Source organism: Pyrgilauda ruficollis, unplaced genomic scaffold, assembly GCF_017590135.1.
Source record: "Pyrgilauda ruficollis isolate IOZ18807 unplaced genomic scaffold, ASM1759013v1 scaffold308, whole genome shotgun sequence".
NCBI lineage: Eukaryota > Metazoa > Chordata > Aves > Passeriformes > Passeridae > Pyrgilauda > Pyrgilauda ruficollis.
This window is the reverse complement of record NW_024524467.1, coordinates 1-72,089: the sequence shown is the minus strand read 5'-3', so window position 1 is coordinate 72,089 and position 72,089 is coordinate 1. Positions and strand designations below refer to the sequence as shown.

The 72,089-nt window shown below is 43.4% G+C and overlaps 1 protein-coding gene across 1 annotated transcript; it reads right to left on the bottom strand.

Moving 5' to 3' along the window:
• Positions 1-35,987: 35,987 nt before the first annotated feature.
• KIF5C (kinesin family member 5C) lies at positions 35,988-71,733 on the bottom strand (the record flags this gene model as incomplete). The annotated part of the gene is made up of 22 exons (XM_041473911.1): positions 35,988-36,146; positions 39,227-39,340; positions 40,279-40,495; positions 43,591-43,695; positions 44,203-44,274; positions 44,611-44,671; positions 45,248-45,349; positions 46,151-46,260; positions 47,253-47,329; positions 47,892-48,009; positions 50,569-50,757; positions 52,941-53,225; positions 56,642-56,755; positions 58,795-58,862; positions 60,303-60,451; positions 63,144-63,292; positions 63,635-63,739; positions 65,341-65,465; positions 67,011-67,098; positions 67,989-68,044; positions 69,154-69,202; positions 71,629-71,733. Coding segments are annotated over 21 exons (2,451 nt in total), but the record flags the coding sequence as incomplete, so codon positions are not given.
• Positions 71,734-72,089: the final 356 nt, after the last annotated feature.

Below are 72,089 nucleotides of genomic sequence, written 5' to 3'. Positions count from 1 at the left end.
TGAAAACACAGCTCTTTTGTGCTGAATTAAAAATTGAATTTACAAAACTCAACCATGAAACCACAGCTCTTTTGTGCTGAATTAAAAATTGAATTTACAAAACTCAGCCATGAAACCACAGCTCTTTTGTGCTGAATTAAAATTGAATTTACAAAACTCAACCACGAGAACACAGCAATTATTACCCCACACCCACCCTTGAGTTCTCCCTGTAAAAACCTACAGCAGGATGAACAATAAAATCTACAGGATGAAACCCATCATGTAATGGATTCAGAACAGCCCTGAAAGCAAAAATCCCATTAAAATATTCATCAGCTTATCCCAAAGAACTCAAATCACAAAAATAGTCTATATATAATTATGGCAGGAAGGATTTTTAGATCAAAAAAGAAACTCGTTGGCCAAGAAGAGTAAAAAATTCTACTTTTCCTCACAGGACAAAGAATGAATCTAGAAATTTTAAAAATTCACGTATATCTTGCTTTTTGCAGCCATCTAAGCATAAAAATGCCATTTTTTCCTGTACCAGGGTGAGGAGATTTTGCTTTTTGCAGCCATCTAAGCATAAAAATACCATTTTTTCTTGGACCAGGGTGAGGAGATTTTGTTTCTTGCAGGCATCTAAGCATAAAAATGCCATTTTTTCCTGGACCAGGGTGAAGAGATGCTGGGGTAGAATTCTCCAGCTCTTATCAGACTCTGCAGAGACAGCACAAAGTGCTGGGCACTGATAAAGCCCTCCAGCTGCTGTTATCAAAAATGGGGTCAAAAAGTTCACTCAGGCAGGGTTTTATGGCCTGAGCCCTTTAAATAAAGCCAAATTTGGAGAGAAAAAAGGGGCACGGGAGAAGTGAGGCAAAGACAAGAGATGAGATATGGAAAGGGCTGGACCAAGGGCAGATTAATGGAAATAATCTGAGTAATCAATAACCAGGCGCAGGAAAATTAATTAACTGCTGGAGGAGCCTCCACAGAAATGATTCCAAATGAGTAATTAGCGTTATTCATAATAAGGTTTAAGTGCTCTCCAAAAAGTCAGTATCAAGCAAGGGGAAACGTCCATTTATTACGTTAAGACACATAATAAATAAAACCTAATAAAACCTAATAAATTGACATTAAAATGTTAATTTATCTGGTTAAGACTTGGAAGGGTCAAATTTCCAACTTGCAAACCTCTCCCATCCAAGACAACTCCCCAGAACTCCCATTTTTCCAATATTAAGGAATAATTGCACAACTTAAATATTATTTAATCCTTGACAGACTGGGAGGTATTTGAAGGCAGCCAGAAATGTGTTTTCATAGACACACATGGAAATTTATAATTCATAACCTCAAAAGAAGCAGATTTGTTGGGAAAAAAAGTCAAACCCTAAGTACCAGGCCTCAAAAATATCTATATGCCCAACAGATATAATATCTATAATTATAAATAAATATAATGTATTATTAATTATTATATACTATTAATTATAGTAAACATAATGTATTATTAATGTATTAATAATGTATTATTTTATAAAATGCCAATATATATTTTATAGAAAGATATAGATATATAAACAGAAGGATGTAATATATAAATGTATAAATGTATATTTCTGTATAAATAGATATTATAGAGTATGTAAATGATATGATATTATATAGAAATAATATATAAATAAATATATTTTTAAATATATAAATAATATATTGGATTTCAAAATCCAATCTATAATTTAGTGGGATTATGTCCACTCCTAAAGAAGAGAAACAGCCAGGATTTATCCAACCAGTGCTGAAATTGAAGGAAAAAGGAACCTTTTTTCCATGAAAAATGGAGAGCCACAGGAATTCCTGCTGAGCAGAAGGAAAAGCCTCCAGGTGATGACCACAAGGACCTTTATTGATAAGCCAGGATGAATTTAATCCACTTAGGGCTGGATTTACACCCAGGTGTAAACCTGGTGCAGAGCTGGGAGCCCAAACCAGGCTCTTCCTCCATCTTTACGACCAATCTGAATCCAAATCTTTAGAAAACAAATGTCATCTCCACAAGCTCCCCTCACTGTGCCACCCCAAGGAGCAGCAATTTTGGCGTCGGGATCATCTCCTGGCCCCATCTGACAAATTCCTGCGAGCTGGCAGAATTCCCTGAGCCTGGGATGGCTCCAGAACCAGCCCTGGGACAGCCTGTGCAGCCTCTGGCCTCTCTTCAAAGGCTGGGGAAAACAGGGTGGGGTGAAAAGAAAATAATCCCCATTTAATTATGAGCAGAGCTGCAGAATCCCATCCAGGTGAAATCCTCCAGCTTTGTGCCACAAGTGCCTCCCGGGCCTGCAAAGCTGGGACAGGAATCCTCGGCACCAGGAGGGCCTGGGATGCTGCTCCTCACCCAGCTGGGAGAATCTTTTGGTATTTTCCTCCATTTTTTGGGGTTTTTTTTGGTTATTTTGCTCCATTTTTTGCTATTTTTTGTTATTCTGCTCCATCTTTTTGTTATTATTTGTTATTCTGCTCCATCTTTTTGTTATTATGCTCCAGGCTGGAGGTTCTGGGGCTGGGACAAGGCAGGGAGATGGAGGCGTGGCTGTGTCCTCCCAACGCCCAAAAAATTTCCTCCTTTTCTTACTTGTTTTGGGTTTTGGGCTCATCCATTATTTCTCTTTATTCTCCTTGCTCTCCTCATTATTCCTGAGAAATCGGAATGTTTTACCCCCTCCTTCAGCAAACGGTGAGAGGGAGGAGCAGAAATGAGGGGCGGAAGAGAAGGAAAACCCAAGATGAGCCTCGAGAGAGCACAAATCCCAGCAGAAATGTCCTTACACTGAATCCCTCACATCTCACTCCCAGAGCCAAACAAAAAGCTCTCCTAAACTTCTGAAAATCCAGGAATCTTTTTGTGTTCTCTATTCCTTTTTTTTTTTTTTTTCTAAGCTGCAAAAATTTTCGAATTTCATATTATTATTATTATTATTTTCCCTATTATTATCTGATTTTGTAACTCCCTATTCCAGCCACATTTAAATGCATCCCTCAGGTTTAGCATGACCCCTGACATCTCAGCAGGAAAATAAAAAATAAATAAATGGAACACGGAATAAAGAGCAAACATCACTCTACAAAACAGATGAGCAGCTAAAGGTGCTGGACAAAGCTGCATTTACTTAAAAAAATATATTAAAAAGATGTAATATATATTAATTATATATATGAATATATACACACACATATAAATATAAATATATATATAAAAGTTACTCCTTGAAATGTCAGCTATACCAACATTGAGAATAGTCACAATTAACACTAATAAAGTGCTGAACTTACATTGACTGCGATACAACTGTAAATAAACCCCCAAAAAACCCCTTTACTGGATATTTTGGATTGAACTGAAACTGCTGCTTGAGCGAAGACACCGCAACATTCTAGGAAGTGTTTGAAAGCACAAAGTGTGAAATTTGGAGTTCTCCACGATTCACACCCGGGGTGAGAACAAACATTCCCACTTTTTGGAGGCAATCCGGATCCGAACACACCGGTTCCACCAGATTGCTGCTGTTGGACCCCAAAGGTTGTGAGGCCTTCTGAGAAAAATTCCCTGTCACAAACACATCCCACACACCTCCCGCTGTAAAAGCCAGGCTTAATCCTGGGCACAAAGAATAAAACCTGCTCTACCTCGTCAGCCTTTGCTTACCCAGGCTTGACACTGACTGGGAAGTCAGAATCCAAATGCTGGTGCTCCATAATCCCTTTCCTCACAGAGCTCTGCAAATGGTGTGCTTTGCTTGTAAAAATGCTGAACAGAAATTTCAAGGCTTCAGTTGTCACAACAAATGTCCCAGCTGCCGGAAAATATCCCCCTGTGCTGGGTGCCTGGCACAACTGGGGTTGAAAAGGGGTTGGGTTTTTCCATCCACTGTACAAAAATCCCACAGAAATGCTCTACATTCCCACAAACATCACCACACTTTTCCCTTTGGGATTTTACTTTTTAGAAATCCTCTACGTGCTGTCACACTTTTCTCTTTGGGATTTTACTTCTTGTAAATCCTCTACATTCCCACAAACGTGGTCACACTTTTCTCTTTGGGATTTTAGTTTTCAGAAATCCTCTACATGTTGTCACACTTTTCTCTTTGGGATTTTGCTTCTCAGAAATCCTCTACAATTCCACAAATGTTGTTATACTTTTCTGTTTGGAATTTTAATTTTTAGAAATACTCTACATTCCCACAAATATCATCACACTTTCTGTTTGGGATTTTACTTTTTAGAGATCTTCTATAATCCCATAAACGTTGTCACACTTTTCTGTTTGGGATTTTACTTAGAAATCCTCTACAATCCCACAAATGTCACACTTTTCCCTTTGAGATTTTATTTAGAAATCCTCATATTAAACTTATATAGGAAATATATATATTAATTATATATATGAATATATACACACACATATAAATATAAATATATATATAAAAGTTACTCCTTGAAATGTCAGCTATACCAACATTGAGAATAGTCACAATTAACACTAATAAAGTGCTGAACTTACATTGACTGCGATACAACTGTAAATAAACCCCCAAAAAACCCCTTTACTGGATATTTTGGATTGAACTGAAACTGCTGCTTGAGCGAAGACACCGCAACATTCTAGGAAGTGTTTGAAAGCACAAAGTGTGAAATTTGGAGTTCTCCACGATTCACACCCGGGGTGAGAACAAACATTCCCACTTTTTGGAGGCAATCCGGATCCGAACACACCGGTTCCACCAGATTGCTGCTGTTGGACCCCAAAGGTTGTGAGGCCTTCTGAGAAAAATTCCCTGTCACAAACACATCCCACACACCTCCCGCTGTAAAAGCCAGGCTTAATCCTGGGCACAAAGAATAAAACCTGCTCTACCTCGTCAGCCTTTGCTTACCCAGGCTTGACACTGACTGGGAAGTCAGAATCCAAATGCTGGTGCTCCATAATCCCTTTCCTCACAGAGCTCTGCAAATGGTGTGCTTTGCTTGTAAAAATGCTGAACAGAAATTTCAAGGCTTCAGTTGTCACAACAAATGTCCCAGCTGCCGGAAAATATCCCCCTGTGCTGGGTGCCTGGCACAACTGGGGTTGAAAAGGGGTTGGGTTTTTCCATCCACTGTACAAAAATCCCACAGAAATGCTCTACATTCCCACAAACATCACCACACTTTTCCCTTTGGGATTTTACTTTTTAGAAATCCTCTACGTGCTGTCACACTTTTCTCTTTGGGATTTTAGTTTTCAGAAATCCTCTACATGTTGTCACACTTTTCTCTTTGGGATTTTGCTTCTCAGAAATCCTCTACAATTCCACAAATGTTGTTATACTTTTCTGTTTGGAATTTTAATTTTTAGAAATACTCTACATTCCCACAAATATCATCACACTTTCTGTTTGGGATTTTACTTTTTAGAGATCTTCTATAATCCCATAAACGTTGTCACACTTTTCTGTTTGGGATTTTACTTAGAAATCCTCTACAATCCCACAAATGTCACACTTTTCTGTTTGGGATTTTACTTAGAAATCCTCTACAATCCCACAAATGTCACACTTTTCCCTTTGAGATTTTATTTAGAAATCCTCTACATTCCCACAATCATCACACTTTTCCCTTTAGGATTTTACTTTTTAGAAATCCTCTACGCGTCGTCACACTTTTCTATTTGGGATTTTCCTTCTTAGAAATCCTCCACATTCCCACAAATCTCATCGCACTTTTCTACTTGGGATTTTGTTTTTTAACCAATGCGTCCTAATAAAGAACAAATGGTTCCTGTGCTGCATTTTCTAATAAATTCAAATAGAAATTCAAATATAAATTATTTAATGTGAGGGAGGCTGCCCAGAGGAGCTGTGGCTGGCCCAGGATGCCTGGAATGTCCCAGGCCAGGTTGGAACACCCTGGGATAGGGGCAGGGGGTTCAAATCAGAGGATCCAGGAGATCCCTTTTAACCCAAACTGTTCCATGATTTGGGAAGAAGACAGCAAGAAAAAAACCAAATCCAAAAGCTCTATCCTTCCACCATATTTTAAACAACATTTTTAACAGTGTGGGGGCAAACTCCCAAGCTTCTCCCACAGGAAATGCAAGAGCTGAATCACACTCAAATTCCTAAAGATCTGCACAATGAATTTTTACCTAAAACGTGGCAGGATGGGGAATTATTTAGGGCAGAACTGAAGCACTGATCCAGCAACTCAGCATCCCCAAAAAACCTTGGGACAGGGCCAGGAGGAGCTGGAGGTGTGAGGAGTGGGAGAGGCTTTGGGGAGGAGGCCAGGGAGGGTTGCAGGTGACACAAATCCCAGGAAATCCCCATTTTGCAATGTCCCTGTTGATGGGATGGGATTTAAGGTCCTTCCCAACCCAAACCCGGCTGGGATTCCGTGATTCTCTTCAGACAAAGAAAAAGCAGAAACTGGTGAGGAACAGAGCAATCAAACAGTTCAGGAACTCTGTTTTGGGAAAGTGATCTCTGTGAAAAGAGAAAATCCAAGAGGAGAGGCTGTGCCTCAGGAGAAGGGAATTCGGGAAGAACCAGGCCTGGAGCACTGCCAGGAGTAAGGAATTCTGACATTCCCACCCTGGGCACTCACATTTACCATAATTCACATTTCAGTGTGGATTTAATCCAGGAAAAGGGATTCAAGGGAGGTTTGCAGTGCCCATCCCTGGAGGTGTCCCAGGAATTCCTGGAGGTGGCACTCAGGGCTTGGGGACAGCTGGGATTCCATGGGCTGGGAGAGCTTTTCCAACCTTTTCCTGGGATTCCATAACCTTCTTCCTTGCTTCTTTAATTAATCTTTGGTGGGATTACCCAGAAGGTGAAGGCAGAGCTGCCCAGCTGGAAGCTGGACGTGAAATCCTGCATTTGAATCTTCAAGCACAACAAAACACAACCAAATGAGCCACTCAAAAATCCTGGCTGCACATATATAATATATAATATATAATATATAATATATAATATATAATAGTTATATATTATATAATATATATAACATATAATATATATTATATATGTGTATATACTATATCAATTTAATATATTACACAGATATTATATATTAATATAATATATATAAAAATGTATGTTATATATTATATATAATATATTATATACTATGTAACATACATAACATAAAATACACATTATAAATTATAATTACATATAAAATATAATACAAATTTTAAAATGTATACAATATATCTAACATATATAAAATACATATTTAAAAATACATAATATAAAATACACCATACATAATGTATAATGTATCATATCTAACATATAAAATATATAATATATAACATATTTTCAGGTCTAGCTGACTCATTTGAAGACTACATCGTCCTTTCCAACTCATTTTACCTCCTTTTGTTCTCAGTCTCTCTCTCTAAGTGGAAACGTCACTCAGAACATTTCCTCTTGCACCACAAACCATTTTGATGTGGTTTTAGTTTGACCCAAGAGCCACTCGCTGGCTCCTGCTCCAGCACCTGGAACTGACTCTGTCACCCTGAGGACTCCTGATCTGTCTTGCACCATGTGGAAAAAAAATAAAAGGAGAATTTCCACATAAATTACTAAAAAAGTTAATAATTAAATCACCTCGCTGGGGCTGAAATGAAAATGAAGCAGAGAGGAGTTAAGAATTAAACCCCAGAAAATCTTGGAAGAGAGAAACTGGAGGAAAAATTTTAAAATCTTATTTGTGCTCTATTATAAGAACAACAAAAGGAGTTTAAAAATAACTTAATTCCTGATGAGTGAAAGAAACAGCAAAATTTCCCATCACCCTCTCTAGGGCCAGAAATGAACTTGAGAAAAAGAATTCTGGGAAAGGAGTAATTTCTTTTCCAACCTAAATTCACGTAGAGAAGTTTACTTAAATGCAGATGATTAAGTCATTCTGATCACTCCTTTTCTTATTCTGACATTAAAAACAACATTCTAGTTTTCATTTTTCCCATGGTATTCCACAAAGAGCACGGAAGTAATATTCCCATAGAGGAGAAGGCTGCAAGTCACCATCAAAAAGTGATTTAAAGTGGAAAGGAAACTCTAAACACTGATAAAATCACACGATTTTCCACAATTACCATAAAAACCTTCAAATATCCATAAAAATATCTGTATTTATAAGGATCTATGTCCATAAAACTGGTTTCCCATGGACCAGACTAGCACAGAAACAGAGATTAAATTCTGGTTCTTTGGTTTTTTTTGTTTTTTTTTTGGAGATTTCAGTGCTTTTCCATAAATTTGGAGTCCAAAGAAAAGCGACACAAGAAGCTCTGGAGCAAAAAAAAATGCTGCATTTCCATTTTTAACATTTACAGAATCTCTTCCATTGATTATCCTGGCTCTGAGTCCTCCCTTGCTGCATCCCAGCACTGGTTTTAAGAGGAATTAACTCAGGTGATGTGACCAACGAGGTTTTTATCACTCTAGATTAATGTTCTTTGCTCAGGGCTCATTAATCAGGCTTTCCCTGAAAGGAGCTACACGTTCAAATATTTTTCTAAGTGGATACAAAGGTTGCTTGATTTTATTTTATCTTTCTTAATCCCCTCCTATCTCTTTTTAATAAATAAATTAGCAAAGTTTCACAGCAAAATACAGCTATTTCAAAGACTCCTAAATAGTGTTTCTTATAGGAAACCAAAAATAACTTTTAAGATGGGCTTTTAAAAAATCCCAGAATGGTTTGGGGTTAAAACTCAGTTAACTGCAGCCTCCTGCCATGGGCAGGGACACCTTCCCCCAGCCCAGAGCCTCAAACTGGGACTTGAAATCCTCTTTTTGCTGCATTGTAGAGAAAACAGAGAAAATCTGAGAAAACTGAATTGTTACACTTCAAGAAGAGACTCACTCAAAATCTTGGAAATTTCTTCTAATCGTGTCAGTGGGAGCAATCTTTGAAAGCTTATTAAAAAATATCTACTTTCTAAATTAATTCATCTAATTTCTAATTAATTAATCTAATTTCTAAGCTCAGCACAGCCTGAGGGTGAAATTCTGAATTCTGATATTTCTGGGCAGAAATATCCGAAATTGCCATTTGAAAGAATCACAGGCACTCCCAGCACCACCTCGAGGTGCTGTTTGCATCAAGGCCTTTCCCAGCCTGTTATAAACTGAATTTTTTCCCAATTCCCCACTGGTTTTTTGGGACAGGCCTTGGAGTAGGGGAAATCTCAGAGGATTTCTTGGCCACCACCATCTGGAGGAGCTGGGAGATCCAAGAATTTCCTCAGCTGGAGGAGCAACCCCATGGCCCTGCTGTTTTCTGGGCAGGACAGGGATGTGGAGGGAAAAGGAGATGGATGGAGTGGAATAAAGGGGGAAAGAAGGAATCACAGGGCAGGGGAATACTTCCCAAAGTGCCCTTTTTTAAACAAGAAAATACACAGGGTTTGATTTTTGTCTCCTGTGCCGTCTCTCCCATCACCGCACTTTCTGTCATTTTCAAACATTGGTTCCTGCTGTTAAAAGAAAAGGTAATAAAATCAAGTTCAGGGTATATTTTACTACCAGACTCGTGGTTGAAGGATTTTTTCCTTGTTGTTGTTTTTTTTTCCCCCTGTTTTTTTTAGCTGGATCAGTTTTCTTACCGAGTTCATCCCTGCAGTGCTGGAGGCAGAGAAAGCCACAACCCCCAACCCACAACACCTGGGGAATGCAATGCTGAGGGTGAGAAATCATCACCTGCCCCACACCAAGCCCAGCTAATGACCCCCACACAACAATTAAAACCATTAAAAATGGAGTTTTCCCCTCCTTTGAGGTGGCTACCACAGGATGAAAGCCCAGAATTGTCAGCAGCATCCCCAAGAGAAGGGGGCTCATTAATCCCACAGCAGCTCCTGGCACAGTTTGGGGACAAACAAAGGGACTCTGTCTGGAATCCCCCTCGGAATCAATTCCTGAGAAACTCCTGAGTGCCAAGGAGACACAAAGCTGGCATTTGCAATTTTCCCAGCCCGCTGAAGAAAGCGGGGTGGCTGATTCCATGGCCTGGAGCCAAGGGAATTACTGAGGATTCCACACCTGGAGGTCACCCCTTGGCACACGGAGCCCCTCTTTTCCCCCCTTTCACACAAACCCCAGCTCGTTTGAAGCCCAGTTTTTAATTGGGGATCATTTCAGACAAGCGTGTGTGAGGTTTATTTAGAAACAGGGAGAATATAATGAGAATTCAAGAAGAATTGTTTCCTTCTGCGCAGTGGAAGACACCACAGAGTTGTTTAATGTGAAGTAAAACAGGGTTTAATGCTCACTCCAGGGTTTTATGTCAAGTAAAACTGGGTTTAATGCTCACTTCAGGCGAACAACTGCTTGGTCCTGGCCTGGAGAAAACCCCACACATTTAAATAAACAACTCCTCTGTTTCTTGATGACAGAGACAATAAGCAAGCCCATGCTCCACATCAATTCCTGACACTTCAAGAAACTGCAGCTTAAAGAATGTGAAAAGTCTTTGGAGGAGAGCTAATCCCTGGGGAAAGATTGCTTTGGGTTTCAAATGTGGAACCATGTTTTGAAGAGAAGGAGATCAATAAAAAAGCCTTTTCTCAAAGCAGCGTTACCCAGCAAAAAGAACACATGTTTGGTTGGGTTTTAAAGTGATGAAAGCAGAGGGGAAAATGTGTTGAGATTAACAGAAACCCAAAATAAAGCATCAGCAGATTCAAGCAGGATTGTCCTGGGACTATTCTGTTTTTGTTTTTTTTTCCAGGAGCTGCCATACTTGGATTTATGACCAAAACCAAAACTCTAATTCTAGCATGGGCTGAAGCCTTACACTTGGTACAAGTTAATTTAAAAAAAAAGGTTTAAACCTCACATATTCTCAGACGTCTCTTCTTATTTCCCAGTCTCCATCCAGGCATTTGCTGAGGCACATCTGACCTTGGCAACTTCCAGGGAATTCTCCTGGTCCTTCCTTTGCTGTGAAATAAATTTCACTACAAACACATTGGCTGGGTCTCATTCTATCACAGAATAAAAATCTCCTATCATTTCATTTCTGGCAAAGATTTGCCAGATTTTCCAAACAAAAAGAGGTTTGTGGTGTTGGTTTGGGTTTTTTCCCTGCCCTCCAAAAAAATAAGCAGGCGTACATTTAAAATATTTTAATTGCCTCGATTTGCTCCCATGCCCATAATACAAATTAAGGCCTGGAATTCACAAATGGAATTCCCAAATACTTCTAAAAGTGCCCTTTTTTAAACAAGAAAATTCACAGGGTTTGATTTATGTCTCCTGTGCTGTCTCTCCCATCACTGCACTGAGGTCTATCATTTTCAAATATTGGTTCCTGCTGTTAAAAGAAAAGGTAATAAAATCAAGTTTGGGCTATATTTTATTATCAGACCTGCTGGCAGGCTAAAATCTGCATCCAGTGTCACAGTTCTTGGCCTTTTCAAGTCCATTTCCACGTCAGGAGCTTAATGAGCAGAAAACCAAATAAGAACTCCAAAGATCAATGTCATTCAACAAAACCTTTTGCCTTTTTTTGTTGAACATTCTTGAGAAGACAACGATGACAGATTGGATGTCAAGACCTTTTAAATTTTTTTTCTAACTATTTAATTTTTTTTTTAAACTCTTAAAAATAAGCTTGGCTGCCTGGAGCTTATGCAATGTGAAAGCCAAAGCCCTGGAATAAAAAAATCCACTTGGCCTTCATCTGAGGTTTATTTAGCAACTCTAATTTCTTATTTCATGGGTCTAATCATATTTAATTTATAGAAACACCTTCTTTTATTAAGTTAATGTAAACATTCAGGTGTTTTATTGTGGCAATTTCTCCAAAACAGCAAATATGGAGCTGACACAATTCAAGTTGAGTGCAGCAAGCCCTGACTTTGGAATTCCCTTCCCAGCATCACTCCTGGCTGCTGTTTACTTTTGGAATATCCCTGCCCCAGTCTGAGCCTTGCTCTCCACTGATCCATAACCCACAGATGAGCCTCCATATGCCGTGGAAAATGGAATACAATCCAAACAACCATTTGCTGCTTTTCCAGAGAGCCAATTTCTCAGCACTGAAGTCACAGGGGGAAACAGGATCTTAAGGTTTTGAGTTGTTACAAGCCTGAGCAATTAAATCTCACACAAAAAACCACACTAATGCCTGGCCTAAGAGTTGCTGAGGTGAGGAAAGATTAATAACCCTGGTATTTAACATCCTGATATAGCTACAGGCACAGGGAATTTTCTCTGCCTGGTGCACTTGGGGGATTGCACTGCACGATGCATATTCACAGCCCCAGGCTTTCCCAATAAAACAGAAAATAACAATTCCAGCTTTCTAAACCACTGGTCAGTGCAGTGACAGGTCAATCCTCTGGCAGGGAGGGGTTTGGGGGATTCATGCACAACCAGGATGGCAAAATGCAGCCAAGCACAACCTGCCAATCCTTCCCATTGCAGTCCTTGCCCACCAACAGAGAGGCTGAAGAAAACCCTAAACTCCAGGAACCACTCCTGATAGAGTCATGAACTCCATGGCATTCCTACACATCAATCCACCACCAGAAATTATTGCTGGGATTGGACCTTGGAGAGTGGAGCTGATCATGAGATCACAGAATATTCTGAGTTGGAAGGGACCTACCAGGACCATCAAGCCCAGCTCTTAAAGTGAGTGACCCATAATGACATGATGGTTTTTTTACAGATATTAAACAACAATTCTTTTCAAGCACCTGATTTTATATCCACAAAATGAATTTATGTTTTAAAAAAAATAGGAAAAACATCAGAGCAATGAATAAACGCAAACTTCACATTCACCCTCTCAGCTGCTACCAGGATTCCCCAGGCACCTCGAAGTTTTCCATGCTGTAATCACACAAAATTCAGATCCCAGGCACACCCAGAGCTGGCAGGTCTGAGCAGCTCCCACCCCTCTCCCAGCTCAGCCTCCTGCCTGTACTCACACGCCCTTCCAAGGGCTCCATCCGAGGGGCTGATCCCGACGGCCCCGGGACAGATCCAGTCTGGAGAGATGCCCTGGGAGGCTGGGCTGGAGCAGGGGCTGGACAGAGCTCCAGAATAAAGCAGGGATTGATTCAAGGATCTCCTCCATGGATGCACCTTGGGCAGCACAAGAGCCCAGCCAGGGCTGCACCCAGGATGAACCCAAATGGTCCCAAAATGCACGAGCGCTCCCGGGGTCTCTCCCTGGGATCAGCTCTGCTCCATGTGCACATTGCAGTTCAGTGTCCAATTCCAGCTCAGCCCCTGCACTCCCATCCTGCTTGCTTTTCTCTCTCCAGCCCACGGGGTTTGTGCTCCTGGGCTGAGATTTGGATCATTTGTCCTTGGTGCCCAGCTGGAGCAGGAATTGTTTTGTGTCCCTGCTCTGTGCACAGAGCTCAGCATCCCTTAAACATTATCCCTTTTACACTAAAGCAGCACAGGGTCTGAAAAACACAAAAGCACCTGAGGCATCAGGAGGGGAGGGAATAAGTGGTGAAGGGGCTCTGCCCCTCCTGGGAGCTCCACTCAAAGGAGGCAAACAACACTCAGGTGTGGGAGATGTGACGGAATTCCTGCTGGATTTATGTGGTTTCTCCAAAGAAGTGTTCTATCAAACACCATGGAATAAATTCCTATTTATAGGAATATAAATAAATAATATAATTCTAGGAATTTATTTAGGGAAGCTGAGACGACTTGTAGGGAAAAACAAAGATCCACCCTGCAAACAGGAAGGGTCCAGAAACACAGAGAGAATCACACACAGAGAGAAATTCATGCAAAAAGACACCCACAGAAAGTCACACGAAAGATACACACAAGAAAAGAAAGTCACACATACAGGTGGGAATAAGGTACAGCAGAGAAGCCACCAAGGGAATGGTGCTCCAGGAGACCCAGGCTAATTTTAGTGGTGTGGAATAAAGATTGGAATTGTTCAGGATGGAAAATCCTTCTCAGATCATGGAGTCAAACCACTCCCAGCACTGCCAAGGCCAGCACTGATCCATACAAAGCCCCACTGAGAAAAACACACAGAGAAAGAAACACACAGGCACAGAGATGCACACAAAGACTCACACACAGAAAACCTCTCACTCATAGCCAGAAAGTCAGAGTGTGGGTGTCATTCTCTGAGCCTGTCACACACAGAAATTGCACACACACACACACAGAGAAATCACACACACACACAGAGAAAACACACACACACACAGAGAACACACACACACACACACAGAAATCACACACACACACACACACAGAAATCACACACACACACAGAAATCACACACACACACAGAAATCACACACACATAAGAAGACACTCAAAAAATGACCCCATCACACAACAAGACACCCACACAGACTCACACACACACACAGAAAAACTGACACAGACTTAGAGCAAACCCACGAAGAAATACACCTGCAGAAAAACTGACACAGACACGCACAGAAAGACTGAAAGATTCACACTCAAACACACACACAGACCTCACACACACCCCAAAATACCCCACTCACACACACACAAAGACTCCCAGAAAGACACACACAGAAATCACACCCACACTGAGAAACACACACAGAAATGCTCCACACACCCCCAAAAATATTCTACATTCACACAGACTACACACAGATTCTACACACAGAGAAAGACACACTCACAGAGAAAGGCTCCACACACAGCCCCAAAAAGATTCCACACACACAGAAAAACACCACATCCACACAAAAAGACTCACACACCCCAAAAATCCTCCACACACACCCCAAAAATTCTCCAAACTCCATAGAAACCCCAGCATCACCTGGGAGGAGGAGGAGGAGCTGCATTCCAGGCTTTGTTTCCCTTTATCAGCTCTTTTATTCAGTGACTGTGGCATATAAAACATCTGCATTCCCAGTCAGCACCAACGCCTCTGGTAAAGCAGAATAAAGCTCCCTATTTCCAGAGAGAGGTGGTTTTAAAAGTTTTTTTCCCTCTCCTCCCTCTCCACAGCCCCAGGCAGCTTCCCACAGGTAGAAGGAGGCCCCTGACAGCTGCTGTGGATTCCCTGCTAGCAGTAAAGAATCCCAAACACCGATTTTAGGGTCCCACGTGGCATTTCCTGGATTTCACTGCTATTTTAAGGGCTGCTTTCAAAATGCATCAGAGATTTCGTGGATTCAGGCACACAGCAGAGCTGGATAATCAATGTCTATCAGAGCAGATTGTTAAAGACATGCAGGGAAAATTCACCAAATGAGCTCAGGCACTGCTGATGCTGATTAACAATTAACCCTCCTCCAATCAGACTCAGAAGCTGATTAACTACTGCATCCTTGATGCAGAAAGGAAACAACTCAGGTAAAGAAACCCAAATAAACAAGAGTTTAAAATTTTCCCAGAAGAAAACAACCCATTCAACTCAGAAGCTGATTAACTACTGCATCCTTGATGCAGAAAGGAAACAACTCAGGTAAAGAAACCCAAATAAACAAAAATATTCCCAGAAGAAAACAACCCATTCGTAGGAGCACAGTTGTCAGAAAAATCCTGAAGGGATTTCCCCTTATCTCCTTTTCCAGAGAATAAATCCCATATTCCCCACACAAACCCATGTTTTACTTGTATCTACATTACATCTTCCTGCAGTAGTAAAATGAGTAAACCTGAAACTTTCAAAGGAACTTTATTGCTCATTTTATAGATTTCCCTTTGATCAGCTGCCATTCCAGCAGGCAATCTCAGTTTTGTACCTTTGGTGCTTCTCCTCTGCTCAGCCCCACCCATTTCCAGGCTGCCTGTGGGAACAGCAGGAGCTGGGAATTTGCCAGGCATCTCCCATCAGGAATCCTCCCAGCAGGGAGCCAAATCCCACAAGGACTGGGTCCAAATCCATCATGGAGAGAAATAAAATACAATGGGAATAAGGCACAGCAGAGAAGCCACCAAGGGAATGGTGCTCCAGGAAACCCAGGCTAATTTAGTGATGTGGAACAAAAATTGGAATTGTCAAGGATGGAAAATCCCTCTCAGAGCATCGAGTCCAACCATTCCCAGCACTATCCCATGTCCCCAAGTCACACCCACAGGGCTGTGAAATCCCTGCAGGGATGGGGTGCTGCTCCACCTGAGCACCCTTTCCATGAAGGAATTTCCCCAAAATCCAATTTAAACCTTTCCTGGTGAAGTTTGAGGCCATGCCCTCTGCTCCTGTCCCTGTTCCCTGGAGCAGAGCCCGACCCCCCCGGCTGTGCCCTCCTGGCAGGGAATTCCAGAGAGGGAAAAGATCCCTGGGGATCCTCCTGTGCTCCAGGCTGAGCCCCTTCCCAGCTCCCTCAGGGATTCTCCAGCCCCTTCCCAGCTCCCTCAGGGATTCTCCAGCCCCTTCCCGGCTCCCCCATCTGCACCTCACAGGATTTGTGCTTTTTGGATTGCTTTATCCCATATTAATACAGAAATAAATGAATTTTGCTTCAGCCCCTCAGGGATTCTCCAGCCCCTTCCCAGCTCCCTCAGGGATTCTCCAGCCATTCCCAGCTCCCTCAGGGATTCTCCAGCCCCTTCCCAGCTCCCTCAGGGATTCTGCAGCCCCTTCCCAGCTCCCTCAGGGATTCTCCAGCCCCTTCCCGGCTCCCCCATCTGCACCTCACAGGATTTGTGCTTTTTGGATTGCTTTATCCCATATTAATACAGAAATAAATGAATTTTGCTTCAGCCAGGAAAGCTGGGCCTCCTCATTCAGTAGCTCCAAATAAATCACTTTTCTGCAGGTCTGAACCTCGAGTTTCCAGTGGGGCAGCACCTTTAGAAACAAAGACAATCCCAAAATTATCCCCATGCCATGGGAGGGAGCATTCTCCATCCAGGGATTTTGGAACAGATCCCAGCCCAGCTGTTCCTCCTCTGTCTAGAAATCAGGTGCTGAGGCCGAGCAAAGAAATGTAAATCCCGAATCAAATGATCTGGCAAAGTACACGAAGAAAACATCAAAAAGCTGCAAGAAAGTGGAGGGATGAAAGTGAAAGACACTTGCCACAATCCACACAATTCCTACTCCTGCCTTTGTTTGGGGGATGATCAAATCCTGCAGGTGCTCAGAAGAAAATCCTTGAGTTAAATGTTAGTTTCAAATGGAAATGCATCAGAACTTTACTCCACAGTTGCAAAGTTTATAATTTTACAGATTTCTTCTGCAGAACAACCTGCAATGAGCTCCATTCTGGAAGAGGACAAACTCATCTGCCTACCTCATCTGACTGCCAGTAATTAATTTTTAACAGATTTTATACTTAATTTCTACATAAATTTTAAACCATTTTTCAGTCTATAGACACAGACATATATTTACACTTGGAGCTGGTAAAAAAAAAAAAAAAACAACCTGTGCTGTGGTGTCCAAACCCCAGAAAATGTCCTTGGACACGTGAATTTATGGATGAACACCCTTTGTGTGCCAGGGGAAGCACAGTTAGGGACAACCCTGGGATTTCAAGGCTGGGGGGATGCACTGTGGACAACCCAGAGGTGCCCTGCAGATGATTTTTGGCAGCACAGGAAGAGTTTCCTCTCCTTTCCTTGCCTGGGGCAGCCCTGAGAGGAGAACTGGGGAATGAATTCAGAGATTGCTCTGGTGCAAAACCAGCAGCACTAAAACACAACCCTGGTGGCAAAGCCCAAATGCCCCAGCTCAAATCTCACTTTTTTCACCTGATCACTGCAGAGAAAACTGAAGCAGCTTTACAGTAACACCTGGGCTGAAAGCAGGGCTTGAAAGGATTTTTTTTTTTTTTCTGCTTTTCTGTATAACTAAGAAACAGGAACAGCTCAAGAGTTGTGCTGTGGCTGCTTTTAGCTGTGTTGACTTTAAAATTGTCTGGAGTGCCAAGTTTCATGTTTCACCTCCCGCATGTGCCCGGACATGTGGTTTAGCACATTATCCCCAACCACTGCAGCCTTTTTTTTTTGTGGGAGCACCGCAGGAAAAACGGGGCAGTGCGGTGGCAGGGAAGGCAAAGCATTCCCTCCCCAGCCACAGTGGATTATCTGAGGAATAATAAACTGATAACATTCCTCGGGCACAGCAAACCCCTCTCAAAGGCACAGGGGAAAAAAAAAAAAATAAAGCACAAAGCGATTTAAATGTGAATTGTAGCATCAGCACCTCACCTGTTACAGGCACAGGGAGACAGTCCACGATCTTATCTAGGGTGGTTAACCACAGGCAGGGTTGTAAACATGGATTTAACCAGTTAAGACAATCCTGACAATGCAGGGAAGATCTCGGCTCCCTTTATTTTGGCAGCTAAGCACGCAAGTAAAAATTCCTTTGGCAATTAAACGTTCTTCTTGGAAGAGTTTATTGTGTAATCGCTTCACTGTGGTGGTTAAACTACTCACAAAGCCACACAGAGAAATGTATTTTTTATAAATATATATAATATTTACTAATTAATCTATATTATATATAGAAATAATATATTTAATACAAAACATAGCATACTTTCATATTTTTATATACTTTTTGTATTTAAATAAATATTTACTTTTACATTTTTATAAATTTCTTTTATATTTTTATACTTTTATATACTTTTGCTATTTTTAATAAATATACACTTTGCACTTAGCTGGGTATTAACTGAGAAGAAAAAACCTGGTTTCTATTCACACAGAAGAAAGGAAACTTTCTGTGGGAAGAGAGCTACAAATTGGATTTTCTGCCTCCTCACAGAGGCAACACCACATTTTTGGCAATATTAAAGAAAATGGGGCTATGGCTTTGAAATCCCCAAACCCTAGAAATGACATTATCTATTCTGAGAAGTCACCAAGCATCCACAGAACTCCACAATTAGAGTACCCAGGTGGAATACTAACAGCATTCATAAAATCAGATAAAATGCAGATTGGCAATATTATGTACCCCAAGTCTGAGTGATTACTCAAATAGATCCTGAAATAGCCTGGATTTTTTGATTAAGCACAACCTGGTAACCAACTGGAACAACCCCACAGCTCATCCTTCCCAAGATCCCCAGGCCTCAGGTCCACCCAAAAGCCAATTTTTCCCCTCATTCCCAAATTCTCCTCTCAGAGCTGTCCCACAATTAAAGCAGGGCTGCTCCAAGCAAGGAAAGGAGAGGAAACTCTTCCTCCTCCCTCTGTGCTGCCAAAAAAATCATCTGCTGGGCACCTCTGGGTTCTCCACCCAGCCTTGAAATCCCAGGGTTGTCCCTAACTGTGCTTCCCCTGGCACACAAAGGGTGTGTGAATAAATAAATTCACGTGTCCAGTGACATTTTCTGGGGTCTGGACATCACAGGACAGGACTGTTCCCCAAGGCAGAACAACCCTGAGAACCAGCTCCAAGTGTAGATAGATGTCTCTGTCTATAGACTGAAAATTTGTTCAAAATTTATGTAAAAACTGAGTGTAAAATCTGCTCCACTCTGTTGGGATACTGGGACATACAAGAGAGATGATGGACTTTGGACCTGGTTAACATCAGAGATTTGACAGACAAAATGCCTTGGCAGGAGCAAACAGAACTTGGAGAATTAGATCAAGATTGCAAGAAGATTAAACCAGACTGGTTTACCAGAAAAAGAAAATGTCATTAAACTCTGCAAGCAAGAGAAGTTTCAAATGCACAAGTTTGTGTATTTGATATGTGAGTTTAACCCAGTCATTGCAGCAACCATTACCAGGCTCCCAAAACGGTGTATCAGCTTTGGTAGCCCACAATAAATTTGGATTCTGATCACCTGCCAGTCTTCCCTGTCTCCATCACTGACAGCACCCAGCCTTGAAATCCCAGGGTTGTCCCTAACTGTGCTTCCCCTGGCACACAAAGGGTGTGTGAATAAATAAATTCACGTGTCCAGTGACATTTTCTGGTGTTTGGACACCACAGAACAGGGTTTTTTTCCAAGGCAGAACAACCCTAAAAACCAGCTCCAAGTGGCCCTGGTCCTTCCTGGCTCTCTGCTCCCACTCCTGTGGTATTCCTGCACGGATTTTACAGAGCTCTGACTCCAGCTGCTGACCTGAGGTTAAAACCTGAGCCACGCTGCAGCTCTTGGGGTATTTTTTCATAGAATTCAGGCATCAGAGGAGCTGCTGTTTGCCCTGGGCTTTTTGAAAAGGAAGGGAAAACACAGCTCCTTTCAATCCCAGGGCTGTTCTGTCATCCAGCTTCTGGGGAGGCACCGTCCCACCCCACAGCTGCAATTCCTGAAGCCTTGAAAGGCCTTTTGCAAGGAAGGGGTGAGAGTCTGAGGTCTGAAAACCCAAGAGCAGCCTAAATACAAAGTAAGAGGTTCGGGTGATCAGTTATTATGGGACAAAAATATCCCATTGCAGAATGCAGTTTTAAAAAACTATTTAAAATAAAACAAGAGCAAAGGCAAACACTCATCCTCTCCCAGCAGCACATCAATGCCTGACCATTCCCTGAGTAAAAACCCTCTTTGGAAAGACCAAATCCTCAGGTTTTATTGCTGAGACAGACAAGATAAGGTATGGAAATGAAGTGGAAAATGCCTTTGATCAGATCAGATCTGCTGTCCCAGCTGGCTCCAGTCGATGCACAGCACCAAATTCTGATGCAGAAAGACAAATTCTGCTCCTTTCATTTGTTACATAATTCAGCAAAAATGCATTTAAAGTATCTGATGTGACTTCAGTTACCCCGTGTGCCTTTTGGTAAAAAGAAGAAGAGGAAAGAAACTTCTCTGTATCAAAAATCCACATCTCATTATTATCCTTTTATGGAGCTTGCTCTTGGTGGGCTCACCAAGTTCTGCCAGGGAAAAATAAATCCTGTGGCATTGAAATATGAACAAAGGCCTTTTCCTCCTCTGCTGGGAAGTTTAAGTGATATATATTTTTCTCTACCTCTGAAATGTGGCTTCAAACCACAGCAAACAATACTTTGCCACCAGCCAGCCACCATTTGTCAAACCACCAGGGCATTTCTGAGCCAGGGCTGGTCAGGAAAGGGAGTCAAGGCTGCTCCAGCATTCCCTGGGGAATTCACAACAGCTCAGGAACTGAGGCTCCCAGCCCTGGCAGGTGGGTGGGAGGGATAAATAAATGTGAGGAGCTGGTTCAAAACAATCAATGCCACAGGCAGGAGTGACTGCAGCTGGCAAGGAGGGACCCAAAGGGACAAAAACAACAAAAACAAAGGAGCTGTGGTTTGATTCCCTACAAGACAAATCCATAAATAATGTAAATTGCTGTGTCCTGATTTTGAAAATTTCATCTGTTTGGTTACAATATCCTGACTTGGAAGGGATCCACAAGGACTATCCTGCACCTCTCCCACGAGGAAAGGCTGAGGGAGTTGGGAATGCTCATCCTGGAGAGGAGAAGCTTTGGGGTGACTTCACTGTGGCCTCCAAGCACAGGAAGGAGCTGCAGGAAATATGAAGAGAGATGATTTCCATGGGATGGAGGGGCAGGACACAGGGAATGGCTCCCACTGCCAGAGGGCAGGGATGGGTGGGAGATTGGGAAGGGATTCCTGGCTGGGCTGGAATTCCCAGAGCAGCTGGGGCTGCCCCTGGATCCCTGGGAGTGTTCAAGGCCAGGTTGGATGGAGTTTGGAACAATCCTTGAGAAGGCTGCCCTGGAGCAGAGGCTGGGCAGAGTTCCAGAATAAAGCAGGGATTGATTCAAGGATCTCCTCCATGGATGCACCTTGGGCAGCACAAGAGCCCAGCCAGGGCTGCACCCAGGATGAACCCAAATGGTCCCAAAATGCACGAGCGCTCCCGGGGTCTCTCCCTGGGATCAGCTCTGCTCCATGTGCACATTGCAGTTCAGTGTCCAATTCCAGCTCAGCCCCTGCACTCCCATCCTCCTTGTTTTTCTCTCTCCAGCCCAGGGGGTTTGTGCTCCTGGGCTGAGATTTGGATCATTTGTCCTTGGTGCCCAGCTGGAGCAGGAATTGTTTTGTGTCCCTGCTCTGTGCAGAGAGCTCAGCAAGCCTTAATGTGAAGCTCAGAACTGCACACTGAAGCAGCACAGAGTCTGAAACACAGAAAAGCTGAACCTGAGGCATCAGAAGGTGTCCCTGCCCATGGCAGGGCTGTGATGGGATCATCTTTAAGGTCCCTTCCAGCCCAGGACACTCCTGGGTGGCGAATGCCCCAAATTCCATTTGATTTAGCACAGAGTTCACAGAGCCTGGGGCACTCGGGGAGGCAATGACAGCCCTTCATCTCTGCCTCCTAAAGGAAAAAAAATGCAGATTTCAGCTAAATGAGCAGGATGGTTCAACCAAAACCTCACCACTCTGAGTATTTTGTCCACCTGTAGTAGAGCGTGCAGGTCAAAGGACACTCACAGCCCTGCACCCCAAATCTCTCATTTCCTGTAACCAGTGAAGGAGAAATCCTACCTGGCTCCACACATCACTCTCCTGGTCTAATTGGGCTGTAATTATTAACTTCACTTATTGCTTCACAGAAAAGAGATTTTCAAGTCTGTGCAGATCAGCTGTAAATCTGCAGCTCTTTGATACCTCATGAATTTTATAAACATCTATTTTAAGGTTTTCTCCATTGGAGATCATTGGTGCCAGGGTCAATTTTTTAGCCATGGTTTCACAAATCTCTCCAAATGTGAGAATTGTTACAGGGAAGGAAAGGAAAGATAGGAATTTCTGTTTCTTCATTTGAAGAAATGAAGCCAAAAAGAAAATTCTGAAATGTTATAGAGACAATTTATATATGTATATATATATATATAATTTAATATCTATACGTGTATATATACACACACATATATTTACATGCATATATATATACCCACAAATAAATAAAAGCTGAAATAAAGAAACAACAAAATGAAACATAAAAACCCACAGCAAAAGTCCTTCCTGAAACAGAAAGAATTTTTTCCTTTCTGTGCTGTGGATTTTCAGTGTTATCACACTAGATTGGTATCAGGCAGTGTCGCAAGAATCTCAGAAAAATAAAATAATTATGAGGAACAGAAAGCAGCCCCAGGCTGGAATTAGCTTTGCACGGGGAGATTCCTCAGCCCCAAAAACTGATATCCCAGAGGAGCAGCTGCAGTGCTGGGATCTCCTGGGCTTCCTTGGACATTCTGCTTCCTTGACTTCTGCAGAATCTCTGCTGTTGGGTCTTATTAATAAACTTGACATTCCTTTTTATATATTGATATAAACACCCTTGGATTTGACTCTACATCCACGTGAGGCAGATGAGCTGCTCTGAACCTTCCCAAAGAGGGAGGCACCACTGTAATCTTAATTTTTGGGGTTTTGAAGTGTAGGCTTGGTTTTAAAGGATGGGCACAGGAGCTGCCCTGGGAGCAAACTCCAGTTTTGGAGCAGCCACGTTTTCCTGGACAGCTGGGATCCAGCAGCTGCTAATGAAACAGGAGGGGATTATCCCACAGAGTCCAAGGTGGGAATTACAGGAACAAGGATGAGCCTGGGAAGATGTTTCATTTCTCCAGCCAGGCACAACAGATGGAGACAGTGAACTTCCAAGGGAAAAAGGATCCCAGCCAGAAAACAGTGCTGGGACCTGAGCGTGCACCTGATGCTCTGAAAGGAAAAGCCAAGGAAAAGCCATAAAAAACCATAAAAAACCCACAGCAAAAGTCCTTCCTGAAACAGAAAGAATTTTTCCCTTCTGTGCTGTGGATTTGGAGTGTTACCAGACAAACCACAGGCAAAGAGACTTTGGTGTGTCCAGCCTGGGGAGAAGACTGAGGGGAGCCTCATCCCAGCCTGGAGCCTCCTCCTGAGGGACAGCTCCCATCTCTGCCCAGGGAGCAGCTGGAGCTGTGCCAGGGCAGATTTAGGGTGGATTTTAGGGCAAGGTTCTCCCCCAGAGGGTGCTGGCACTGCTCAGGCTCCCCAGGGAATGGGCACATTCCCAAGAGCTCCAGGAAGGTTTGGAGAGTGCTCCAGGGATGCCCAGGGTGGGATTTTGGGGTGTCTGTGCAGGGCCAGGAGCTGGATCCATGATCCTGTGGGTCCCTCCCAGCTCTGGATATTCCATAAAATGGATTTTCTTAGCTGCCAGCTGAAAGAAGGAGCAGCCACAGTCCCCAAGCCCCCACACTTAACACACGAAAACTCTTCACATCCCAAGCACCAAAACGCCTCAAGCCCAGCCTTAAATGACATTTAAACCGAACCGGGCCCTGAAAATAAGGTTTGAGGCACTCTGGAGGCACACGAGGCCCCTGGCTGTGCTTCTCTCTGAGCTATTAGCTCCATTTCAGTCTGCTAAGCTGAGCTCTGAATTAGTGCAATTTGCCACAACAGGTTTCTTCACATCAGGACAAAACTGGGGCAGCATTTTTCCAAAAAAAAAAAAAAAAAAAGGGATTAGATGACGCTAAGTGCTCCCATCTGCGTGTTTAGACTCCTGAGCAGGTAATCACCACCCTCCAGGGCACATCCCCAGGGCTGGGGAGATTATCTGGTGTCTGCCTTGCTGCTTCTGACCGGCCCCAGTGGGGAGGTGAGGAAGGGAGGGTGGAAAAGCGCCCTGGAGCACCAGGAACTCCCCAGAGCCAGAGGCAGCTCCTGGAGGAGCCAGGCTGGGATGGCAGCTCCTTCCAGCCCCAAACAGCTTCAGCCTGCCTGGATCCTTTGGGGTTTTTTGTAAGGTCGGGATTAAATGTGTGAGAGGGTATTTCTTGTTGGGACTCAGGTGTTTATCAGTTCTTGTCTCTGTCACACTCTCACAAACCATGAATTCTGCAGCACTGCACTCTGACACACTAAAAATGGAGCCGTGTCTCTCTCTACAAGGCCTTTTAAGGATAAACTGTCCAATTAAGAAATGACACCTCAATTATTTTCACTTTTAACCCAATAACTAACCACCCGTGCCTGCCATGGGGACTTTTTATCCAATTACATAAAACCACCCAAACCCATGGAGAAGAAGGTGAAGAAGGACCAGCCTCTACCCTAAAACCCCCATAATCTTGCTCTATATACATCACTATATTCTAAACCTTAAACTCTGAGTTTCCCAGCCTGTGATATCACACACTTCTATCCAAACTCCACACCCACAATCCCAGTTCTCTCATTCCATTTTGGAAGCTTCTCCAGGGCCTCAGGTCAGTGCAGTGTTCTCCTGGGGGTCAGTGCCTGGCAGCACAGAAACTCTGAAATTCCCAGCACCAGGGTTCCAACAGAACCCCTCCTGTTTGAATTATGGACACTGTTCTGAGAGTTTTGTTAAATCTCTGTCAGATATGCTGAAATAGACCAGGTATAAATACTATGACAACAATTAACACATACATGTCTATTTTTAAAAGTGTTCTCTATAATGGTTTCTCAACAGCCTCAAATCAAACACAATATTCTCTTAAAAATCAATACCTATCAACACAAAAAATGTAAAATTCTCAGTAACCACAATTCCAACATCAGCCCTGCGCTCTGTGGCAGGGATTGAAGGGGTGAAAAGTTCCATGGGGCCACCATGGAAGGAATTGTTGTGATACCACTAAAGATGGTGTTTCACACAGGTTTTTTGCCTGTTATATTTGAAAGGACGGACAAAAATTACAATGTCTTGCACTTAAACCTAGGGCAAGGCTGCTCCTACAACTTGTTAACTCTTCATCCATATAAATGAAGGTAGGCTGAAGGATTTCAGTCTTAGCTTCCCTAACATTTGGAAATAATCATGTAACTGGGCTACAAGGAAGAAAAACACATTTCTTTATAGGAAAACACAGACATTTTGACATAGTAAAGACAATTGTTCTCAAAGACACACTAATTTATGGGCAAAACTAATTAAGAGTGTGAGAACAACTCTATTTCAACATTTTGAAGAAGCAGAATGTCCAATCTATTTATACACCTGATTTTTCACCCCGTTGTTGCAAGGATCTCTTCCCACTTTGTTTTTTAACATGTACTCCTTTTACACAAAATGCAAGATAATGAAGGATGAAAATGAAGGATGGAGTGGGCCTTTCCCTGGATTGAGAGCTGGGGAGTGGAAACACTGAATTTAGGAAACCACAATTTTCCCTGCAGAGTAGTGAGGGCAGGACTGGGTTCTGCCTCTGCCACCTGTACAAGCCCCAGGAGAATTGCTGGGAATGGGATGAGTTTTAAGGGCCCCTCCAGCCCAAACCATTCCAGGATGATTCTTTGGGGTTTTTTAAACACAAACCCTCAGGTTCTGGTCCTTTACTGCCCTTTTTCCAGACCTATAAGGTGATATCAGCCACGGGGTTCATAAGTTTATTCCAAGCAGCTTTCACACAACAGTTCAGATTTGTTTGAACATCAAAGCAAAACCCAAATAAAAACCATTTTACCCCCAGTTTGGTCCAAAGCCAAAGCCTCTAGTTCAACCCAGGCACATCAAAAAGCCTCAGGCTTCAGGCAAGAAATCCCAATCTCGTTTTGTTGGATCGTAGCTCGTGCTCCCTGCTCATGGGCACAGAAAGAAAGCAAGGAATGCCAACAGTTATCCTGAGCCTTCACTGAAAATCACAAAATCCCAGGATGGTTTGGGTTGGAAGGGACCTTAAACTAATCCCACTGCACCCCCTGCCACGGGCAGGGACACCTTCCACTGTCCCAGGCTGCTCCAAGCCCTGTCCAAGCTGGCCTCCAGCATCTGGCCCTTGGAATGACCATCCTGGTGATCAAACATCTGCTGAAATCACGGGCAAAGCCCAGGTGAAACCTCCTTATTTAGGCTAAAAGATTCTCCCGGCAATTACTGGAAAAATACCCGCCAGCATCTCATGCATCACTCAATCTGCCTCAATCCTTCAGGAAAGCTGCCACCTGAAATTCCTTCTGAAGTTTATTGGCATGGAACTATCAAAGGTGCCTTTTCACCACTTCTGAGCTGTTGGACATGCAGCTCATCCAGGAGGCCTTTGAGGCACACACAGGAATAACCGAAGCATTCCTTTCCTTTGAGTCCACAAGATCCAGCAAATAGATTTGAGGAAAGGAATTAAACTATTGAGGAACAGAGACTTTGAAAAAACAAAAATAAAGAGGGGAATTTTCAGAAGTGTCAGACATCATGCAGCAAAATTATTATTTAAAAAAATTTTTAATCACAGAGTGGGTTTGGGTTGGAAGGGACCTTAAAGCTCATCTTGTTGCAAGCCCCGGCCATGGGAAGGGAATCTTCCATGGGTTGGGAATCTTCCACCTGGGGACTTCTGAGTTTTTAACTCCCGATTCTGAAGAGGGTTCTCCTATGTAATTACCACAATCACATAAACAGGATAAAAGGAAATACTCCCTCTTTCTTGTCCCACAGCTGAAACTTGGGAAAATGGAAAACCAGGCAGGAAGAGATTGGGATAGCCTGCCTCAACCTTGAGTTAACAAGGCACAGCAGTCTCTCCTACAGAGCTCTCAAGGGCACAGGAAAAGAAAAAAAAAGGATTATTTTCCTTGCAGCACCTCGGGATGCCAATGGCAATCACCTCCCTGACCTAGAGACCACATCTCCCCCACCTTGGCCGTGCTTTCCCTCCTCCTCCTCCTGCCAGACAAAGGGAATTCATCCCAAGAGGATCAGCAGGCGGGATCCATCCCGTGTAAGCCGATTACGGGATCTCCCGTTCCTCTCAGCCAGCATCACCCAGACGTCAAACCTCAGAGAGAGGGCCCTGCAGAGCCAGGCTGAGGCTAAAGGCTGCAGATTATCCCTCTGGAAGGGATGTCACTGAGAGGATGGCACTGGCGGGGAGCAGAGCAATTATCACGCTGGGAAGCACTAATTGACTTAAAGCAAGGAAGGCACGGCGGGAAGAGGGGGAGCTCTGGTAAGAGAGTTAATTGTGGGCTGGCTGAAGAGTAAAATATCACCATGCAAAGGTTGATGAATCACCAAGCTGTGGAACAACCTGGACAACTCCCCTGCTCCGTGCCATAAAACATCCCTCTGCAATTACCTCTGGAATTCACCTGCGCTGCAGGTACAGGGCCTGGCTGGGCAAGGGGACACAGACACACAAAACAGGGACAGAGGCAGCTCTGAATTCTCCTTCTCTGAGCTGGTCTTTGTGTTCTCACACTTTATTCTCTGTCATCACAAACATTTTAATCTTTTTGTCCTCTTCTTAGAAACTCATCCAAGCAGAGGAGTGACAATGGGGAGGCTCAAAGTCACGGAGGAAGCTTGAAAACTTAGAGGTTCAAAACTGACCTGAGAAACAGAGATCTCAACACTTAATATTTTACGATTTTAAACAAAAACATGTTGATTGAGGGAGAGAAACTTGACTCATTCTCTGAGCATCTGGGATTACCAGCACCGCATTTCTGGAGGAGGCAGCAGCACATGGCTCTGCAACTGCTCTGATCTCTGCCTCGGCGGCTCGCTGCCTTACCCTCTGACAGATGGGAAATCACACAATCCCATTTTCCTGAGACTGCCCTCAGGAATCAACCAGCTGGGTCTTGCAAACCAGTTCTGTCTGCGTGAACCACGTGCAGTCCTGTTTTCAGAACTGTTTTCACTCCCTGCATCAGCAGAGCACCCAGGGCCTCGTGCAGAACCGAGCCCTCGGCACCCACGATCCCCCCCAGTCCCCCACACCACTGCTGGGTGTTGTTCCAAGGGATTTACAGCCTGATTCAGCACAAGGATATGCAGCTGGATGTAGGGAATAGGGACCTGATGTCTGTGTCCATTCTGAAGAAAAACACCACGCCAAAGGCAGTGCTTTTCCAACCTGCCAGAGTCACCCCAGCACCTGCCCATGTGCTTTTATAGGATCACGGGCTGGTTTGGGTTGGGGGGACATTAAACACATCCCAGTCCACCCCCTGCCATGGGCAGGGACACCTCCCATTATCCCAGGCTGCTCCAACCTGGCCTTGGACCCTTCCAGGGATCCAGGGGCAGCCACAGCTTCTCTGGGCACCCTGTGCCAGGGCCTGCCCACCCTCCCAGCCAGGAATTCCTTCCCAAAATCCCATCCATCCCTGCCCTCTGGCAGTGAGAAGCCATTCCCCCATCGTCCTTCCACTCCAGGCCCTTATCCAAAATTCCCTTGCAGCCTTCACGGTGGGCAGCTTGTATTTTTCACTCACAATTTTTGCTGCACTAAGTACATTTTTACGGCGTTCTGTCACTTCCTACAGTGAAGCCCCACTCCTAAAGAGCCCGAGGTTGGCGTCCACACCTGTGGAACACGGAGCCCAGCTCTTTTTACAGCTCTATAATCATCAGGAGATGTGTAATAACTGCACTTTTACAAGGGACCTGTTAAACACAGGCTGTGAACTGGGTCCCAGGCACTTGACGCTGCACACCCAGCGCTTCCCACAGCCTGCCTCCTTCCTGCCAGTGCCACAGCTGCTGGGGACACCCTGGTTTTGGTGACACCTCCTGCTTGCTGTGTGGCTGGGGACGACTTCATTTAGGTGCCACATTCTGCTCCCCAAGACTGCTAGGGTTGGTGACACCTGTTTTCAGTGCCACCTCCTTCTCCCCACAACCACCAGAGCTGCTGACATGCTGATTTTGGTGCTCCCTCCTGTTCCCCAAAACCAGCAGGCCGGGGGACACCCTCTTTTGGTGTCACCTCCCACTGCCCAAAACTGCTGAGGCTGGAGACATCTTGATTTCAGTGACACTTTCCCACTCCGTGGGAGCTGGGGACACCCAGATTTTGGTGCCACTTCACGCTCTGGTGGGGCTGAGGACACCCAGATTCCGGTGCCACCTCCCAGTCCCCATGGGGGCTGGAAACACCCTGATTTCAATGCCACCTCCCAGTCCCCGGGAGCTGGGGACACCCAGATTCCAGTGCCACCTCCCCTTCCCCATGGGGGCTGGGGACACCCAGATTTCAGTGCCACTTCACCCTCCGGTGGGGCTGAGGACACCCAGATTCCGGTGCCACCTCCCAGTCCCCATGGGGGCTGGAAACACCCTGATTTCAATGCCACCTCCCAGTCCCCGGGAGCTGGGGACACCCAGATTCCAGTGCCACCCTCCAATCCCCATGGGGCTGGGGACACCCAGACTCCGGTGCCACCTCCCCGGGAGCTGGGGACACCCAGACTCCGGTGCCACCTCGCCGTGCCCGCTGCCGCCGGGGCAGGGATGCGGTTCAGCATCACCTGGGGCTGCGGAGCGCGACTCCGACCCCGCGCCCGCCCCGCTCCGCGCTCCCCTCCCGGGCCCCTTCCTCGCACTCACCCTCCGTGCCGGGACACGGGACACGGGACAGCGGGACAGCGAGCAGCAGGACAGCGGGACAGGGAGCAGCAGGACAGCGGGATGTTCGCCCCCGGCCGCGCGGGCGGAGCGGGCGGAGGAGGGGCCGGGGCGGAGGGGCGGCTCGGACACGCCGTGCCCGCCCCCGGGGCGGTGGCACCTGCGGGCAGGGCGGGACCCCGACACCTGCGGGGAGAAGGGGCGGCTCCCCAACCTCCCGGGGGTCCCTGGAGCTGAAACCCCCCCGACACCCCCTGCCCCGGGACCCGCGCGTCTGTTTTCCATCAGAGCGCATCAAGGTGACCCTCAGGGATCCGGATCCCGAGCTACCGATATTCTCATTTTAGGATAAATGCGGCTTCCCTTGGGATCAGCTCTGCTGGGAAGTAAATTTAAAGTGTTTGAATCAGCGGCAGCCTTGCGGTGGGTCTTTTTCTAGGGATGCAGCTCCCATTCCTTTGTTTTCCCTGCGCTCTTGCGAAAGGTGGATCTTGGAAATGGATACAGTAATTTGTGCTGTTTTCATAGAGTTAATTAACAGCTGCAATCCCGCATTCCGAAAACGAAATTGTAGGGATACACTTGCAAACCGTCTGCTCTCTAATTGAGTTCATCCTCCAGGCATGAGCTTTATCGGGGAGATCTTGAAGGGTGAATATTTTTTGACTCATGGAAAGAGCTCTGGCACCCTGCAGTGTTTGCCTTCCTCTGCAGGACTTTTGGGGAATGTTTGGACTTCCCACCTGCTGTCCTTAATATAAACCATCTCCACTGGAAAGCCTCTTCTACCTGGGTGGAGCCATCCTCATCCTGCAGGAGCTTCTCAGAGGGTGAGGAAGTGCCTCTTATGCACCAAAACCAACACTTATCACAATCCAAAATTTATTCATCATTTTTAACAATCGACTCCAAATTTTACTGGACTAATTTCTAAGTCTGTTTATGTTTTTATGGTGCAAAAACCACGTAATTCTCATTAGGAGTCTACTCAGCAGCAAAAAAAAAAAAAAAAAAAAAAAAAAAAAAAAAAAGAAAAAAAGAAAGAAAAGAGCAATCCATTCCTACAGAAACCTTGGAGCACCCGGAATTTGCATTGCTGAGGAGAAAAGTAATGATTTAATTGTGAAATGCTCAGAGTAATAATTACTGGAAATAAGCTGTTTCTAAAGCTCCTGAGTATGACTTTAGGGAAGTGGCAGGGACACACGAAATTTTACATAGAGTGTAATATTCCTATAAAAATGGAAATACATGCACAAAGGAACAGTCTCCCTGTCATCCTCCAGGCTAATGAAAAAGAGGAGGAAGAAGGAATATATCCATGGAGAGGTAGTAGAGATGATGAAATTATTTATTAAAAAAAATTAAAACTCTGCTGTGTTCATTCTCCAGTGACCCAAATCTTTTGATTAGTGCCTCTGGATCCCTGGCAGTGTCCAAATCCAGGCTGGATAGGGCTTGGAGCAACCTGGGACAGTGGAAGGAGTCCCTGCCATGGCAGAGGTGGGATGGGATGAGCTTTAAGGTCCCTTCCAACCCAAAGCAGTCTGGGATTTTATCATTTTGTGAATGACTGTCTACAGGTTCAGAAGGAAAGCTGAAATCCAGAGCATGGACTCAGCCCGCTTTGGAGTGTGGTTCCACTGAATGGGTCCCCCATGGAATCTGGGAACGTCCACAGCTGGAAGGACCCACAGGATCACGGATCCAGCTCCTGGCCCTGCACAGACACCCCAAAACCCCACCCTGGGCATCCCTGGCAGTGCTGTCCAAAAGCTCCTGGAGCTTTTGGGAATGTGCCCATTCCCTGGGGAGCCTGGGCAGTGCCAGCACCCTCTGGGGGAAGAGCCTTTCCCTGACACCCACCCTGAACATGCCCGGACACAGCTCCAGGCATTCCCTCAGTGCTGTCCCTGTCACAGGGAGCTGTCACTGCTGCACGGAGTGCCCTGTCCCGTGTCACACCAGGCCCACACGGCAGAGTTCAGTTCAGTTTTATTTTCCACTGTAACGGATTTCGAATGATACATCATGCAGTCTGCCAGTGTATCCATCCATCTCCGACAGAACTTCAGCACGAAGATAAAAGACTTCTCTCCACGGGCTGGGGGGAGGAGGAGGGTTCAGGTCTGCTATCAAGAGTTTAATACAGTTCAGCATCGTTTGATGCAATGGCAAAAAAAAAAAAAAAAAATTTCCCCTTGTTACCAGCAAAACGTGTCCACCATTTATTTCTTTTTTTTTGTTTGTTTTTCTCTATTTTTTTTTCTTCTCCTAAATTGAACACTACTGTAAAGATACATAGAGCCCAGAGAATACACATCTGCAGTACACGGTACACACTTTACAAACTAGACAGGGCTAAATCCACGCAGTGCCTCAGCCCGCGGCTCCCCGCGGCAGCGGGGCGGCGCTGCCATCCCGCACAGCGGATGGCTCCCGCCGCCACACTGAGGACAACACTCACAGCAAGGGGAGATTCAGATTATCCTGCCCACTTGTTTCCCTCTTTTTTCCCCCCCGTGGAGGAGTACTTCAGTCATGGTTATGTGAGGTATTTCTCCTCCAGCGAGGGGAATCTGATGAGCCCTTTTCTTTGGGACCTTTGTCGCCCGTTGTTGAAACAGTTCTTCGAGTAAAACCGTGCTCAAATTAGAATTCTTGATTTCGTTTATTTCCAAGCCTTAGGGCAGGGTTAGATAGGATATTGGGAAGGAATCCTGTGAGCGTGGGCAGGCCCTGGCACAGGTGCCCAGAGAAGTTGTGGCTGCCCCTGGATCCCTGGAAGGGTCCAAGACCAGGCTTGGAACAGCCTGGGACAGTGGAAGGTGTCCCTGCCATGGCAGGGGGTGCGATCAGCTGATCTTTAAAACCCCTTCCAACCAAACTGTTCCATGATCCTATAATTTATAAAGATTTCAGACAAATGTGCATCTTAGTTCGTTAGGCTTTATAAGGTGAAATTGAAAAGCTACTCAAGGCTCCGTGGGCGGGAATTGTTGTAGCAAAATTTTTTTGGTGACTTATTTTTAAGTTTTCAGTATCTTCAGGATAATCCAGCTCTCACCCTTGTTGAGTTTAATACAAAACTTAAAAATGCATCAGCCAAGGTCTTTCCAAGCTTAAAACTTTCCTTGCTTTCCAGAAAACAAGTTGATGAAATGTAAACTCAAGGACAAACACAAGATATTTGAACATATCAATAAGAGAAGCTCAAGTGAGCCAGAAATACTTTTCAATTACTAGCAAAAAGAACAATATGCACTTTATTTCCATCTGAAATCCGTTTTCCGTTCGGGAATGGTATTTCCACCCCAATTTGTCCCATGCATGACATTTTTAGATGTGAAATTTCATTTGCGCTGTACAAACCACAACTTTAAAAATGAGCCTGGAATAAATAGAACACAACACTCAAAGAGCAAAGAAAGGAAGATGGGGTCAGGAAACAGCAAGAGACAGGTTCTGATCTCTGCAGAGCAGATGTGTGGTTTTCCTTTCCAGATATAAAATGTGAAAGCCTTAGAAATGGTACAAAAGTTGAATATACAACACGCGGTACAAACTGAAGTTGCCTAATTAAAATAGGCTTCAAAAATAAAAATTGATACAAGCAGAGTATGTTCAAGTGAGAATTTGTAATTTCCAACTATTAGATATCTCAGGTATTTAATTTTGAGGATTTTAGCCTAAGGCATCTTTGGGGCATTGCTGAAAGTCCTCCTGCAGCGTTGGTGTAAAAGGGAACTTGGAGAAACTTCGTCGTTTTGCTGCTGGTGGCACTGACTGGCTGATCAGCACCAGCACGAGGAAGAGATGTCCAAGTTCACTTCTCCCTCAAGCTGCAGGGAGCTGGCAGAACTGTCCCCAAAAAATTCCTGGTGATGCCTTGAGGAATCCAGACCTTTTTGTTGTCATGAATGCTGCATTTACAATAGAATTCCATACCAAACTCTGAGAGACACAACAAGAAGTTTGCCTACAGTACAAAAATCTTCGACAGCAAATAAGCTTGGGATCTTTTCCTAGAACCAAAACAAGAGGATTATTAATTCCTAGTAGAAAGCTCAGCTCTGACCAGCTGGTAAGATAGCACAGAGGAGTTCTGAGTTAGTGATTTTATTAAAGATTGCATATGGCAAGTTCACAGTTCATTCTTCTGGCAGTGCACATGCACGTAACGAAAGAAAATATAAAACTTTGGAAAATACAAAATAAATTAAATACATGCAAATCTGCAACTTCATTAAATATGTTTAGCAAAATGCTCCCCCAAAATAGTGCAACATTAAAAAAAAAAAACCCAAAAACCAAAAACAAGTTAAATTAAGTTCAACTTACTTTGCAACACCCTAATTTCAGTAGAAAAAAATATCTAAAGTCAACTCACAATCTTCCAAAACGCTCTACGGAACTGAAGAGTTCTACACCTACACATTCAGAAATTTAAAAAAAAAAAAAATCCCAATCAATCTCAAATTAAAAAAAGAGCAAACGTCTGCAAAAGAAGACCAGAGGGCTACGCTCGGCTGGAGCCTTCCTGGAATTCCAGCGTCCTGGAGCCTTCCTGGAATCCCGGCTTCCTGGAGTCCCACCTGCCCCAGGAGATGGGGAGGGAGGGAGGAGGAGGAGGAGGAGGAGGAGGAGCAGCACCTTCTGCCTGCCAGCAGAACCTTCCCAGAGCAATTCCAGTGCCCCCTTGCTGGGAAGATGGAAATTTGCTGGCTGAGAGATCCAGGGAAGGCTTATCCTTCCCTCTGGACCTTCCACAGGATGTGTGGATATAATGGCTTAGAAAGACATTCCCTTGCCCTGGAAATGTGCTCCTCACATCCCAGCAAAAAAATTCCCAAATTTGGTCTGCAAAGGACAGTTTGAGTGCACAACTCTCACCTCCTTTAGGATTTTTTTTTAAGGAAGGGTTTGGGGGATTTTATTTTCCTTTGTTCTGGTAGGGAACTGTTCCCTCTGGGATCTGAATTCCGGTGTGAACAGATCGGGGCTTGTCTGGGGAAAGGGAGAGGGGGGAGATACTTGTCAGATTTTCCAAGGCAAGATTTCCACAGCATTCTGAAATCCTTCAAAAATTCCTAGGGAAAAACTCTTACAAACACGTGGCTAAGCTGTCCCACTCCAGGAAAACCCACCACTGGAGGGAGAACTACAAGGGAACAGGAGCTTAATTTTGAAACAGGTCACACAGATAAATTCATGGAACTACCAAACTTCAAATCCTACGTCTATACTAACAGATTTCTCTGCATCCCATTTGTTCTTTACCAGGTACTGCAATAAAGGTTATTTTATACAGTCCAAAGATTTATTTTTTTTTTTTTTTTAAATCAGGATATTACAAATGGTTCTTTGGGGAAATTTCCTTCTGAAAATGTTAAGCAGTAAAATTAAACCACATAGCAGCACATTTTCATCCCCTAAAAATATAAAATAATATGTATATTATACAGGAAATCAGTCATGACAGAGCACAATCACCTGCCTTTGATGGCACTTGGTCATTGAATAATTAATTCCTTGATGCCAGAAGTCGGGAATTACCGATGCCAACGGAGGACTCGGAAAAAAAAAAAAGCATCACTCTGAGTGGAGAAGCCCCAACCTAAGCAGCGCCAAGGGGTCGTGGAATTCGGAGTGGCAGACTCCCTATCATCCTTACTGAGGTGGGAATGTTCCAGACACTGTACAAGGATCTGGAGGAGCTGAGCTGGACACTGCTGTACACGTGGAGATCCTACGAAGCTCGGAGTACCTGGAGCGGGGCGTCGCCGACGGCCGTGGGAAGCGCAGGATGGGCAGGACGTGGACCGGGTTGGAGAGGGGCAAAAAAGAAACTAATGTGACTTAATGACAGTCCTTAACATGCTAAGTGGAACTGACCTGCCAGAGAGAGCGAGAAAGGGAAGGGGAATTAGTGGATTTGGGGGATTAGAAAGCAGAGCACCCAAATGGGATGGGCAGCAAACAAAGATCTGCAATCACGTCAAAAAAATTATGGAATTTGGGTCTCACAAAATGAGCCAGTTCTCCTGATGGAATTCAGTCCCTGCCACCTCTGCAGCCTGGAATTATGTCTCACCCAAACACTGTGGGAAATGGATTTGTAGAAAATTCTCAACAAGTATTAAAATTCACACCATCACAATCAAAACCCAACTATTTCCTAATTGCAATATACTATAAATGTTTCTTGGCCTATCAGGTTTTACCACACCATACTACAAGTGCCTTAAAGCCAATAATCTAAAATTACCCCTCATGAGTCCTACTACAATACATCTTTCACAGTTCTGTTTCTCCAAAGTACCCAGTCTTTTTTACAAAACCATCCTTTGAAACTTGTTTCTAGTTCCATTTCTCTCTCAAGGATGTCTGTCCTATTCCATGGCATTTCTAAATCAACATTTCTTATCTCAAAGTTTACATACAGACACACACTATGTGAACCTTCTATCAAGTTTTAAGAATTTTCTACAAATCCATTTCCCACAAACACTATCTAAAGGCCCACCTTTTTTTTTTCCCCCTTTAATTTTCTCTTCCTTTCATGGGATTTTTCTCTTGGCTCATTGGATGTGCTGGTGTGTGTTTGTCTCATGTAATAAGGGGGGAGGGGGGAAAGTAACAGCAGCAGAATTTGAAAATTATAAAATCAAAAAGATTAAAAAATACAAATTCAAACCAACCTTTCTGTTCTCTGTCTCCTGACAGAAATATTTTCCTGATATATATATACACACATATAAAATAAGTGTTTACAGAAAACCCTGAAATTTTATATATAATATCATTATATTATTATAAAAATATACTCTACAATTTTATATATGCACATTATACAAGCACACTTTATTAAAACCCACATTTCTTTCTCTTCCATCTGCTGGGTTAATCAATCATAACCACTGACCAGTCTAACAGCACTAAGTGTCTTTTATCTTTATGGTGAATAATGAATGAACTCAAGATAAATCTCTCCTCAGCAAATGTTGAAACAGGAACCTCAATTTTATTTCTCTGCTGTTAAATGACTACAAAAGAGAGTTTTGTTTTAGTGCCAGCTGGGTAGAACTGCCCCATTCCAAAGCACTTTCTGCAGAGCCTAGGAATGTCTCAATAATAATCAGGAAATAATCTGGATGAAGTTCTCCCTGACCTGGCAGCACCTTTACTAACACCCTTACTCAGACCCCTGGGTTGCCATCCAAGCTCAGAATTCAGGTTACTCAGATACTCCCAATTTTGGCAGCCAAACAGTTGGAATTTGCCAATAAAATTCTTAACCAAAGGACCAAAACTGAGGAGAACTGAGCTTCTCCAATCACTTTGCAGCCTTCCTGGACTACACCTTCCACACTTATTTCTGGATGTGAGCAAAAAATCTAGAATACATTGTTGAAATGGTTTCATCCAACCCCTAGGGCTGCCATTTGGTTTTCAGATTTTTCCTAGTTTTTTCCAGAAACCCCAAACTTTATCCAGTTTCTCCTGACATCTTCCATCTTCTTTTTCTCCAGCCTCATTTTCCCTGGTGCTCCTCTGCAATATGGCCTGAACCTGTTCATCTCCATAGCCCTCAAATTTAAACCTCAACATCTGAAATATCTGGTATTTTGTGCCTCCTGATTGATTTTTCTTGACTTCCACAGTCCTGCCTTGTTATTACAAACCCACCTAGTTTGAAGTGTGGTTATTTTATTAATACCTTTCATTAATCTACAGTTGTTCACCTGACACGTGTGGCCTGTTTGAGTCTGACTCTTCATTTCACTGCAGCTGGCAAATTAAAGGTGCATTTACTTGAGGCAGGTGGCAGCTTGTCCCCCTCAGAGCAGCTGTTACAAGAAATGTTTAGAAATCTTTGACAAGGCTCTGTATCCCACTCTTTGCCAGGTCACAGAGGTGGGAATGCAATGAAGCAGATGGGCAGAGACACCTCACTCCTGAGATGGAAAAGCCAATTTCAGACCAGAATGGACAAAACCACTCAGCAACGCCTTGCCCTAATTTATCCACAGAGGAAATATTTGTTGCTGGAAGCTCATGGCAAACACAATGAGCAGGAACAATCCCCCAGCACAGTAACAGCTTGAGTGTGGCGTGATGGATGCTTGGCATGCAAGCCTGACATGAAACACTCCCAAAAAAAAAGCTAAAAACACCAAGTATGCCTCAAGGAGACCACAGACCATAAAGAGAGTTGTGAGACAGAATTAATCCTCAAGGAGGGCAAAAAGCCAGACTTGGAGGGACAAGTTTGCTGTCCCCAGGCTGCTTTTCACAGCCACTCGCTGCCATCCGGCTCTTGGCATGTCTGTGGCATAAAGTGATCATGTAAAATAATGCAGATATAAAATCCCTCCAATAATGAGTATTTAAAGAAAGAAATGGCAGGATGAAGTCCATGGAACAGTCTCCTGGGAATATGCTGCTCATATTTTGCTTAGGAGAAACTCTCAAGCTCTGGCAATTAAAGTAAAATATTTACGTTGTTTTTATTTTTCATGAAGAGAACTAAGAGTGCAAAGTGTGTCAAATGGTGACACTCACATTTGGAGATGTCTCTTGTTACCACTTACAGCTGCTCTACCCCTATCCCAGGCTGGAATGTCCCAACATGGAAACACATTCATGGTACAGAAAGCAGAAGATAATGCTGGCAGAAGGAACCTCTGGATCTGTATTTTTACTACATGAGTTTCATATCTCTATATGTGAATTTTGGTCCAGACTTACCAGAGCAGTTTTTAAAAAACTTTTAAGTGCTAAGTCATTAAAATAAAACCTCTCCTCAGCAGCTGGCAAAGCCTCTTAACAGGCACTCAATTAACGAGTATTGTAATTATCAGCAAACAACTACTAAAAATAGGAAAAAAAAATTACTGTGGGTCTCCTAAAAGCAAGATGAAATATAAGGGAAATGAGTGGGAGAAGAGGTGAGTAAGTTACTCTGGCCTTACCTCTCGTTTATTTGGTGTTGTGGTAGTAGCTGGAGTTGGACATCCCTCCCCCTCGGATGGCGTGGACGGCCGTCGGAGAAGACGCTGGGTAGTGACCAGGGCGGATGGGCTTGGCTGCACAGGGGAAGGAGGGACCAAACAAGACATTTTACCTTTCCCATTTTAGCTTCCCACCTCCCCTTCTCCTTCAAGGGAAACCCCATTGTTTCCCACCTCAGTGGTTTCTGATCCAGCTGTGCAGAACACAGCACTGCCTGCCCCTGCCAACAACAAATACACCCATTTTCCTGCTAGCAGATCCTTTCTCCTGGTGGCAGAGCCCTTCCACCTTCCCATGCATTAGATCTGCAAAGGTTCTGGACTGTCCAACAACAGAGGGAAGTCACTTGGTGGGCAGCGAGGCGCTTTTTATATCTAATTTACACCATTCCAGAAGATGTCAAGACGAAACTTGGATGGCTCCCTACAAGAGGAAGCATTCAGGAGGTGACACTTTGTGCTGCGTGATTCTCCCTCAGGATTTAATACCCCAATATTGTCGTCTCCATCTAAACCATTATCCTTTTTAATCCCATGAAATCATTCCAAGAATTGCCCCATACTTCTGTTGTGTGCACGCATTACATTGTGCCTCGGAGATATATCAATATCTGGAGTACAAAGGAAGATTTTTTGGAATTAAATCACATGGAGGAGTAATCAGGGGGAAAAAAGAGAAATGGACAAGGTTCAGAAAGGCAAGGAAAGAATGAAAGCAGAGAGGGAGCGTGTAGGGGGAGGAGGAGGAAGAAAGTGAGCCACTAATTTAAGGAGACAAGTTTTCAGGTCACTAGAAGGGCACACAAGACCCATTATGCCCTTTATTTACCCAGTGGAACAGCAGAGCCTCTTTAAACTCGAGGTGGGGCAAATTCCATGCAAAAGCAAGGCCTTTGAAGATTCCTGCGCAGCAGAGGAGAAGCAGCCCCTAATGTTTTACTCCCTCCACTCAACCCCCAGCAACCACCCGAGCCTGAAGCACGTGGGCAGCCCCTTTAGCTCCATGTCCTCACCAATTTGGGCAGAGTGTGCTCTCCGGGCCATGTTTTTGGCTCTCACGGCCTCCTTAATGCGATCCACCTCCTGCTGGTAGCGCTTGCGGTCGCGCATGGCGTTTTCCTTGGCCTCCTTCAGTGCACTCTCCAGGGCCTTAACTCTCTCTGCCGTAGCTCGAAGGCGTTTCTCCAGCTTAGGAAGCTCGCAACGAAGATCTGCATTATCACGTACCAGCTGCGGGGAAAGCCGTGCAAAATTAAAGGAGGTCAAAAGAAAGCGGCGAAAATCTCCTCAGAGAAATGGCGGGAGAAGTCGCCTCACAGAGAGGAAAGGCCACCATGCTCTCCATATGTCATGAACTAAAATTAAACCAATGTATTCCAAAAATTAATGTGCAAAGCTTAGGTTAAAGAGAAATTTGGAACATCCTGAGCTGGAATGGACCCACAAGGTCAAAAGAAAGTGGCAAAAATCTCCTCAGAAAAATGGCGGGAAAAGTCACCTCACAAGGAGAGAGAAAACGCCACCAGTTGTTCTCCATATGTCATGTGCTAAAATTAAACAGGTTTCTTCCAGAAATTAATGTGAAAGGCTTAGGTTAAAGAGAAATTTAGAATATCCTGAGCTGGAATGGACCCACAAGGTCAAAAGAAAGTGGCAAAAATCTCCTCAGAAAAATGGTAGAAAAAGTCGCCTCACAAAGAGAGTGGAAATGCCACTGGTTTCTCTCCATGCCTTGTGTATTAAAATTAAACAGGTTTCTTCCAGAAATTAATGTGAAAGGCTTAGTTTAAAGAGAAATTTAGAATATCCTGAGCTGGAATGGACCCACAAGGTCAAAAAAAAAGTGGCAAAAATCTCCTCAGAGAAATGGCAGGAGAAGTCCCCTCATGAGGAGAGAGGAAATGCCACTTGGCTGCTCTCCATGCCTCGTGTACTAAAATTAAGCAGATTTCTTCTAGAAATTAATGTCAAAATCTTAGTTCAAAGAGAAATTTAGAATATCATGAATTGGAATGCACCCACAAGGTCAAAAGAAAGTGGCAAAAATCTCCTAGAGAAATGGCAGGAAAAGTCACCTCATGAAGAGAGAGAAAACACCACCATGCTCTCCATATGTCAGTACTAAAGTTAAACAGGTTTATTCCAGAAATTAGTGTAAATATTCTAGGTTAAATAGAAATTTAGAATGTTCTGAGCTGGAATGGACCCACAAGGATCAAGTCCAGCTCCTTACCCCACACAGGGCACCCCAACAATGCCACCCTGTGCCTGAGGGCATCATCCAAGCTCAGTTTTACTCATAAAATTCACTTCTCTGGCTGAGGAGTCACCATCATTTAAATTGTCCAGAAAGATCAAAGCAAAATAAAATTTATTCCATTCAACAAGATTCCACAGAGCTGGTCCTGAGAGATGAGGACTCGAGGACCAACCCTGCCACTGCAGAGAATTTGACAGCCAGATTTGCTTCTCTACACATCCAAAACTGCAGCAGAAACTCTACATTTCCTCAGAACAGAGAAATCGCCAGGATTTTGCAAATCCTCGATCACCTCATTACTTTAAAATAATAATTTTACAGACAACACCAGGGATCACCCCAAATTCATAATTTCCAGTTGTTCTGATGTGTTCACCTGTGTGTTCCCTACTCATGGATGTGGGAAAACTGGGAACTTCACTAAGAAATCACTTTTAGGCCTGTAACTACAAATATAATTATATGCAACTTTGAATTCGTGCACTTCCTCAGTTTAACATGAACCTGAGTGAGGTTTATCAATTATACAAATCACATCTGACCTCCCATGCAGCAACAGCCAAGAGAGGATTGATTTTTAATAAACACAAAGCTGATCTGGGCAGAAAATCCAGCACAATTTCTACTGAACAGATTACACCACTGCTGGAAATCAACAGAAATCTGCTCCAAAGGAGTGACTCTCCCTTTTCTGGAGAGAAAAGTGGATTAACAACCACATTAATAATGCAGAAAAGCAACAGCATGTCCTGACATTCACACTTGTTTAACAATCAGAGCATTTTACACCTGCTGGGCCAGGCTTAGTGCTGGAGAAAAACACAAACAAGCTAAAAAAACATAGTCACAATGTGCTTTTTCTGCAAGTGCTGAACCCTTGTTGTGTGAAATAGTCATGATTCAAAATCCAAGCAGGATGCTATCAAGTCCAACGTCACTTTTCTCTGAAAGTTTCCGTACAAGATGTGGATTCCAAGTTGATTTTGAGTAAATACACGCTAATGAGAGCTATAAAAATCCACATTTGAAACCCAGCAGATGCATGAAACGAGTGCAAAAAAAAGGGCAAAATGGTAAAAGAAAAACCACTCTGAACATATCCCAGTTTCCACATTTAGAAAGTAGGTCTTGAAACCATCTGTTCCCTGGGAATCTGAAAACCCCAAACCTTAGCAGACACTTGTCACAGTCCAGCACTTCCTGCTCTTTGGGCACTTCCACAGGAGTAATTAAAGCAAATCTGGGAGTGTGGGTCACTAATACAGCTTCAGGAGAGTGCACTGCTCACTGTTATGCCACTGCTCAAAAAAGAAATCAAAACAGCTTTAGTGCTTTGTGTTGTGCACCTAACAATAGGACACAGCTCCAGCATAGTGGGAGAGGAGATTTTAGGGAGAAATCCTTCCCTGGGAAGGTGGGGAGGCCCTGGCACAGGCTGTCCAGGGAAGCTGGGGCTGCCCCTGGATCCCTGGAAGTGTCCAAGGCCAGGCTGGACAGAGCAGCCTGGGACAGTGGAAGCTGTGGGACATGGGACTGGATGGGCTGGACTGGATTCCCACGTGGGATAGGACTGGATGGGCTTTAATTCCAGATCTGGGATTGTATGAAACTGGAATTCCATGAAGGAGGGAGGACACACAAATGGACCAGCCCAGAAATTACCAACCTTGGCACCCCATGGAGGCACCAGCCCTTCAGCTGCACAGAAAACCCCAATTCCATTGTTTTCACTGAAAACTCTGCTGGTTGAATCCACTCCAACCACCTCCAGGGTGCCTCTGAGCAGCTTCAGGCCAGGAGTCAAATTGGGGATGCACAATCCATCCAGAAAACAGCTATTTTTATGTATTTCCTCGTGCCAAAACAGAACTATTTTCATAGGAAAAAAAACTTCCTTATTTACCACATTTCTAAAAGTACAGGGAGTGGGAAGAGCAGCTCTAGCTCCCAATTCCAAGGAGTTTAGTGGGTATCTTTTCCTCAGACCGGTTACCTTCCAAAATTTCCCTTGTAAATATTTAAAAAGTGCATTTTTTGCTGGAGGGAGGGGAAAGGGAGCCTTTACCTGTTTGTGAACCTTTGTAAGTTGTTCCAGGTTGTTCTCAAGAAAGGAAATTTTCTGCTTCTGCGCCGCGCTTCCACCTCCATCATCACTATCCAGTTCAACACTCTGCACACAAAATTGCAGCACTCAGCAAAGCCAGGCACAAACTCAAGGGGAAGCTCAGCTCTTTGGAAATTTGAGCTCCCCAAAGGCAAAAAAGTCTTACAGAGCCCCAGATTTAAGAGAAATTATTTTAAGTCTTTGTTTGATATTTAGGAACTGCATTTCATCTTACACAAAAAAAGCACCCCAAGCTATTTTTACTGAACAATTGTGGGGGAATCCTGAATAGGAAAATCAAGTTATACTAAATAATTTCTGAAACTCATCATCTTTGGGAATTTAGCTGAACTGCACTGGATAAGTTCATTCCCCTCACTCAACAACATTTTCCTTATCAAATTAGAACCAAATAAAAGCTGATAAACATCACAACATCTTTGATCTTGTTTCTCACTGCTACTAAAAAAGACGTTATCCCATTTTGTAAATGCATGCACTAAAGGCTTCCAGCAAATCACAAGAATACTGCAAAAAAAGAGAAGATTTGAGTTTAAAAGAGCAGAGTTTTACTTTTTTAACACGGGTGGTAAGATCCTGGACAAACAGCTTGCGCAGATTGTGAAGAGTCTGAAGTTCCCTTGCCTGGAATAAAAATAACAAAACAATAATTTTTAGAAAAGCACAAATGACTAGGACATAGGAGATGCTCTGGTGTAAAAGTTCTCCTTGGATTTGAGTTGGTAAGAGGAGCAAAGAACTCTGGATTTTCTCTCTAGGAATCACTCTGAATGCACAAAATAAACCCCACCCAGCTCCAAAACCACACTGAAGAGAGCAATTTATCCAAAACTGGTAAAAGCAACCTTTTTAAATTTTAATTTAGGTAGTTCAAAGCTGTTTACTCAAAAATTAAAATATATATCACCAGGGTGGCAGGGTGTACAGATATAGAGGGAATTAAGTGTAATTAAGACCTACCACTGTTTCCTCCAGCCCTTTAAGGTCTTCTCTTGCTTGTTCCCTTTTATCATTAAGGAGTCTGGAAAGATCACAACATGGAACACAAATCAATCACAATAAACAGAGGAAAATCAACAGCATCCACCTGGAGCTGCACATCTGCAGGTGGCAGCAAATTGCACATCTCTAATTATGCTTTTGACTGCCCCAAATATCCAATTTTATCACCTGGAAGGGCTGAGTCACCACTTCCATCTTTGTGTCCACACATGGGATGTTTCTCTCTCATTTCCAGGAAAGGCTTTTACTCAAACATCTGATTTAAAACCCCCCAAAAAAGTCAACAAACTCCATCAAAATATCCCAACTTCTTTCATGCTTGTTTTGCTGTGTATTAAGGAATGAGAGATTTAAGACTTGCTGGGGTATTTTATAAAATCAGAGCTCTAATGATCTCTTTTTGGTAGTGATCAAAGCCACTATTGAAAAGCCTGTGATATAAAAATAGAAAGTAATTGGTAATTATTTATTAGTAGCTCCTGCTGGCTTTGCTACTAAAATTACATTTTCAGTGTGAATATTCTGACACAAATCCCTCTCCCTAGCACATTTTCCACACATGACGAGGTTCAGGGATACCAAACTGTGCACTTACATGAGCTTTTCCAGTTTCATTTCTCTTTCCTGGTCCTCAATTTTTAATTTATCATAATCAGCACTCAGCTTCTCCTGTTCCAGCTGCAGCTTCTGGTTCATGCTGGAAACGTGAAAGGAAAAGTCAGCCCAGCTTAGGAGGAAGGGAGGGAAAATCTCCACCAACAAAATGGGATTGGGCAGAGAAAAAGTAAAGCTGTAACTCTCTACTGAATAACTCTGGAAGAAATGAAGCATAAAGAACCTGGAGGACATTATTTTAAAATATTGGAGAGCTAAATTCAGTGGTTTCTTTTGTTTGCCTTAGAGGAGGACACAAATTGTTGTTGGCATCTTTCTGCCTTCTTTCCTCATTTCCCTATAATAAATCTTTGGCCATACACAATAAATATGATAAAATAATACCTAGGTTTTAGAAAAAGAAGAACACAGGAGGAAAGCATAACAGAGTCACATTGGTGTGTGAGGAAAAAATATAAAAATGAGTGAAAATGGGAGCTGTTGGCGTCACCCAGACTCTCAGATGGTCTGGGGCAGGACTGGCTGCTGTGAGAATCTCAAAACCTTCCTGGGGGTGTGGTTCAGTGGTGGCTGAACTCAGTGACCTTAAAGGATTTTCCAGCCCAAATGATTCCATGATCCTTTAAAACCTGCTCTGCCCCAAGCTCCTCTCACCTCCTGACCTGCAGGTGCAACATCACCCTTTTTTTAAAACTCTATAATTTTTATGGCCTTGTTAAAGCTCCCCAATAAAGAATTAGGCACTGTAATCCACCCTGCAAAATAATTACAGGGTTGGCTGCTGCGTGTAAGGACAGAACTTGCAAAGAAGCATCAATCAAACCTAACAAAACCGAGCCCAAAGCATCCCAGGCCCGAGGAGGGACGGGGAGGGTGAACTCACTCCCTGATTTCGTCGATTATTTTCTGCTTCTCTTCGATCTCATCCCTCAGCCTGGACAGCTGCTTCTGGTGGGCTTCCCTGTGGCTCTCCATCTGCTGCTCCAGAGCCTTCTGCAAGCACAGAGCAGGGAATCAGAGCAACCCAGGGACACACAGCTCCCTCTCACCCAGCCTCTGCATTTGAGGGGAGCGACCAAATCCAGTCAGGAATCTGCCTGGCATTGCCTTCTGTCATCACTAAACTCTGGGCCTGCTCATCCAACCTTTTTAGCAACAGATGTACAACAATTTTCACTCATTTTCTTTCAAAAAGTACCCCATGAAAACCTATTTGTGGCTTGGCCACAAATGCCACTGATTTTACACCAAATCCTCTCTTATTACCCCTTTATTCACCCAGGAAATACTTGCACAGCTCTACCTGTGACAGAAACAAAACCCAAACCCCTGAGAATTGTTTATCCACAGCCCTGCTATCGAAATTGTTATTTATAAATTTAAACTCTAGGAGTAAATACGCCTCAAGCAACAGGAAAAACTCAATTTATGTCTTTAGACTGCTAACACAAACTTAGCTTTTTTCCTCAGAGCTGTAAGGTACAAGCACTTTAATCACAACTGCTTTAATCACTTTACAACTGCTTTCATCACTTAAAATTTTTATGATGGAGGGAAAAGTTCTGCAGCTGGCAAACCTCTATCACTGTCCTTGTAAAATTGTATTTTTCCTTGTCTGCAATGTGCAACCCCATCAGAACAACTCATTATTGCAAACATTTCCTGGCATTCCAAAGGAAAAATGCCAGAAAATAGGTTTATATATTTTATTATTATTTCCAGGAGATAATCAGAATTCCAGCCAAACACTGGGGAAGTAGCCTCTTTTAAAATCAAATTTATAAGTACCTAAATGATATTAACCCCAGCAGCCTCATTCACTACTGAGCAAATTGACTTTCAGCAGAGCTCCAGCAGCAAAAAATTAGTGTAACACAGAGGTGAATCAATGTAATTTTTGGCCATGTGAACAGGAAGACAAAATTCCACCCCAATGAACAATCTCACCAAGAAATTCCCTCAAAATTTCCACTGTGCCAAGCTACCTTCATCTCCTCTGCATCCTGGAGTCGCGTCAGGTGCTCCTTCTCCTTGTCCTTGAAGCTGACTTCGTGCATTTTTTCTGTTTAAAGGTGGAGACAGTTTTAATTTTAAATTTTAGATTTTTCAATAAATTTAATTTATTCCAGGAGATGGAATAAAGATTCTGTTCTAACAATGCAGGAGATGATAAAAAAGATTTTCAAAAAATAAAAAGTCTTGTCCCCACCTGCTGCTCCCTCAGAGAGGGAAAATTCCTTGTGCAGAAATCCAGAATTATTTTAAGGCTGTTATAAATTGATATAACCTAGGAGCTTAGCAAAGCTACAAGAGCTTCTTTTGATACCTACACATTTTCCACATTGAATTGGGCAGGGAAAGCCAAGCAAACCTTAAAAATTGAGTCAGCTGGGAAAGACACAACTTGTGCCCATCCGAGGGAAGCAGCTTTGTTTGGAATGAGGCACAACTGAAATTTAGACACATCCTTATTTTACAGAAATCCAGAATTTTACAGAACATTCAGCAAGACTGATTGGTGTTGTTTGGTCAAGGATCTGTGTGGGGGTTTACACAGTTTTTCTCATCATTAAGACACAAAACTGAGTCTCCCAAGACAGGAGTGCCGAGACCCGGAGCTGTACCTTGAGCGCGCAACTTGGCCAGCTCCTCGTTGAGGGAGTCCTGGGACTCCTCCAGCTGCCTCCTCTTCTGCTCCATGTTCTGCATGTAGTCTGTCAGGGATTTGATCTTTGCTTCGTGCTTCAAAGACAAGGAATAGCAGTGAGAGGGGAGGAGCACGGCCGTGCCCTGGGAGTTCAGGGACAGCTGTCCCACCCAAAGGGGAGGAAACAGAGAATTTCCACATCCAGAGGGGATGACTGGGAGAACTCCCAGCAGAATGGCTGGGAAGGAGCTAAGAGATCAAAGCAGGCTGTGTTTTCAGAGTTTCACTCGGTAGCTCAATTTGGAATTCAGGCAGTAATCCCAAAACATTCCTGGAAGCTCCTGACTTGGTGTTAAGCCAGCAGCAGCTTTTTAAAAGCACCAGCCTTGAGGTGGCTTTGGGATCTTCAGCCTGCAAAAGCTCAGATGGACTCTCCCCAGCCCTCCTGATGGTTTGGCTGTGGCCAACAACCTTGAACTAGAAGGGCTAATGGGTGAATAGAAAACAGCAAAGTTTGTAGTGAAAACACTCAAAATCACACACACAAAATCACAAGGTTGGAAGAGACCTTCCAGATCATCGAGTCCAACGTGTTCCCTGACACCTCAACTAAACCTGGCACCCAGTGCCACATCCAGGTTTTGTTAAACACACCCAGGGATGGTGACTGCACCACCTCCCCCAGGCAAACCATTCCAGAACTTTATCACTCTGTAAAAACTTTTTCCTAATATCCAACCTATATTTCCCTTGATGCAGCTTGAGACTAAAATGTTTTTAGCAACAGACATACCACAATTTTGATTCATTTTCTTGCAAAATGTACCCCATGAAAACACAGGGCTTGGCCACAAATGCCACTGATTTTACACCAAATCCTCTCTTATTACCCCTGCTTATTCACCCAGGAAATACTTGTACAGCTGTACCTGTGACAGATAGAGCTGGATCCTATTTGAGGATAAAAATTAAGATAGTCTGGATTATTGCATCTTAATTAAAAAGATTGAGTAGAACTTAACAAAGACACCCTGCTGAAGGAAAAGGGGCTCTCCCTGCTCCAGGTTTGCTTAGGATAACTGCTAGGGAATGAAACTGGATCATGTTTTTCCCTTCCCATGTCCATTTCCATGTAGGTGAGGGTGTCAGAGCTCTCAGCCCCTCTCCACCGCCATCCCTGTCACCCACTCAGAACCTCCTACCCCTGGATTTCTACCCCAGAAAGTTTTCCATGGTATTTTGTAGCTCACTGCCTCGTTTTCTCAACAGCACACCCACAGAGCAGGTCCAGGGAGCTCCCCAAAGGTTTGGCTTGTGAAAAACACAGTCAGTGATGTTATAAAGTGATCCAAGACACAAATTATAGACCCACAGAATGAACCAGAGTGAAAAAGACCTTCGAGATCAACAAACTGCTGGTGAGGAAACCACTCCAGGGAGGAATTTCACTGCTATGCCACCACACACATTTGGAGACCCACAGCAGGACATGACCTTGCCAGAGCTCAGGACAAAACCTCAGGATATGCTCAAAAACAGTGAGGGGGAGTGGCCTGGGGTGACTTCATGATTCTTGTATCCCCACTTGTCTGTTCAGCCCAGAAATAAGTTTTGCACCTTTGAGGCTGGTTCTGAGAGCGAAGGAGGGGAGAGAAGAAGCACGGATTTTGTTTTCAGCCACTGCACTCGCTCCTCCACATTCCTGCGTTGTCTGCAGCACGGACAGACGGCAGGACAGAGCTCTCCTTTGCTTTTAGTTAGATTTTAGCTAGCTGAGGCAGACAAGTTCCCTGCACTGTGGTTGTTTGGACCTGTTTAAACCTGCTCTGGATGAACACCAGAAGATCACCGGCAGCTCTCACCTGTGGCCCAGCAGGGCCGTGACATTTTCTGATAGGAGACTGAGAGGGCCGAGCTACAGCCCACCAAGGGGACTTGTCTGAGTTTGTCATCTCTTTTGGAGCGGCAACAGGTTTTATTGTTTGATATTGTTCATTTTTTGTGCTGGTCAATGCTTTGCCTGTTAAATAAAGAGATTTTTTTCACTTTTCTACAAGGAAACCTTTTCCCAAACCACTTGGGGGAGGGACCACTTAAATCTACATTCTAGAGGAACCCCTTTGGAGTTTTTCTCCCAGATTTGCCCTAAACCAGGACAGGGAGGTGTGGAAGAGGTTTTACAGCAACTTCTGTGAGCCACAGAGAAGTCTGACAAGAGGATCCATGTTTACCCCCGAAAGAATTTTCTACCAAGGTCATTGACATAGAAACCAAGAAAGAAAGAAGGATAAATAAGAGAAACCTGCAGCTGCCTATTCCAGTGAACACTTTGTTTGTCTCTCGTGACCAAGGAGTAAACTTAGCAGGTTTGTGAGAATGTATAAAAAGCACGCATAAAATATCATAAAATACAAACAATAAAATATATATAATAAAAGCAGTTTGAAGCCTTCCGAAAACGGAGCGTGTCGCTTTGTGTCGTCTCAGTCTCAACTGCGAACACGGAGGAAAAAGAGAAGAGAGAGCAGACAACAAAACACCCACGGGGCCACACTGCTGCGCTTCACAGAATTTCTCACCCCTGGCACGCACATTCCATGGGGAAGGAGGCTGGCAGGGCCACCAGGGCCTGGAGGAGGCAGGGGCAGACCCACCTGGGAGATGAGGAGCTGGCAGGCCGCCAGCTCCCTCTCGCTGGCGTTCATCTTCCTGTTGGAGTCCATCTGGGCGCTCTCCAGCTGCTTGCTGCGGTTCACCAGAGACTTCACCTCCGACTTCATCTTGCTGATGTAGAGCCTGGCCATGGTGAACTCCTCCTCGATCACGCCGTTCACATCTGCCAACTGGGGATGGCCAGCTGCTCGCACCCAGAGCTCCTCCTGCTCTGGGAGCCAGCCTGGAGGCTGGGTCTGGGGTTTTGGGGTGGTTTTACAGGCCAGGGTCATTTTAGAAAGAGGGTTTGGAGCAGGGGAGGAGAGCATAAGTTACTTCTGAAAGCTTAAAACTCATGTTTGGACTCATGTTTGGACAGTGTAGGACAAAATGTGTAGGACAAAAAAAAATCAGAATTGGGTTCTTTTCACAAAGCAATGAATGCTTATTAATTAAAGAGATATCTTCCTTCAGAATTTTTGGTTTGATTTGTCCTTTTATCTTGTATATTTTATTTTTATTTAGCTTGTATATTTCACATTTGTGTGAAGGGATATCATACCCAGGCATTAGGATGGAGATCAGGGAAAGGCTCTTCCCCCAGAGGGTGCTGGCACTGCCCAGGCTCCCCAGGGAATGGGCACATTCTCAAGAGCTCCAGGAGGGTTTGGACAGTGCTCCAAGGATGCCCAGGGTGGGATTTTGGGGTGTCTGTGCAGGACCACAAACTGGATCCACAATCCTGTGGGTCCCCCCCAGCTGTGGATATTCCACTGAGGAGCTGTGCAGGTTCTCCCTGAGCAATAACACAGCTCAACTTCATCTGCTTCCCCTTTTTATTTCCCAGCACTGCCAAGGGGAAGGGAACATGTGCTGCTTCTTCTCCCAAAAATCCTGAAAAATTACACTTCTTCCAAAATTTCAGTCTGCTCTGAGATTAGACACACTTGGAGAAGATGCTAATTGCCAACAAATTTGAAATTATTCTCTAAGCGCTCCTCAGTCTGGCCTGATTTCCACTGGCAGCTGTCCCCTGAAGTGCTGACATCTCAGTTCCTACAAAAACTTGTACCAAACTGCCTCTGCCTCCATTTGCAAAGATTCCCTCTCCCAGTCCCTGCTCCTACGGCCACCAGAGGCTGCTGTGACATCTCCAAAGGCTGCAGGCTGCAGCAGCACAGGGACAGCAGGGATTGTGTCCTCTGCAGCAGGACAGGCTGGAGCTGCTGCTGACCTGAGAGCCTTGGCAGGACATCAACAACAAGTGAACTAAAAAATGTATTGCAAGGAATTTTCATATATCTCAAAAATGAACATAGCCACTTGCAATCACTGCTATTTTTCATGTGGTTTTAAACAGACAAGGATGGCATTAACACCACCAAGGAGATTTTTCCAGGCCATGGAAAGTTTCCATCCCTGCCATTTAGCGATGGCCATACAAATATTTTCTCTGAAACCATCATTTTGTTCTTCTACAAATGTGACAAAGTGAGCAGCCACCTCCTCTACTGTATCCCCAAACCACACAGAGCCACACAAAGGCAAACCTCAAAGCAGGGCTGACCAAAACGTGCACCAAAATTCAGATTAAAAATTGGCCACCTCAGAAGCCAGTATTTTCATTTCTGGGAATTCCGGGTCATGCCAGCTAGAGAAGGAGTTGGGCTACGTGTGTTGTTTTGGGGAGAATTCAGACCTCCCATTAACCAGTTCAGTGACTCCCAGATGGGCTCTGGCCCCAAAAACTGAGCTGGGAAGAATTGTGAGAGCTGTGAGCCCAGACACTGAGCCTCTCCTAATGGCTCAGGTTCAGCTTTTCTGTGTTTCAGACTCTGTGCTGCTTCCTCCCAGCCAGACAAAGAGCTCTGCAGTGTCCCCCTGTGTGCTCAGCCAGGATTTACACAGAATGTCCTGGGACAAGGACTACTCGATCCACATATTCCACATCTGTGATGCTCCCAGGGCTGGAGCCAGGCTGGGAGAGCTGGGAATGTTCCCCTGGAGAAGGGAAGGCTCCAGGCAGAGCTCAGAGCCCCTGGCAGGGCCTGAAGGGGCTCCAGGAGAGCCGGAGCTGAAAAAGCCGATTAATTTTTTTTTTCCTGATTCCTTCCTTGAGATCCCCTGGCTCTCTGCAAAATCCCAGCTCTACAGCACAGAGTCCAGAAAACCACAAAACACTGCCATTTGCATGAGGCAGATTTTCACAGCTCTCTTGGCAAAATACAGCTTTTAAATATCCAAAACACAGGATGGCCACTTCTCACATCCAGTCCCTTGCTGCAAGAGCCACAATCTGCCACCAACTTCCACAGAGCAGCTTCTGAATTCCCTTAATTTCGTTGTTGAATTAAGACAGGGAAGAGGGTGACACCAGCAGGTTTTTGGGAAGCCCTTTGGGAATATTTAGGGTGCAAGGAGAGAACCAAGAGGACGAACAAGTTGCTCTTACACTCTTCTGTGCCAGCTCGTCTGCCAGCTGCTCGTTGGTCCTGGTTTTGTCCTCCACCTCCTGGGATTTCTGGTCGTAATTGACAGCCAGCTCCTCCAGGGCTTGGAGCACCTCCTTCACTTCATCCTTGGCCGCCTCGTTCTCGATCTGGAGTCGGGTCAGCTCCTCCTGGATCTTCTCATAATCCCTCCTCGTGGAGGCCAAAAGCTGGGGAGGAATATCACAGCAGCGTTAAGTGACCCAAAAACTCCTTCAAAAGGCAATGTTGAAAGGGAGAAAAACAGGCAAAGAGGGGAAAAAAGAGCGAGCACAAATTGTGCGTGCAGGAGGGGAGAAATCCTGGAAACAGCAGCAGTTCCAGCATAAAAGCATTTGAAGGAAGCACAAAAAAAAGCTCAGAACTTCAATGAGAAAAATCTTCATCAAATCCTATTATGACCCAAGACTGAGGCAGAGAAACTGACTTTAAGCAGCATCAGAGCTCCAAAGACATTTTCTGCCCTCAATCCAGTGCTGCAGCTCAGACCAAAAAAAAATCCCACAAAGTCAAATGTTCCACCAGAGGCTCAGGGCTCTGAGCTGAGCTGGGGGAAAAGAGCTCTCTGAGGCAGCCTCAAAGACCTCGTGGCTTCTCAGAAATAGTTTGATAAGCAAACCTAAGATGATTATTCTCAGTTATCATCTGAAGGATGATGCTGAGGACAGATTAGCTGCTCCTATTTGCTGAGGGAAAATATTAATCTCAGAAGAAAACACTGACTTCACACACACACACACTTTAGTGAGTGCTTCCAAGCTGGAAAACTTCTTAAATGTACTGTTTGCTTGATGCTGAGGTTTCAGTGATTGTGGGAGGTCACTGTCCCTTGTCCTTGAAGCAATGCTCAGTGAGATGTTAAAGCTTTGAAAATTCAGCTGTGGAGTCCTCAGCACAAGCCCAGCCCCCCCAGCAGCCCTGCACTGCAGGATGATGTGGAAATAAATAAAAGTGACACCTAACATTTATTGCTAATACTGCACTTTCAAGAATAATAACAAAACCAGGCCTTGACATGGCATAAAAACATCAGATAGGGAATTACATGAGATAAAACCAGTGCAGGAGATGTGGGAGGGCCTCATGCTCATCCTCACAGCAAAGTTTGGGCATTCATTCACAGAATTCACTTCCTCCCAAGAAATATGGATTATGGGTTGGTATAATATTGTAGACAGTGGAATAAAACCTTCCCTGCTGAAGTGTTCTGGGTGGATTTCTCCTGATCTGCCCACATAGCAGCTGAGTGAGACCCCCAGCAAAAAAAAAAAAACAAACAAAAACCACTTTTCTCAAGCAGACCACCCAATTAGCAGAATGTCCCAAAAGAAATGGCTTTTTTTTTTTGGCTCAGAGTGCTTGTGGAAAACAGAAAAGCAGGCAGGCAGCTCTGGAGGCTGGCACGTGCCCAGAGAGGACTCAGATGTAAAGGAAATTTATTTATCTCCCTGGTAATGCTGCAGCCTCAGAAGTGCACTCACGTTATGGAAAAAGCCATTGGATTGCTAGAGCCAGATGGCATGTAAATATTTAACCAACAAAATAGCTTCAAATCATCTTCCTGCTAAACACAGATGGAGCTATTATTTACATTTACTTCAGAAATTTTCTGCGTGAATGTCGCCGTGCCTTCAAGGAGTGCTGAGCATCACCTGCAGCATAAACAAGGAGATTCTGGCTGATATTGTGTGGAAAAATGGAGCAAGGTTTTCACAAACCACCAGGAAAACATAGTAAAGATGAGCTGTGAGCAAAGGGAAAAGGCCCACGGCTGCAGCCCTCCATGGATCTGTTCCAGCTGGGGATGGAATGTCCAGAATCCCCCAAAACACCCACCTGAAGCAGCAGCCAGAGGTGAAAAGGCACAAAAAAACCCCAAAATCAGTCTCACCTGCAGCAGGCCTCAGGTTTGTAATTAACCTGCTGGCTTCATCAAGCAGAAATAAGGGCTGGTTAATTAGGGGGAGCAGAGTGAGGTGGATCAGTGAGCTCATCACATCTCCAGGGGAGAGCAGGGACAGCTGATGTGGGGAAAAACACCTTGAATAATAAAATATCTCCTCCCCAAGTAAGGGCTGCACAAGAGCTGGGACCAGGCAGAAAAAAAGGCTCTGGACAGCACCAGCTGCAGAGATTTTGGAATTTAGCAAAGCTGGACTAGGAATGTCCAAAAAAAGAAGGGGGAAAATGGGCACTGAAAACCTGATTGATCTTCCAGAGGTGGAACAGGGAGGGTGAGGAATAATTCTGCTCCCAAACAAAAGGGATGCACATCACCCCAAAACCAAGGCACAGCTGTGGGGGAAAATCAGCCTCAGGTGAGAAAAGGGATGTGAAAAAGAGGGGAGAAGTGAGGTGGCACCAATAACCTCATAATGCACATCAGGAAATAAATGATTATAATAATATATTATAATGCAATAATATATTATCGGATAACGATAATACATTATAATTATATTGTATATTATAATACAGTAATGTATTATTATATAATAAAATAATATTATTTATAATATTATAATACAGTAATGTATTATATAATAAAATATCAAATATTACTGTTATTATATAATGACAAATATTACACATTAATAGAATATGTATATATTATAATATATTATTACAAATATGTAATAATAATGCACTTAAAGTGCATTATTATTGTGAACTTTAAGTGCAGTATTATTATTATTATTATTATGTAACCACAGACAGCATTGTGCAGTGCAGGACAAACAAAATCAAATCAAGCTGTGACAAGAGAATGAGGAGCTTCATCTTAAATTTAAATGAAATAAAATAAAATAATACAGCTGGAGATTCCCCCATCCAGGACAATTCCCCAGAGGGGGCAGGTGAACCCTGAGTGATGAATACCAGATATTTTCATAAATAGTTTTTTTTTTTTTCTCTAATAACACCTTGGAAACCCTTGCTGAGGGCCTGGATACACGATAAAAGCAATTCCTGAGAAATATCACAGCAACATTTGGGGAATTTGGTGTTACTGCCTCCTTTTGCATCCTCAGAACTCCTCACAGAAGGGAATGACTGAGTTCAGTGCTCACGTTCTCCATCCTAAACCCAACAAAAACTCATTTTAGGGACAGAAACGATGCAATCAAATGCTTGAAGTGAGCAATCCAAGATTTTACAGCAAATCTGGGGCAGCACCAATTATCAGGTCTTTCCATCTCACAGATTGCTGTCTCTAATTGCCAAAATAATGATAATTAGCAATTTAATATCAGGAAATCTCTAACTGCCTGTAGTCCATCGTGCCTGGAAACCTGAATGGGCACAGCCACATCAAAAATCACATTTGGAGTGAAAAATCCTGGCCCCACTCCCACCTTGGACCTCCAGCATCACTTCCCAGCAGGAGGGACTGTTATTTCAAGGACTTTTATCAAGGCTTAATGAGAATATTATGAAATTTCAAGTTTAAGCCTGGCTGACACCTTTTCTACTTGAATTTTAGCCAGTTAATATGAACAGCTGGGACAGAATCATTAAACAAGGGGCTCAGGAGCAAAATGTAAAGGGATTTTTTTAGGTTGGTTTGTTTATTTTAGTTTCTTACCTCCTCTTGATCCAACATTTGCTGCTTTAATTTTTCAGCCAGCTGGCTCTGCTGGTTGATTTCGTCATCCTGCAATGAAACAGGGGTGGAGATCTTTAATTTCTTTTCACAGCTCTCATTTGATCACTTTTTATTTCCTCTTTCTAGGAAAGAAAGGGGAATAAAACTTTGTGTATGTTTGAGTGGTATGAGGGGAGAGAAAAATAAATGGACATAAATAAATACACATAAATATACCATTAAAATATATGTATATGCACAGAGCTCTGCTGTAAAAGATGTCAACACTGGTATAAATTATGATATTTTGGGTTTGGGATCCTTGTGTTTGGGATCAAATATCTTCTAATTTCCTACAGTCCTGTGTCAAATTATGCTTCCCAAGTTTTCTAGGGAAAAACTCAAACCTGCTGCTAGCTCCTTCCAGAATAATTTACTGGGCTTTGCTGCTTTTGATGAGGAAAGTGAAACAATGACTGAATTTTTTTTCCTTTTCATGATCAATGTGGGAAAGCTGGAGATTGCAATCACAGAAAAGCTGTCATTTCACACAGAAAACTGCTCTTTTCAATACCACCAGACTGTGCAGGGAGACCAAAATTCAGGTTTAAACACAATTCTTCTGTGTCCACAAACAGCCAAACCTCAATATTAACAGGCAAGGACACACTGGACTTTCTTCTGCTTTTTTTTTCCTGCTAATTACAATTGAATTTTAAAATTGAGTATTGATTCATGATGAGAGCTGCCTTTTTTTTTTTGCTGCTCTCATCCAGGTGGTGAATGGGCTTTTTCTGGCCTTTTTTCCCCCCACTTTTCATCTTCCCACAAGCCAAAGCTCTTAATGGCTGGAGAAGGGAATTGCTGAGAGCTTTAAGTGCCACTGATGTCCCTCAAGCTGTGCAAAGAAATAAACAAATAAATGAACCCTCTGGGCTGTGTTTGCAGCTCCAACCACACAAACAAAAGGGGATGGATTTTCCTTTAAAATCTGTGATTTTTTTTTTTGCCCTGGTGACTCCAAGATGACATTACAGTTTGCTGAGGGATTTTTACACAAATCACTGAAGAAAAGGGAAAGCCTGGACTTAAAACTATCAGAAAACTTTGCTCTGATTTCCTGGAGAATGCTCCCAAACACTGTCTGCACAGGGAAAGGGGTGGAGAGCTGACAGGATTCTGCTTTTATGCAGTATTTGGAATTTTCCAACGTTTTCCAGTTCCCAATAGAAACAGAAGCAAAAATACAGGAACAGAGCAAAAAAAGAAATAGAGCAAAAATACACAAATAGAAGAAATGGAGCAAAAATACACAAACAGAAGAAATGGAGCAAAAATACAAAGAAATCTTGGTGATAATTGTCTATTCCCACCTGGAATCCAACCTTCCCACCTGGAATCCAACCTTCCCACCTGAGAGACCCCGGGAGCGCTCGTGCATTTTGGGACCATTTGGGTTCATCTTGGGTGCAGCCCTGGCTGGGCTCTTGTGCTGCCCAAGGTGCATCCATGGAGGAGATCCTTGAATCAATCCCTGCTTTATTCTGGAACTCTGTCCAGCCTCTGCTCCAGGGCAGCCTCTCAAGGTACCACAAGGACCTGTGAGGTCTTTTCTAACCTTGATGATCCCATAAAATCCAGCAGCAGGTAGAACACTGAAAGCACAGAACTCCTGACTCTCCTTTCATTCCCTTGATAGTCAGGATTAGCTCCATGGATTAACAGAGGTGTAAAAAAGTTGGGAAAGCCCCCAAATTCCAGCCTAAAATCAGCTGACATTTAAATATCTCTTCCTTCAGGGATTTCCAGCTCCAGGATGGACCAGCACAGCCGTTTTTAGAACAATATTCAACTTTTACCTTGCAAATTCCAGCAGAAACACCAGCTTCCAGAGGTTGCCTGTGCATAACAGACATATTCCCTACAAAATCCCTGTCCCCAAGGAATATTTCCTTCAGGAACAGCCCTGGGCTACAATTACAGACTCAGAGATGAGGGATGGGTGAGCTGCTCATGGCAGAAATTAAATCCACCCTCATCAGAGGCTGGGGAAGCCCCTGGATGCTGCACACATTGCTCAGGAGGTGGGAAGGGTAAAGGTTTTCTCCTTTTCCAGGAAAAAACTCCAATATTTTAGCTCCTGAAAGCTTTACCAGCCATTCCTCTTGCCAATTTATCTCACTGGCAGGGGAATAGGTCAATAGATCAAAGCCCAGAAAGGCTGATTGAGGCCCCAGAGCAAAATAAAAAGGGCAAGAAACAGCATAGCCAACTAAGCAGATGATTTTTTTTCCCCCCACCTTAAACCATGGAAAAAGTGGAATTTGAAATCAAGCAGCATCAATTCTATCAAGGTACTTGACTCCAAAGATTTTCTGCCCTATTTCTGAAGGCTTGATGGTATTTTCTATTATTAATGAGGGAAATGGGAATTGATTTTTTGCTGTTGGAGCAGGGAAGGAAAGGTGGGTTTGGTTAGAATGCTCCTCAGGCTGTGGAGGATCCACCAGGATCAACATTTTGGGATTAAACATTCCCAAAAGTGATGTTTAATCTCTCATTCATTGGACGAGAACCTCCTGCCAGTAAAACACAGAAAAATTGGGCACCTGGAAGCTGAAATGCTCAGCTCACCCATTCCCTGCCACCCTTTTCTTTTGCAGAATAAATCCCTAATTCCTGGAGTCAGCTGTGCTGGTGGAATGTTATCCAAGATGGGATTGCAGGGACAGTTCCCTCTGTAAAAAGCCTCCATCCTTCCTGAGGATGGGAGTGCACAAGGTCAGACAAGAAATCAATAATCTTTTAATGCATTGCTGGGTAACAGCAGCACCCAGGGAGGGGAGGAGGGTATTTAAACAAAAGGATCCATCCAGGCTTTTGTAAAAAAAAATAAAATAGGCTTTGGATTGTTTTTTTTGTTTTTTTTTTTTTTGTTGCTGGTTGATTTTTAAAATGTGGAATAAACAATTCAAACTAAGGTTGTTTGCTAAAATTGTCTGCCAGCGTTCCAGACTAAATTACATTTTTAAAATTTGGTTTTCAATAAAAATTCTTTCATTTGTATGTATCCATATTCTGCCTCCTGTACCATCCTATAGCTGATGTTACATCCTACCCTGAACAGCAATTCCCCACTTTTCTAATCAGCAAATTGACTGATCTCAACAAAAAACTTCATTTAGAAGCCACAGGAGCAGACAAGTGGTGATTCTTCTAAGCAGATGCCACTCCCTGTCATTGTACTAAAGGACTAATTCATTATTCTAATGTGAAATTCAATTATAAAAAAATCCCCAAACCCAAGGTCCAATTACCTTAAAGCACAATGATTCTCATGCCTGAGGAGCAGAGTTATTAAAAAAAACCCCAAATATAATGACATTTTTCCCTTTTCTTATTACCATCATTAACACTATTAACTTTAGTGATTCCTCCTTTGTGCTCTACCCTGAAATCACCAATTTTGGCATTTTCACTGGTTTCTCCCACAAATGGCTGCTGCTTTGCCTGGTTTTTGCTTCTTCACTTTTCATTATTATTATGAAATGTGAGTTGTAATGTGAATTTACATTTAGCGGCCAGACACAATTAATAAAAATTGTGATTTAGGGCAAGAATTCAACACAGACACATCCTGCTCCCAATTTTTGGCACCTACCATTCCTCCACCTGTTCAGCTCCAGCTCCAGGTGCTGTATAACATTCTTTAAACTCTTGTTTTTGTCCTTCTCCTTCTCATACTTCTTCTTCCACTCCTCTGCTGTCAGCTCCAGGTTCACAGACACCGTGTTCTTGATGGTCTTGGCCCTGCAAACAAATCCCAGGGCAGCTGCTTTGGGGTTTTTATCCCAGTGAACTGTGGGGATTGGGAATTTTTCCATCATACAGAGGGGAATGAGTGGGGAAATTGTGGATTCCCCATCCCTGGAAGTGTCCAGGGTGGGGAGGGAAAGGGGAAAAGGAAAGAGAGGAGAGGGAGGAAAGGGAAAGGGAAAGGGAAAGGGAAAGGGAAAGGAGTTCCTGCCTCCCTAGGCAAAAATATCCCAAATTTCAACCCTCTAAACAACCACCACAACTTTATTATTCTCAAAGTGCTCAGCTCCAGCCCAACCCAACCCATTGTGCCAGGAAATGCAAAGCAAGCAGAAAACAATGCCCAGCACCTACTCCAGCAAATCCACACTGAAAAGGGAAACCAAACCAATCAGAATGAATTAAGAAAGCCTCAGATCTTTGCCCTTCACTGCTCAGACACTGAGTCCCTTCAAATGCCTCCAGTGTTGTTGAATAAAGCAGAGGATAAGGAAAAGGATAACAGATAAACCTTCAGCAGTTTGTAAAGCTCCAGTCATTTGCACTCTGTGGCAAGCAGGACTTTTGTTACCTTAAAAGTGTTTTTTAAATAACCCCATGCTTTTAAAATAATTTCCTAATGGTCAGGGTTTACACTTTGTCTCTGCTAAAAGCACAGCTCAAGTTTCCACTCTTTTAACTGTACCAGGGCAAAAAAACCCAACCACACCAGGAAGTTTCTCCTGATGATGGATGAAGCCCTCACTGACAACTATAGTTAAAAATGAGATAAAAACACGAGACAAGATGGAGTAGAAAAAGAAAAAGCTGATTCACTACTATCACAGGAGCACTTGTACAGTTTGATTGGTACAAGAGCTCCTCTGAAGGTGGATTTCATTCCTGACATTTATTTTAATGGTGACATAAGTCTTTCTTTTCCCAGGAAAAATCAGCAATCAGCCATGAGTCATGGACCTTCCCTTTAATGCCACTGAGCTCCTCAGTTGTGCCACATCAGAAAAATGAGACACAACAACCCAAGAGCCTGGAAAAGAACCCCTATTCCCACCCAAAATCCTGCCAGACAATGTTGTGCATGGATAATCCATGGGCTGCTCTGCACAGAGCACCAGTCCTCCCAGGGAAATACAAATTATTTCCTTCCTGACAATTCAGAATTCCAAGAAATTCAATGCTGTCCATGAGGAGCCCCTCAGAAATATTTCCCTGTTTTCCCAGTTCTTGCACTACCATCCTGGTCCTCGGTGAGGATCACCCCCAAAATGTTCCTCCTCCCAGGAAACTGTTGAATATTTAGCCAGGATGTGCAGAGTCAGTCAGAAAACTGCCTTGCCCCAAAAAAGGGCAAATTTTGCTCATTGCTGGAAAGAGGAATGAAACCAGGGGGAATGTAAACTGAAACGGAACTTGGAAGCTGGAGTTCAGAGCTGTTCATGCTCTTGATTTCATTCCTGCATCTCAGGATGCTTGGTTTTGCTCAACACATGATCTGATCAGTACAAGTTTGGATCTTCAATAGCTAAAAATCATGTTCAGCTCAAAATGGGGGAAAAAAACCTACAAAGTCACTCTATAACCTGATTTTGCTCATGGCCACTGCCTCTCTTTGCAGTCCAGAAGCTCCACGTGGTGGAAAAAAGCCCAATTTTAAACAAAAACAAAGCTATTGTATCCTCAAACTGTTCAGCTCTCTTTAAACATGCCTAACTTGCCAGTATTTTTCCTTTCTGCTACTACACAAATCAAACAAAACGAGTAATTTTCCAAAGGATCCCAGTTCTCCTCAATTACCACAAAAGCAGTAATTGCATAATGAACCTGACCTATTTCTGCAAACCCTCCCAATGCATTTCACATCCCTCTTGTCAATAAACACACATGGAGGAGAAATTTTCCTTCTGGATCCTTCCATACTTTTTATTCCTCAGTTGTCCAGATCCTCCAAACATCAGGTCCACGAGTTACCATGGCAAGCCCTCAAAGCTGTCAATATTACAGAGCCCACACTCTTTAATTTTCCTAATTTCTAGAGATATTTTTTAAAGCCACAACAATGATCCCTGAGGTGGAACTGAAGAAGACACCTCTTAGAAGCATCAACAGCACTGTTAGATAAAGCAAAACTGAATTTTCCCACAGAAAACAGCCCAGTGCCTTTATCTTCCTTAGCAGGTGACATGTGGTGGAAAAAACCCAATTTGCACAACAAGACAAATGTATTGTGGTCTACAACTGCTAAATTTGATTTTGCACAGTCCTAACTTGCTGGTATTTTTCCTTTCTGACACACAAATAAAACAAGATTTGTATTTTCTGAAGTCTCCAATAAAGCAAGGCTGAATTTTTCCACAGAAAACCGCTCAGTGCCTTTATCTTTCCCATAAAATTTCAAGGAATTAAGATAACACTTTTTACTCCCTGCAGGAAAATCAGCCAGGAAGGAATTAAAGAATTCCTTCTAGACATCCTTCCATGGATTGCCCAACCTTTCCCCACTTTTCAACCCCACTCTGCTCCCAAGCAGAGCAGCTGCTGGCCAGCATCACCTCGATTTTCCTGGAGGATTTTCCTGGAATCACTGGGAATAAAGAGCCGGCTCTCTGAAGTTCTCCAGATTATTTTACCAACTCCAGAAACCCCAAGCTCTGGATTCCAAGGGAGGAGGAATGCCCGTGGGACTCACCTCTGGCCAAACATCAGGGTGGATTTGGTCTCAGCCTCGTTGAAGACGGAGGGGGAGCAGCAGATGACGATGGTGGTCCTGCAGTTCCCCCCCAGGGAATCCTGCAGGATCCTGGTCATTTTGCTGTCTCGGTAGGGAACGTGGGTTTTCTAATCCAAACACAAGCAAAAGACAAGAGCAATTCTTTAAACTGCTGGAGTTTAAGAGAGGAGGTGAGGCCACGCTGGCAGGAGTCACCGTTTGTTGTGACTGTGCCCAGATTTGGGAGCTGCTCCAGTGCCATCACTGAGGATTAATTCCTCATCTCCAACAGCCAAATTGCCACTGGTTTGTGACAACATTTTGTTTGTTAATATTTTATTAACAGCCAATATTTTCTCCCTTCAGAGCTGAAATGTTAGCTCCTTTTACCCCTTTCCTTTTATTCCCTGAGGATGGCAAAGAAGCAGGTAAATAAAAACCCCTCCTCACCCCCAGCCAGGATTACTTACAGTTCCCTCTGCCAAGGCCGAGATCACATTGCCCAGAGCAGACAGAGACTTATTGATATTTTTAGCTTCATCCAGAACTGCCCCCTCTGCTCCAGTTTTGCTGACCTGCAAAGAGAGCAGGAAAGAGTCAGGTTCTGCTCCAGCACAAAGCTCCAGCCCTGCAAAGCTGCGCCTAAGGATGCTCCTGGAGGAGCAAAACCCGGCTTAGCTCAGCGTGGGCCAGGAGAATTTTATATTTTATATATTTCATATTTTTATATCAACTTCTATAAATTTTTTGGTTGTGCAAACCTGGAATAATTCCACTCTTCTCCCACTCCAAGAGCAAGTTGTATTTTAATTCAGGGACAATTTTATTCAGGGAGAAGTCTGTGCTCACCTGAGGACGTTTGGGAACCCCTCCCAAAGCCAAGCTGTCCATACAGACAGGGAGCACCACCCCAGTGCCCCCAAAATGAGCATCTTGCCTTTGTATTTTGCTTGCATAGACCAAAAATATCAAAAATCATAAATTTTGTTAATGGCCACTGTCTCCTTTAACAGGCCAAAAATGAGATGTGGTGGAAAACAACCCAATTTTCACAGCAAGCAAATGCATTGTGTTCTACAACTGCTAAATTTTATTTTACACAGTCCTAACTTGCTGGTATTTTTTTCTTTCTGTTACTACAAAAATAAAATAAAATTTGGATTTTCTCATGTGTCCAAATACAGGATAAATCCATTCTTTTTTCCTCTACATTAACACTATCTGTACTTTCATCTAAAAATGCTCCATGACATGAAGGAAAAGCAGTCCTGTCTTTTAAGAAGACAATCTACCCCAGAAATCCATATTTCAGGTTTTCTGTACCAAAACCAACCACAAAAGTTGTTTTCCCAGAGGAGAGGAGTGCTTACCCAGGCCCTCATTTTGTAAACACCATAAAGAGCTTTTAATTTAACAAATCTGTGCAATCATAGACATCAACATGATTAATTTCTCTGACAAATCACTTTTGCATTGTACCCATGGGCTATCAATTAAACTGTCCCAATGAGCAACCCAAAATCCCAATAAAGCTGATTTCAAACACTCCAGAAGACACCAGAATGAGAACTGGGAAACATTTTTGCTTTGCAGCACTGTTCCAAACCATTACTCTTTTGGTAAATAGATAACAGTAATTTTCTGGGGTTTATTTTTCTGCATTGGAAAGCAGTAATAGTCACCAAAATCAAGATTCAGGGAACTTTGAGTAGAATTGAAAACTGCATTAACTGCTGGATTTCATTCATTTAATATGTGGAATAATTACAAAAAACCTAGAAACAGGACATGACAATGTAAGCAAGTTAAAATATGTGTCATTTGATAAATTATTTTTAAAATTATATTAAATTATATTAAACATTATTTATATATTAATATATACATAAATTTTATATTCTTATATATAAATTATATTTAAATTACATTTCTTTTTTCAGCTACACAGATATAAATGTGAATAAAAACAAAAATGGTTTAACTCACTCTATTATAAATTCAGATTTTGGGAGAGTTGTCTTTCATGCCAATAATTCTGATCTACTCCTTTTCTCCATCCCACATTCAAAAATAAAAATTAAAATGGCCTTTTTAAGGATAATCTAAGGAGAGAGCTCTGTGAGACACCCTCCCATCCTCACTGTGGGGTCCCAGTGGAGGAAAAAGGAGAATTTACCTTCTCACTGCCAGCCAAGTCCACCAGGTAGAGCTTCCCACTGAGCTTCTTCTCCGTCTCCACGTTCTCCTGTTTGATGTTGATGAGGAAGATGCTGTGGCTCCTCGAGCTGTGCTCGTTCATGTCTGGAATCACAGGGCACAGCTTCTGTTAAAAATGCCTTTCCAACCTGGCAGGGGATTCCATCCCATCCGAGCTGGCCCCACCGAATTCCCAAAGCCCAGAGAAGCTGGGCAGGTCTCGGTGTAGCTCACAGGATTCACAGAATTCAGAGTATTCACAGGATTCACAGAATGCCCAGCTTGGAAGAGACCTTCAGGATCATGGAGTCCAACCCAGCCCCAGCACCTCAACTGAACCCTGGCACCCAGTGCCACATCCAGGCTTTGTTAAACACACCAGGGATGGGGACTGCACCACCTCCCCGGGCAGAACATTCCAGAACTTTGTCACCATTTCCATGAAAACTTTTTCCTGATATCCAGCCTGTATTTCCCTTGGCACAGCTCGAGGCTGTGTCCTAGGGTTCTGTCAGTCCCTGGAGACAGAGCCCAGCCCAGCTGAGCACAGGCACCTTTCAGGAGCTGTGCAGGGTGATGAGGGCACCCCTGAGTCTCCTTTTCTCCAGGGGAGCACCCCCAGCTCCCCGGGTTTGTGTTCCCAGCCCCTCTCCAGCCTCGCTGTCCCCTCTGGATGCTCTCAGTGTCCCAAGGTCCTTCCCAAGCTGAGGGGCCAGAGCTGGGCCCAGCACTCCAGGTGTGCCCTCACCATTTCAGGGACCAGGGCAGAGTGACCTCCCTGCTCCTGCTGCCACACCATTCCTGGTCCAGCCCAGGAGCCACTGGGATTCTTGGCCACCAGGGCACTCTGCTGGCTCATATCCATGTCAACCAACACCCCCAGAAATGTCCCTTTCTGCCTGGCACTGTCCAGCCACACCATCCCCAGCCTGTGGCACTGCAGGGGTTACTGTGGCCAAAATGCACAACTGGGCACTTGGACTTCCTAAACTCCATCCCACCGGGCTCTGCCCATCCCTCCAACCATCCCAGGTCTCCCTGCAGAGCCCTCCTGCCCTCCAGCAGACGCACACACGCTCCCAGCTCGGTGTCATCTGCAGATCTACCAATTAAAACCTCCATCCCTCATCCATGTCATCCATAAAACACGGAACAGAGCTGGCCCCTGAGGGACACCCCTGCTGCCCGGCCCCGGCTGGATGCAGCACCGCTCACTGCCACCCTGATTTTTTAAGTTCTTCTAACCCTTCTGATGTTTACATTCTTGTAAATGTAAACAAACTTTCTCTCATGCTTTCCTGTAAATACTTAGTGGTTTGCATTCTCTTATGGAGAATTTATTTACTTTAATAATATACTATATATATATGTGTATATGTTTTATATATAAATATACGAAAATTTATCATATATGTAACATAAAATATATTTAAAATTAAAAAAATATTCAAAAATAAAATATATTTTAAAATAAACATCTGATTCTAAACACAAAACACCATTGCAAGCACTTTCAACCCCAACCTTGACCAAAATAAGCCAAGAACCAACATTTAGTGGTGAGCTCACAGCCTCCAAGGGGGGATCCATAAATCCCCAGGCAGCAGCAGCAGCCCCTTGGAGGGACCTCCGGGATTTGGGGACACTCACTTGTCACAGCCACGTGCCTGTTGGCCTTGCCCTCGTCGATGACATCCAGAACTTCCTCAGGGCTGGACACAAACCTTTCTGTGCAGCCCTGGGGACGGGAGGTGGCAGTCAGGAATGTTCCTTTAGCACTAATGAGCCCACAGTAATTAGGAGAAGCATCAGCAGCCCCCAGGACCCCACAGACCCGACCCCGCCTCAAGGTGACTTCCAGGGAAACTTGGGAACCAATTTTTGCCCACAGGGTTAAAGACTCAGTGAAATCCAGACCCACAGCATGAAATCTTCCACAGAAAACACGGAATAACATGTTTTCTGTGGAAAATTTTCAATAACAACATATATTCCTAATTTGGGTTAGATTTCATACCCAAGTTAATTTAATTTAATCAACCCCAATTTAATTTTTCCCCCCTCAAACTACAATACAAAGTGCAAAGTCCTTCTCTCTCAAGGCAATACTACTGAATAAATTATTTCATCCGTTTAATTTTGCTTCTCAAGCTGAGAATAAACAGGAAAATGTTAGATAGACATCATTTAGGCTCACATATGTTCGTGCCAAGCATATTGCATTCAAGTGAGGGCCCAGAAAGTCGTAAAACAAATCCCTACCCCAACCAATCTGCTCTGAACTATTGCGAGATTACAGCACCCATGCAGCAAAATATTAAAGAACAAAATTCCTCAAGTTGTTCTCTTTCATATCTGACATGAAAGGAGAATCTGAATACTTAAAATTTAACAGCATCCTAACAAAATGGCAATGTTCAAAGTCAGGAGAATAAAACAAACATGATTCAAGCCCATTAATATTTCAGGAAACTTGTTTAAACCCAGGAACCAACACAACCTGAACATTCAAGGCTTCAAACAGGAGTTGAATTATTTCAGCAAATAACACTGGATGCAAATGGAAATGTGTAAATAAATGCATTTGTGGGAAAGAATGAAAAGCTGAGGGTTAAATTATTCTTTTACCTTGACATAGGGGACTCTGTTTTTATCTTCATGTACAGCAAGGTTTGTCTTTGACACTGGAGAGAGACGTGGAGATCACCAGGAATATTCCAGAGGTCATAAATAAATAAATAAATAAATAAAGTGTCAGCTCCAGGCACGACAGACACATTTTGGGGATGGAAATTTGTATTTGAGATCTGCAGTCATTCCCCACTCCTGCTGAACCTCCAATATTTCCAACACACAGGAACCGTGTCCTGCTCTGTCAATCTTGTACCTGCTCATTTAAATTTAACTTTGGGGCACAAATCTTTTCTTTATTGCTTGGGCGAATTAAATAAACCCAGACCAAGCTGGGCTTTGGCAAAGCAGAGGAGACAGGAGAGCAGCCTGGAATTCAGAGCAGCTCAGAGCTACACTTGCAGACATTTCTACATTTACAAACATTTCTACATTTGCAGACATTTCTACCTTTGAAGACATTTCTACCTTTGCAGAAATGTCTACCTTTGCAGCCATTTCTATATTTGCAGCCATTTCTACCTTTACAGCCATTTCTACCTTTACAAACATTTCTATATTTACACATATTTCCACCTTTACAAACATTTCTATATTTGCAGACATTTCTACCTTTACAGCCATTTCTACCTTTACAAACATTTCTATATTTACACATATTTCCACCTTTACAAACATTTCTATATTTGCAGACATTTCTACCTTTACAGACATTCCTATATTTACACATATTTCCACATCTACAGCTCTTTCTGTGCTCACACTGACCAACAAAACCCACTTTATTAACACACAAGCTGCAGAGGCAGAGACATGAGCTGTGAGAGAAGCAGATGCTCCCCACCAGACTGCCTGCCAGAAGCGAGGGATAATTCCAAACCACTCCCTGCGTTTTGAAATCAGGTTTTTTATCATTTTTCCTTGAAGAACACCCCTTGCCCAGGAGCCCCAGCCCTTCCTCACAGGCTCTGAGACCCTCAGAACTCTCTGCTTCACCACAAAGCTCTGCAGAGGCAGGTGCACAGGATCAGATGGCTGAAACTGCCAAATTCTCCAGTTTAAATTTAATCCCCTCCCAAATAAAGTCAGTGCTCCCCCTCAGGCTTTGGTGCAAAGCTCTGGATGAAGCCAAGGCACTCAGCAAAATAAACACAGAACTTACCATCAAGCAGGTCCCTTATTTTGTCCAAATATATCTCAAAGTAGGAAACCTAATTAAATAATCACAAACATCACAGGTTTAAACGTTGCTGATTTAATGTCTCTGTGTTTCCATCCCTGTCAAAGCACCAAACTAAAAATAAAACCCCACCTCCCACACAGTTTGAATTCCATCTTTCATGGGAACACATTTGTACCTTGAATGGTTTACAAACCATTGATCTTCCTCCATTTATCAATGGAAAAGTACACAAAAAAACCTGCAGGCTAACCTTATCTTCTTCTTTTTTTTTTTTCCTTTTTTTTTTTGTAACACAGGGAAAATTGACCAAAAAAAATTGAATCAAACCAATGCAGCTCCTGCCATATCAGGTTTGAGGATTGTAAAAACTATATATTGATTTTCACCCACCCCCCCAAAAAAAACAGAGAGCACCTTCACCATTCCATTTCCATAAGCCTCAGCAGTACATATTAAATTAAACTTTCAAATGAAGCACATGTGGTGCTTCTGCCTTGAATCAAATCCAAAGGAGAGAATGAAAATGAGCTTTGCTGTAACAAAGAGAGACAATTGTCCTCAAAAAAAAAAAAGGAGAGAGAGGAGAATGATTGAATGAATGAGTTTCTTAATAAAAGGGGATTTGACCCACAGAAGGAAACAAAAATATGAGAGGGGAGTAGGGCCTAACCCTTCCCTAATGAAGTTTTATCCAGATTATTTAGCTGGAACACCACATGGCTGCAATCTAGCTATGAATAAACCCCTGGTATTTCATAAAGTCTCATTTTCTCTCATCTGAAAAAAAAAAAAAAAGTCTGGGTTTTTTACACAGATGGGTTGAGCTTTCCACGTGAAACTGCAATTAAACACAAATATATTTTGCATTTTTGCCTTTACTTCCCCGTTTAAAGCCCTCCTCTGGACCAGCTGATTCCAACAGCCCAGTTAGGCCAGACTTAACATTTCACATTGAAAACCCACGATCCTCCAGAGGAGAAACCAAATTCTACATGGATCCCTGTTAGAGAGGGAGAGGAAATAAATGCCATTAATTTCCAGAGCTTCAGTTCTGCAAAGATTATTAGTTCCATTATTAGGAGAGTGGGGCAGCCTGGTTAAGCCCAGGCTGCTGCTGACAGAACATTTCTCTCCCTGGCAGCTCCTGGCAGCTTTTTTGGGAAAGATTCATCAGCTCTGCTAGGAAACCTTTGGGAAAATTCTGGGATTTCCAAGGGGAAAGGCCAGGAATTCCCTCCAGCTTTCCAGAGGAGGGGAGGGATCAGAGTGGAAATTCAGAGGGGTCTCTCCATATTTTACAATCCAAGGTCTCTGCAAGTATTTCACGGTTTTGGAATATTTTCAGTTTCAATTTGGAATATTTTTTCTGTCTGTACCTCACTGCTGAGAAGGTTCCCAATGCACAACCAAGCCCTTCCACAAGCTGATACCTTGTCTGTCTATAAATTATTATTATTTTAAGCTGATACCTTGTCTGTCTATAAATTATTATTCTTTTAAGCTGATACCTTGTCTGTCTATAAATTATTATTCTTTTAAGCTGGTACCTTGTCTATAAATTATTATTATTTTAATCATCTTGTACCTTCAGAGGTACAAGATGATTAAAATAATAATAATTTATAGACTGACATTTCTGTCCTCACACTGATTAACTTTACAAATATTCCTGCGGGGTCACTTCAAGGGATTGAATGCAAATAGCACTAAAAAGTGTAACTTTTTGTCTCATCTCTAAGTTTTAGGTGCAGAAAACTCTCGGTGAGCAGCAGGAGAAGGGTCAGTGGCTTCACACCCTCCTGTGCTCCTCAGCTTTTAGGTCTGGCTTAGTTTTGGGGCAGGGATGACACAGAAAACTCCTTTTCCCTGAAGTCCATGGCAATTTTACTGATAATCCCATTTTCCTGGTGTCTGCTTGGACAGGAGCTGCAGCTCTGCAGCTGGGAGCTCCACAGGACCCCAAATGGGCACTGGGAATTCAAGGTCATTCCCAAGAATTTGGGAGCTCACATGGCTAGGATCAGGGAAAGGACATGGAAAAACACTGCACACAGTCAGAAAGAATCCAAAAATCCCTTCTGAACACCCTTCCATGGATTGCCCCAGCTCTCCCCACCTTGAATCCCACATCCTGGAGACAGGATGTCAGGATTTTCCCAAATGCCCGTGGTGTTTCTGGTCAGAACCAGCAAGGTTCAATCTCTGGAGGAGCTGCAAAAATCAATTTTTTTGTTCCAGCAAACCTGAGCTGGACAAACCCTCCAGAAAAAAAAAAAAATCCAGAAGCAACATCAGTAATAAATGTTGGAATTTGTGTTGTGAAAGGGATGGAGGGCAGGAAAAAAAAACCCACAGAAGATGCCAAGGCAGATTTCCCATGGATTTATCCCAACCAAGCCATCCCAAAAGGGGTGACTCCAAATAAATTGCACATAAAATTCCATGTAAATGTACCTTGATGTGGAACTCCAGGTTCTCATCCATGGAGTAGATGTGGTCGAAGATGTCGTGGGCGATCCTGGGGATGATTCCCATCAGCTGAGGGTCGTGGAGCTTCCCCTGGGACACAAACCCCAAAGGTGACTCGGGAATCCTCCTGCTGCCTCATTTTTATTGTTTTATTAAATATATAGCAGGGCCTTCTAGATTTTATAGATATAAAAATCGATATTTTAGACTATATTTCAAGAAATCCAGGTGTAAATCCTGAAGTGTGAGGGACACTCAGCCACAGCTGCCTCTGTTTAAATCAGCAGAAATTTCTGTGGATTTTTATTAAAAATAATTTATTATTATTATTACTATTACTATTATTATTTTATTACTATATATTATTATATATTATATATATAATAGGTATAATATATTATTTTTCTATATAAAATAATTTTTTAATTTTTATTTTATATATATAT